Source organism: Chaetodon trifascialis, chromosome 2, assembly GCF_039877785.1.
Source record: "Chaetodon trifascialis isolate fChaTrf1 chromosome 2, fChaTrf1.hap1, whole genome shotgun sequence".
Taxonomy (NCBI): domain Eukaryota; kingdom Metazoa; phylum Chordata; class Actinopteri; order Chaetodontiformes; family Chaetodontidae; genus Chaetodon; species Chaetodon trifascialis.
The window spans coordinates 20632051-20693781 of NC_092057.1; the positions used below are offsets into that span (position 1 = coordinate 20632051).

Genomic DNA, 61731 nt, shown 5'->3' on the forward strand with positions numbered 1-61731 from the left:
ACCTCACAGAGGTTGGTGTGTCTCTCAGCACTGATGCAGTATTGAACTCACCTTTGCTTTTGGGGGTGTAGATGGTCTTGTCAGTCTGGATGAAGATGAACCCGGACTGAAAGGACAGCAAGACAACTTTCTCCAGCAGTCGGTCAGGGAACTGAGCTTGCAGGTACACGTACTGCTTAATGTTGGGATCATTACTGAAGTCACCAGCAGGGATCTGAAACCAGCATGTAGAGGCACAAGCAGTGCGTTACAAATAATATAAGTCAGAGTAAATACGTATAAATAGTGGCACTAGTAAACACTGGAGTAGTTAATTAGATTTGTAGTTGTTTGGAAATAGAGGTTTCCTCCATTTGACTGGAAACACAGCAGTGGACAAATGAATAGTTATACCCACATCCATCCTTTTTGATTTTGGCCTTTATTTGGCACAATCTGCAGGTATAGCTACAATTACAGAGTCCCATGTTAACTGTGCTGAAAAGTTTGATAGATATCTTATTTTCATATGTCTTGCTCACCTCATGGTTCATGCTAACAAGATGCTTGCATGACTAGCTAACATGTCTCTCGCTCACGTCCCATGCTGTCAAAAATGACAGCATTTGTAGTCACTCTTAATTGTCTTTAAATATTTTCTTATCTGGGTGAATTGTCTTACGTGAACACTATATATGTAAGTATATAACATAGTCAAGTCACGTAGATTCCAAAATTCTTGGCTCCTGTCTTGAGTGTTTTTATTGGATGAGTGTTTTGCCCATTGTCTACGTATAACACATGGTGAGGGCAGAAGATATATGATGCATATTTATAGATTCTAGATCTCATTTGTTGCCATGGTAGAAAATGAAGCCAAGTAACAGTATATACATATACAGAAACATTACTTCTTTTACCGTTATCTGACCAAGCTGCTGGAAGTGGTTTGCACTGGTGAGGGTCACAGACGCAGATGCCAGGCTTTTGAATTTGGTTGGATGGCTCATTGCAGTGATTTCCACCCTAATGTCCCCTCCTGTGCAGTCTTGACACTCTACAAAGATATTTTCTGCTGTTCCTACCCGCAACAAGTTGGGGGCAGACAACACCTGCCTGCAGAGCAGCATCCAGAGACAAAGACAGAGAATATTCTGTTGTCAGAGGGTTTTAAGGCTTAATCCAGGTTGAAAACTACAGCTTTAGAGCCTGTGTGCTAAAGTTTCAATTCACCCAAATTACCCCCCCCCCCAAAAAAAAAAACAAAAAAACAAAAAAACAAACCCCAACACATTTGCTCAGAGATGAGGACCATGGACTTCACACACAATGAGTGATCTAGTGATTATCTTGATTAAGATCCAGCACTGGATCAATTCAACATTTCATCATCGCTCTGGGTTCTGTTTGTTCACCTTATGTCACTGCACTAACAAAATTTAGACCATCTTGCTGAAATCATTTGAAAGACCACATTATTTTGACTCATGTAACACAAACTGCAATCTGGACTGCAGCTCAGGTGGAATGGGTCTAAATATTTGTATCCATACACTCTGTAAATTGCTAAATTTGATCATTTAAAGTGACAACTCTGAGTATTGTTAATGCTCACATTACAGTTAGTACAGTAGTTGTGGCTCTGTTTTCTGTGTATCAATTTAAGCCCAGTGAGAATGTATGAAAGCAACGCTGGTCTACTTACAATGGAGCTCCGTTAGCCAGAGAAGTGAGAGAGGCAAAGACCAAAGAAGCCACCGGCCACAGCAGAGTCCTCCTCATCCTCATACCTGATCCTGATCTGCTGATCTGCAATGTAGACTTTCACCCTATAGCGCTTTCCTTCTTCCTCCTGCACTTCCACTTCACCTTGCTACTGTCTTACCTGTCCTCCTGCCAAAGTATTTCTATGTGCGTGTGTTAGCAAAAACACAGCACCACATGATGTCCCAGCAGCTGTTGTTTGTTATCTCTGCTCTGAGGAAAAAGATAAACAGTAGAAAATCAATGAGAGTTTACATGTTTGACTAACTTCTAAGTATACAGTTTACTGCAAAATAACAGAAAAACAGCTATTCTGCATCTATGAAGTATTCTAATATGATACCTTTGCTTTCTTTGTCTATTTCTTGTTTGGGAAATTTGAAATGTTATGCTTAAGAGACTCAAGCTGCCTGGCAAAAATAGATCTGTTGCGTAGGCATAGAGGAGTGAGGGAAAAGGGCCACAAATGAGACGCTCTCAAGCACATTGCTTTATCTGAACCCTGAGCTCAGATGAAATAAGAGTTAAAATTCACTAACTTTAGGTAACAGCATGGACATTCATGAAAGAACATAATTCCTGTGACACTCATGAGGTGCCCTAGTTGCCATGCAATGAGTAGTTGTCATTTTTAACCTGAAAGATGGTTGTTGAGGTGCAGCTTGACTCAGTGGGTGAGTAGTATATTAGATGCAGGCTGTTGAAATTGACAGTACTGAAATGGGCCACGGATGATTAAAGTATAATGCATGTATTTCATGTAATGATCAGTGGGCCGCACAAAATGTTTCTGAGGGCAACCACTGGCATAACATCCCTAAACACTGATAGCAAGCCGTGATTTTGTTGAGCTTCTTGCCAAATGAGAAGCCACAGATGGCTTCACAGTGTGACTCAGGTAGTCACCAGGAGTGTGTAACAGGCTGGTTAAGGACCCAAGAGCTGCACTAGCTGAACCCGCCAGTCACTGAGATCTTAACTGAGACACACACCTGATCCAGGAAATGTTTTACTGAATCTTGAATCCAACAGCGGCAAGGCTAGAGACGTAGTCAGAGACACAAGTGCGTGGGTAATTACCAGGGGAGCAGAGAACAGGCGAGGTCAGGGACAGGCGAGGTTGAAACCCGGAGATCAATCTTTATAATAATGCTCGAGAGTCTTGCATGAAGGCTAAAAGCAATCTCATGCTGAGTGATGGAGGGGAGCCGCTTAAGTATTATTGGTGATGAGTCCCAGGTGTGCATAAGGTGACTGAATAGACGGCCGTGGTTAAATTTTGAAGAGTGCTGCCTGAACAGGTGAGCAGGAGAGTGGCAGCAGGTAAGAATGGATAAGTGCGACAGAGTGCAGGTAATGGCAGATTTCAAACTAGTGTCAATAATTCAGTTATCAGGAGAATTTGTGTACTTAATCTAGACAGAATACAGATGACTGTAATTTATTTTTACAAAACGGATTACTCCATAAGAGACAAACTGATGTTTGAAGATGTTTGATTTCCCATTGACCACATTAATTTACATCATAGAATTCAAATGCAGTCAGAAATCTGTTTCTGAGATGCAGTTCTGAAATATAGCACACTATGTCTACCATGACATCAAAATTTCTTCTTTTCTTATGAGCACTTCATTTAGCAAGAATTTGCATTACCTGTTTGCAGTACTGTGAAACATTTTCATGCACTGTGGGATACATTTTTAAAAGGTTCAGAAATGTGGCTGCATCGTTTGTGATGGATAGTCTGAAGATGCAGCGCAAGTGTGCTGTCATTTGAACAAAAATTGTATATTATGTAATTAATTAGCTTTACAATTTTGGGGGAAAGGAAAGTGATAAACTTCATCATTCATGCCAGCTTTGCCAAAGATTTAAACTTTACATGATTGCTGTGGTGCCATTATCAGGACTATTTGACCACAATTGAAGAAAATATCTGTGTTAAAGAACTTAAGGTTTTGCTTTAAATGCAGACGATATGCTTCTTTATAAATGAAATGTTATGTATGCCAAAAATCTTGAAACTACCGGAAGTCCATTTTTTGGCATAACCAGGTTGTGTCCAGATTGACCTTTAGAAAATCAAATCCTTGCAAACAACTCGCAATGCAACACATGACGACAATGTCAAATCCAGAGTGATGGAAGTGCATCAGAGCTTCTAAGTAGAATCCAATACCGCAATACATGCCTACCTCGCCTGTCACTGAGTTTCTCTGCTAAGACAGATAAACAGTGCACAGTGACAGCTTTCAGACCCTTTAAAATTTTCACACTTTGTCATGTGTCAGCTTCATCCTAAGATGGTTGCTACTGAATACTCCACAAGTGACAGAATCAAAAACAGATTTTTGGAGTGTTTCATTAATTTATTACAAATAAATGACTGAAATATACCATTTACATTCAGACCCTTCACTGAGTGTTGATTGAAGCCCATCTGACAGCAATGACAGCCTCAGCTCTTCTTGGAAATGATCCTACAAGCTCGGCTCAACTTTCATTTGGAAGTTGCTCAGATTCTTCTGGTCAGAATTTTCCAAGCTCGACCAGGTTGGATGGGGAGCGTCAGTGTACAACTATTTTCACGTTTCCCTTCTATGACAGAGCCCTGATTTCTGGAGTGCTGCACTGGATGGAATGGAATGGAACTCTAGATCTCTTTCATTGGGTCCTTGGTTACCTGTCTGACCCAGGCCCTTTATCCCTGATTGATGAGTTTGGCTGGTCATTCCAAATTTCTTCCATTTGACAGTGACGGAGGCTATTGTGCTCTTTCAATGCTGTAGAAATTTTCTTCTATCCTTCCACAGATCTGTGCTTTGACACAATCTTGTCTACTAGGGCTAGGGATAACTCTCTTGACTTGATGGCTTGCTTTTCATTCAGACATACACCATCAACTGTGAGACATTGCACAGACAGGTGTGTGCCTTTTCTTATTATGTCCAATGAATTGATTTAGGCACAGGTGGCTCCAGTCAAGTTGAAGAACCATCTCAAGAACCATTTGTAGAGGGAGGGTGAACCAGTGCTCAATTGTGGGTGTCATAACAAAAGGTCTGAATACATAATACTACACTTGACAAACCTGTGTATTGATTGATGAGCGGAAAAAAATGAATTCATTTTAAGATAAGTCAGAAAAATAACAAAATATGTAAAACTTGAAAGTGTCTGAAAACTTTCTATGTGTAACGTATTCTGAATGACAGCAGATTTGACTTTTTTTTTCTCATTTTACACTGCTGAACTTGCTGTACATCACTCCACTGACTTTAGCTTTTTCTAATTATAAACTTCCACTTCATGTTTTGTGCAGTAATAAACATAACAGTAATCACTATTTGTGTAACTTTCGACATTAACAAAAAGTTAATTTGCAAATAAGACAAAGACAATGAGATTAAAACCATGACATTTTAATCAGTGCAGTGTAACATTGTGACTTTTGCAGCCCTTGTATCTCATACCAGTGAAAGTTTTACATTCTAAGAGCAATGCAAAAAGTTTTGCAAAAAACATTTATTTGCTTGAGGTTCACTACTATTTTTTTATTTTTTTTAAATATTTCAAATTTATCTCCTGTGTTTCCTCATTTAATTTCATTTCTTTGTAATTCAAGATGGCGTTTCCTCAGTATGTACTTCATGATGTATGAAAGTGTTGATTGTGTGAGTTTGTGATCTTATGGGTGGGTGTTATTTTATTTATCTTTGATTGTAAAGCACTTTGTGCTACATTTTCTTATGTATGAAAAGTGCTATACAAATAAAATTATTATTATTATTATTATTATTATTATTATTATTATTATTATTATTATTATTATTACTGTTCACATCCAAAGAATGCATACTGCTGGACCAGCTCCTCCATGCCCAAACAGGTAGGTCTGTATTCCTCAGTCTGACACTCCATGTCTGAGGGCCAGTACTCAATCCAGGTTCTCTCCCCAAGTACATACTGATGCCTGAGAGCAAAGTAAAAACACATTGGGTCTTCATGTGGCCAGCCGTCTGTAACATGCTGGAACATAACATGAAAAAGCACAACTCACTCCTTCCCACATAACCCAGCCTGGACTCTATTTACTCTCTATTTGTATCTAAGTGACTGATTGGGGCAACTATTTTTGAAATTGGTCAAGTATTGAGTGAAAGCACAGCATATCTTTCTTTACTGTAAATTGTTTCTATATCCAACACAAACCAGATTCATTCTATTTATACAAATTTGATTTGTTTCATTAAAATGAAATGTTCATATAGATAGATAGATAGATAGATAGATAGATAGATAGATAGATAGATAGATAGATAGATAGATAGATAGATAGATAGATAGATAGATATCATACTATATATATATATATCATATATATTAAACTACACCACTGAGGACATTTCCTCAAAGAACAAACTTACAATTCGTTTTGGTCATCTCTGTGAATATCCTCAGATATGCCCATGATCAGGTAGGTTTTGCCTTTTCTCAGATCTAAAGACTCCCTGCAGTGTGGATAACTGAGGAATATGCGATCCTTACCCTGAGCACCCACATCGTAACTTCCTGGAATTAGAATATAGCGAGAGAGATAGAGAGAGAATATATTTAAGGATTAATGTATAGCCACCCTGCGATCGGCTGGCGACCGGTCCAGGGTGTACCCTGCCTCTCGCCCGTTGACAGCCGAGATAGGCTCCGGCCCCCCCGCGACCCCGAAAGGGATAAGCGGCATAGAAAATGGATGGATGGATGGATGTATAGCCAGGGGTGCAGTACAAAACATCACTGTTGTATTTTCACATATTCCCACTAGAATCCCACTTAAAAAAAAGACATCTTGGGAAATATACTTATTCGCTTTCTTGCTGAGAGTTAGATGAAAAGTTTGATATCACTCTCATGTCTGCAGCATAAATATGAAGCTACAGCCAGTAGCTGGCTAATTTAGCTTTGCATAAAGGCTGCGAGCAGTCATCCTGGCTTTGTCCAAAGGTCACAAGATCCATTTACCAGGAGCTGTAAGTTTAAAAACAACAACTGAGTATTCTATAGGGGGTTATGCACTGGATCATTTCTTGGCCATTAACGAGTAACTTGGTTGCCTGGCAATATAAGTTAAATTAGCTGGCTGCTGCAACACCCAGGAGTGGTGTCAATCTTCTCATCGAACTCTCTGCAGTGAAGACTGTGAATATGTGTGTTTCCCAAAATGCTGAACGTTTCCTTTAAATGGCCACAAATATTTCTGCCTGACTGGAAACACCATCGAGATACAAAGTGCCCATAAAATTTAAGAGAGGTTAAAAATACCCACCTTCTTTGATGACCTCCATGACTCGCATTGTGTAAATGTCAGTGGACAAACCGGCTGCAAATTCTTCCAGTCTCATTTTGTACACTGGAGACACACAAGTGGCAGATGGTTAGCTCAACTGCTCCCTTGCTTGATCATTCTCTTAGTATTATTCATCCTTTATATCGATATAAATGCAGTCAATTCTCTTACCAAAGTCTATTTTGCTGGTCGGAGTAGTCTCACAAGACTTAGCTGTGCGCTGGTCATTGCTGATTTCACCCTTCTTCTGCATACTGCAGTTCTCTGGGGAGACGCAACAGGCACCAAGTAAATATTCGACTGATGACATGATGGAATGAGCATGTGTGGATGTAAGTATGTGGATGAGTTGATTAGTGAGAGCAGCCACAATTCAATTTTAGTGACTTATTCTCTAAGCTCTGGCTGCTGCTCTGATCCTTCAGAATCCTGCAGGTGCTTGTTGCCTATGTTTGTAATGTATGTTTGCAGTTTGGTGTCTGACTTCTGGTCAGAAGTCAGTCTACTTTTGCGGACCAATAAAGATTGTCAAAGAAAGTCTGCTTTATTGTTCCACAAAACCAGGCTGCATGACACCACTGTGGATGCACAACGGCAGGTGGGAAATGAAAGGGAGGTGATATGTGTTTTTATGTGCATCACACACGACAGTAAATCTCAGATCACTGCATAATCCAGATTCATGCAGACAGCAACTGAAGAGGGCTAAATGCAGGGCTACAGTAAAACTCCAGAAGCAGCTGACATGCTTCAGGTCTGCATGGAGTCCAGTGACTGTGAGGCACATCCTCCGACCGCCCACCACACATCGTAGCCAATGCACCCTCCATCCCAAACCACGCACACACGTATCTCACCATACACACATGCACACATTTTGAGATTCTCTGCCAACTCTTCATCTTGTTTTAACTTTCTTTCACTTTCAGTTTAACCTTTTATTTTTTTACCTTCTTGCTCAGTGCACTGTATCACTATATCACTCAAATTCCTGTGTGCATTGTACATTTGGTGATTGAAGCACTTCTGATTCTGATTGATCGTCAGTTATACATCGTCCTGTTTACCTTCAGCACACGTGCATTCATGATTTCTACAAAGCCGCATTAGCTGTCCAGCTCTCCTCTCTGGGTGGTAGAATTTTACACAATGCGTTTCTGCAGTGGGAAAGAAAAACATTAGAAAAACATTTCTGCTAACTGCAGTCCATCAGAAAACGTACATGAAACAGTTTGAACATGTAATGATGCAAACTTATCCACTGTGTTTTCTACTCTGACATCAGCAAAGAAAAAAATCCCGAAACTCATGGAGACAGCATGTGTCTAAGTGTCTGACACTCACGTTCATAGTATTCATAGACAGACACAGCAGCTGGTTGTAAGACGCCGACTTTCAGCTTCTGGTGGATCCTGAACATGATCTCTTCTGGTCGTGTGTGAGAAACCTGTGGACAGATGTAAAGCAAAGGTGACACAGAGATAAAAGGCAGATGAAAGCAGAGAGAAAAAGGGACAGGAAGAAAGAGTGATATCGCACCTTATCCAGGTAGATGATGAGCGAGCCTCTTTCTGACAGGGCTGTGTTCATCTCATATCTTGCAATAGTGCGAGCACGTCCTTTGGACAACTGCGCACAGACACACAGTGTCATACAACTTTCTACACCATGAAACAAATCTTGTTTCTCGGAACCATAAACTCTGACTTTTGAACTGTATGTATGCATCTGTGAACGCTCTTACTAAGTCCAGGTCATTTGTGTTAACGGTGTAGCCAGTTAACAAGCCAATATCCAAAATGGACATGGTTGCATCACGTTCCTTATCTTTAAACCTGAAAAATAAGAAAATAAAACAGAATAATTAAAATAATAGCACAGAGATGATGGAGAACAAGAAAGAAAACAAAGACACCATTTCAAATGTCAAATCAAATGTCCTTTAAGATTTCAGATGTTTCAAATACAATTTAAGCTCGGGGGGGATGAAAGAGCTCAAATGAGCTCAAATGGGTGCGGAAGCTCATTCCAAAGAATGAAAGAAGAAGTTTATACAATAAGGATTTTCTTGTGCAACGAAAGAGTAAAATAGGAGTGGATAACGAAGATGATGAGAATGCAATTTTGGTTTTGAAGACGCGGAAGAAAGTCTTGGCTTTGATAACGATGCCCCCATAGCTAACACATAACTGTAAGGCCCATAGCTGTAGCTGTATAAAGCCATGCTACTGTACTCTTCAGTATGATTTCTAGATTTTACTTACAAAACCTCTATTCTTAGCATGTATATCTTCTCTTCCTCATCCAGTTTCTCTGTAGGAGCAAAATATTTGATGAGCATTAAGTTAATTTGTTTCCTCATAAAACAAAAACACTTGGCAGGAAGATGGATAGACAACAAGAAAAAGTAAGGTGCAAATAAACAAAGAAAATAGAGCAAAACAATCAGACAAACAGATAAAATGACCACTAATAAAGACAAATTACCCGGGAGGAGCTCCACTGTCATGTTGAACTTCTGACAGTCGCTTTCCTTTTCTTTAGGCAGAGCGTAATACAGCGACACCATCTGTCACAGAGAGAAAAGTGAATTTTTACACCTGATCTTGATCATCGTAACAACAACATTAATGTCTCTGCTGTTTCTTGATGTGGACTCTTCATCTGACATTCAAAGACCACACACTCAGGAAAACATGTTTTACTTACTCTCACTGTTGCTTCTCCTGTGCCTGTCGCGGTCACTGTCACATTCTGGTTTATGTTATTGATCTGTAGGAATTGAAATATGCACACACACACACACACACACACACACACACACACACACACACACACGGATCAGCAGAAGAAAGATACAAAAGCAACATGCATGATGACATTGACGAGCCACTGTGTGTGTGTGTGTGTGTGTGTGTGTGTGTGTGTGTGTGTGTGTGTGTGTGTGTGTGTGTGTGTGTGTTCTCACTTTCGATGTTCTTGTGGCGTAGTGGTTGTGCTTGTTGAAGTTGTACTTCTCAGGCTTTACCCTGCCGGGCAACATTATGTCCACATTCAGATCATACTCTGGTTCTTTGGCATTGGCCCAGTACTCAGCTACAGCCTGGTACACCATTATGGTAGCCTGGAGAGAGAAGAAGAAGAAGAAGAAGAAGAAGAAGAAGAAGAAGAAGAAGAAGAAGAAGAAGAAGAAGAAGAAGACAAGACTTTAAAAAATAGTTTATGAGCTCAAATGAACAACAAGAAATCTGCAATTGCTCTAAAAAAAAGTTAACGGTACAGTCTGGAGGGGTTGATGTTACCTGAGTTGATCCATAGCCTCCGCCCACCTTCTGCTGTCGGTTGAACCATCTGGCAACTGGTTTGGCTTGTTCAAGTGCCTTTATCAAAAGAAGTGAGAAAAGTCATTGTGGAGAAATACAACCTGACAAAGCCATCTATAGAGCTTCCAAATCAGCTTTCCATTATGGAACAATCACACTGCAGAGACTTGAAACTTGCTTTCATACGAACATTGTCAAAATTGTGTTATTGTTGTGCAGGATGTTCAAATCTCTCCCCCCCTTTTTTTTGGAACTTTTTTTTTATAAGGTTTTAAATGTAAGTCACTGTAATTCTTGTATCCAAAGGATTCAGATATCTATAAGTCATCATAAAGTGCTCTGGAAGGTGGTCTGCAGTAATTGTAAAGGTCCATGATGTTTGGTAAATGACAAGTAGAAAAATATGGTCATTTAAAAGTATAAATCTTCACATTTTCAGCGGTTACACAGACTCATTTCACAACTTTTAGTTTCCAAACCCTCGACCCTTTTTAGTAAGGCAGCATGGATGAAGACTCTGTTCTATGTTTTCTGTAGAATGACATCCTGGTGTAGGTCAGACATGTAGGACATGCTCACCCCGGCCTTGACCAGAGCAAGAAGAGCGTAGGCTGTGGCCTCCAGGGTGTAAGTATGTCCCTTAGGTACTGGCCAGTGGGTCATTGCTAAGGAAGACACACACAGACAGACTTTGTGTCACTATGCTGCACCTGGAACAAGCTTAATTCATCACTAATTCCTCAATCACAAATGTTAAAACATTTACTCATAAATATACCAGATGAAACTTTTGAATGGGAGTGTATGTGTGCTGAGCAGGACCTTGGGGTTAAAAAGTAACATCGTCGCTTCTGATGCATGATCTATGAAAATAGTATATTATTTGAAGAATATTGCTGAGTGAGGAAACCTGAGGAAGCAAATCTGTAGAGGATGGCCTTGTTCAGTCTGTTTTCATTGGCCAGGGCATATGATGTCATGGCAACAGCATACGGGTTGACAAGGCTCGGCAGACGTCTCTGCAGGTAGGCCACTGCTTTGTTTACGCTACTATGCAGACTCTGGACAAAAAGAAAAGAAAGGAAGGCGAAAGAAGAATATGGGGGAGCACGGGCAGTTAATCCATTCTTGTCTTTTAAATATCTCATTTTGTTCAGGAAAATCATAACATTTTATCCTGGGAAACAGTTGAGACTGGATTATTCCCTCTCTTACCCTCCTCTGTGTCTTATGAGATATATAGTGAGCTGTCCTCATTAGTTCCAGTTACTATTTGGGTGGGAGGTAGTGATAGTACACTCAAAACAGACACAGTGTCCACCCTCCAAAGCAAGAGTATCACAGCAGGATGTTTTGGCGCCTCAATCACGTGACCACTACAAACAAGGTGTCATTATGTCACACTTAGAGAGGTATCTGTGGTGTGAAAACAGGATGTCTGCTCTAATACCTTTTATAATACAGCCTTTTTTTTTGGCAGAATACCAATAAATGACAGCAGTGAGACTACTTGTATTTTAATTCGCTGTGACATCATGGTCTTGGGTGTAATGCATATGAATGAAATACCAAGAGTTTTCCAGCAAATGTCAGAAATGAAGAGCCCATTGCTTGAAAAATTATTTTGAATTTCAAGTGTTAAACCTGCCAGCATTCACACCGTAAACTGCATCATGTGCTGTGTGAGTCACAGACAGCTCGACAGGAGTAGCAACAGTAACCAAAGGGGGCAGGCTTAGTAAATGGTCAGTTGCTTCATTGGTTCATTGATTCAGAAAGCTTTGTTTCACTGATCACTGTACAGCCAGTAAATGAAGAATTAAAACTGAAGAGACACAGAGAAAACAGTGTATGGAGGTACTCACATTAACAGTAGAAGCGCACAATGTACGTGACTCCTGCATGGCAATGAGGCAAAAGGCCGTCATGGAGGCATCTGAGTCTGTGCCTTCCACATCGCCCTACACACGCACACACACACACACACACACACACACACACACACACACACACACACACACACACACACACACACACACATTTTTTTTTATTCATATGAGATGACAGCCAATGCCATGGAACTGTTTTCATCTTGATCAGCTACTTTTCAGTTGAAGAATTAATGTCAATGAAAGCTGTGCACGCACACGCATTGAACTACTGAACACATATCCATCTTCTCTAAACATGCCATCGGGTTGTTGTGCATTGAGAATCAGAAACTTCACAGCATCACAGATGACGTTCTTTGACACTGCCACCAGATTATGGGCCATGGCAAACACCTTGACAACATAAGCAGTCAGCCTTAGAGAGGAGAGGAGAGAATAGGAGAGGAGGTGTGATAGTATCATTTCATTTATTTGCACATGAGATTCATGCATCTACGCATGAGTTCATGGATGTTTGCAGGCCTCACCAGGTGCTACTTCGATAATCACGAAACACAGCAAAAGACCCATCACTTTTACGGTAGGCGAGCTCGTTCTGGTAGCCTGGACACAAACAAAACAGCTGTACTGTACTGCAAGATAGTCGAGCCTCTGTAGATAGGTATTTGTCTTGAAAATGACAAATTTGCCACGGGCAGAAACTATGTAATTCAATTCTACAGAATTCACTTTTGGTGTAAAAAAAAAAAACAACAGATATGTAAAGCGCCCCCCCCCAAAAAAAAAATAAATTACACAATAAAATACTGTGTGTGTGTGTGTGTGTGTGTGTGTGTGTGTGTGTGTGTGTGTGTGTGTGTGTGAGCTCACCGGTCTTGATGTGTTGGAAGGCTTCATTACGCTTCTCAAAGCCCACTGCTTCCCACTGGTTGGTTTTGTCCAAATATGTGGCTGCAATGACAGGCAGGGTCATGGCGGCCAGGTTCTGCTCCCCACAGCCTGAGGGCTGGCGGATCAGAGACCCCATTGATTGCCCACTAACGGCCTTCTCCACCAGTGCAGAGAGTTGTTCTCTGCCTGTAAGCACACACAAAGCCAAAACATTATAAGCCTATGGGAAAAAACAAGGAAACAAACATGCAGAGGTCCCCACAACCAGTGAGGTGGTCTTTTCCCAATAAAAACAATGCCAATTTCTACCCATGCAGAGTCCATTGTTCAGGCCGTGTATTACATAACATACATAACCCGAACATTACATTCTAATGTATCTCACCTGTCACAGAGATCTCTGTGCTAGTCGGTGTGTTTGGAGCCAAATCTTTCAATGGAATTTTACTGTAAATAATTTCCTTATGTGTACCACCTAAAGGGAGAAACGAGTTATGGGATCAGTTAGCAAGTGATAAGTACTGTACATAAAGTCATTAAATTACTATATAATGTAGCTATTTAATAGGTAAACTTACCCATGCCTTTATTAGCTGGGTCTAGAGTTACAATCTGAGGAGATTTAATCAGCACACCTTCAGGCTGGAAAAACAACAGTTTGGACAAACATTAGAGATCACAACTATTTTTGAGTAATCCTCATATGCTGTGTGTGTGGTGTGTAACAAAGTGGTTTAAAGGTTCTGTTCTTTCTCTTATTCACAGCATACATTTGCATCAAAGTTAATCCCCTAAAGATGTCTTGTTGTTGATGTTTTCCTTTACCCTCTGCTCCCACTGCTCTAAGCCCAATATGTCACCACCACACAGGGGTGTTTCTGTCAGCCACACACACACACACACACACACACACACACACACACACACACACACACACACACACATATCCACGATCCACTGAAAAGCTATTTGATTCAGAAAACAGCGACTACCACCACACTCCTGAGAAATGCTGCTACTTTTAGCGCCACTACTGCCCATAAAATGTCATTCCGTGTTAATGTCACTCCCTTCTTGTCCACCAGATGCTTTCAGACCTTTTCTCCGGTCTCAGCCTGTGTTCAGAATCGCATACTAACACACTATTCATGCTAAGTATGACGTCCAATTGAGTATGGAGTGTGTTTCAACTGCATAATATGTATATGTAATGTAATAATTTCATCAATAAATTGACTTGTGAGAATATTGCCAGTTTTCTGCTTCTCTCTGAAGTATACTGACAATAACTGCTAACACTGACCGGTGATTTTGAGGTTAAAAGACATTTTACCTTAGTACTTTATTCTACTTTAACTCAAACGTGAACCACAAACAACAGCCTTTGTTAATTGTTCTTTAATTTGCCTTAAAGTAATATTCGAAAATATGACATCGACGGGAGGAGGTAATATTCATATATTATATTATATTTGCATTTATGATAAACAGTTTTCATTCAGTGTCTGTTGGTAATGGCATAAGTAATGGTTCATTTAGGAGGCAGTGACTGAGTATGTAGCAGGCAGTACGTCACATCATTCCTACATCCAGCCATTCTCTCCTGCCCTGCCATAACCCCTTCCAGCCATTCCCATCACCTGACCTCCCCCACCAACCTGTTTTCATTTTCCCTCATCAAACTTGTAGCCTCTTTCTCCCAGTCAGTGTCAGAGTCTTGACATTTCTACATTGCAGAGTTGCTATGTGCTTATGTCTTTGCTTTTGAGCGACTTGCAGCTGCCTTCAAGCTTTATTTAAGTCACTGACATGTGGGTCCTTGATTTCACATACAACATCCCAACTGGTTTCAACTGCCTGAAAGTACACATACATAAATTCCAACCATAACATTACAGGCCTGAGTTTAAATGTGAAGTTTAAAACAAGTACTTTGTTATTGCAGCTTGAGCATTTTACTACAATAGCATTTCTAATATGGTATAAAGCGGTCCTGTACCCACTACATGGGGTATGTCTCTCTTACCACCACCAGCAGCATCTTCATGATTCCATCATTGAGCGATGAGTCTTTAACAGCTGCTTTGACCTCAATGCGATGTTTTCCCTCCTTCATGGGGATAATGATGAAGGGTACAGATCTTGTAGTTTGGGGCCCCATTTTGACTTCCTGACGGTACTTTCCACGTTTAGAGGCTGCACTGCACACATGCGTGTCCTCAATCAGATCCACACGCACCTTGAAAACAAGATGAGAAAACAGAGAGACAAAGGCTGAAGTATGTGTAGATGATTAAAGATGAAGACTCCAAGGACGGATAATAAGGATCAGTTTTGGTTTAGGTCACCCATAATGATGCAACCCTGATTTGAAGAAGTGCAATGCCAAATAATTGTTTCATAGCTGATCAATTTGAATGGAAAGGTAGTCTGTAAATATTTCAGTAGGCCCTGTTCTGGGGCTGATCATCATGTGAGCAGCTACTATCAAAGACAGGAGAAAGGATTTCATTCATTTTCTTTTTTGCTAGACATTACATGTCAGTCAAGGCTCAATGACTGCGTTCTGAAAGACCAGAGCAGAGTGATCAGACTTACGGTGGCAGGATCAGGGCTGTAGTTGTGGAGGATTGCCTTAACTTCGATCTGCTCTCCTCGGACAGCAGAGTAGGGCAGTCTGAGATCAATGAAGAATTCCTTCCGGACAATTACCTCTAATGGATGGCCAACACAGACTCCTTAAAGATGACAGGGATACAAAAAGGAGTGATGAAACAGAGGAGGAAAAAGTAGGTGCGAGGGATGAGAGAGGTTTTTCTGTATCAGGGGAACAACTAACCGTGAGTTCTGGACAGACTGATGCCGGTGAACTGCCAGGTGGTGATTGAGTCTTGCAAAGGAACATTTTTCACAAATGATGTAGAATCACTGAAACAAAGAGAAGAGTTAGCACTTTGAGAGGTAAAATGTAGCTGTAAATCTTAGTGGTGTCATTAATGAAGTTAACAGTGGATTATTGTGTGTCTAGGTTTCAGTTGACTCACCAGTTCTGTGTGTCTTCAGAGCAAGCAGGCAGTTTGATATCTGACCACAGCCAACTTTCAGGGAACTTGGTGCGAGAAACTATTTCATTGCTGTCCATGTAACTGTCATCCTCCTCACCTTGAGAATCATTAAAGAGGTTATTATTTTTCATTAGGAGGCAATGATTGTTTTCTAACTACCAGTATGAACACGTATGGTAACCACTCAGGGCTTCCCTCCCTCCCTTGTCCCCATCTCTTACTGCGAGCCAGTTGGAGATTATCCTCCTTCCTGTCGGCTCGCTGCCGTTCCATCTCCGTGCAGCAGTGCAGGAAGGCCTCGGCGCAGGCTTCACCATCCACGATGTACTCGCTGCGCCTCTCACAGCTGTATGAAACAGGAGTGTCCCTCATGCCATCCAAACAACACTCACGTTGCAGTTGGTCTGCATATGTACTCACTGGAAAGAAAGACGGTTGTGGAGGAGAAACAGAGATGACAAGGTGGAACACACAAAAAAGGGTGAACTGGGAAGTTGTAAATTAAGAATTTATAAAAAAAAAAAAGAAAAAAGGAAAATTTGTTGTAGAAATTTTTCTTTAAGTCAGACAGAGACTGAGACTCCACTGTGAGAGAATGGATGGACTTAAAGCAATCAGAAAAATGCTTGGCAGTGCCTTCTATGTATGACTTGAGTCCAAGTCCAAATAGTAAATACAAACAATCCATCAACAGCATGTGATGGATAGCAACTAAACTGAGGACCAGCCAGAGAGTGAGAGACAGGTCTTCATCATCTACTATGCAGGAAGCTGACACAGAGGATCATGAGGGGGACACCAAGGACAGTGAAGAGGATTGCGTTCATTAAGACCATGCTATGTATGGAGTGAGTACCGAACACCATATCCTGGCACTCACCTGAGTACTTGTCTAATGCACCCCAGGTCACTGTGCAGTTTAGAGCTGCGATTCTTACCTAAGGTAGTTGTAACATCCATTATAGTAGTTCGTTTCCTCCTGCTGTGGGCTGGACATTTCAAGTCTGGAAACGTAATAGAGACAAGATCTTCAACAGAACCCAGAAAGTTTAGACTTGGGCTTGATTGTATAATTGATGTGAGACTCTTCACCTACACAACTTCTCTTAACTAGTAATATTTCTCAGGTAAACTATCAAAGCCCAAAGAAGGATAAGTTCATGAGAAGGAAGCGTATAGTGTCACCTGTTCTGTAGGGAGTCCCAGAAGCCGTGCTGGTCTCAAACAATAGCCCAGCATCATAAAACACATTCATAGCGTTCCTCCCTCCACCTGGTGTGCAGCCTGTGTCGTACCTCTCGACAATGTCCCACACCTGACCAAAGTAGAAGTCAAACACACACAAAAATACAAGCAAACAAGGATATAGGTTAAACAAGTGAACATTTTTCAAATCGCTTTAGATTGAACCACTTTCAAATATTTTCAAAGATCAAAATGAGGTAAAGAAATCACCTTTTTCTGGGTGAGGCGGTGCTTGTTGTTCAGGACATAGACGCCTTTGTCAACTGCCACCAGTCCCACTGTGGCCTCTGGATCTCCAGTGACCCTCAGGCCAAACATCCTGCGAGGCTCATACGAGGGAGTGGGTCTCGTTGATTCCAGCTTCAGCTAAATGTGACAGGGAGGTCAGTGAAAGGCATTCATTTCTGAAAGCAGTTTCATACGTAAAACATATGTCTTTTTCCCTCTTAAATTTTGCGACATCAGAATTGTGTCTCACTGAGCCCATGCAGGAGTCCTCAACATCCACCCAAACAGAGTCTGATACCACTTCATTGGTATTTGTATGGTAGTAGGCGATGATGCGGAATGATGGCAGCATTTCTTTGGTAATAGTAACTATCAGGGAAATCAGTACTTGGCCTCTTGCTTTGTAACGGCCATGTTGCACCAGTTGACCTCTGCTCAGGATCTGGGGACACAGATTTACACATTAGCACTCATCCGACATGACACTTCACAGACTGCTGAAAGCAATAAAAACACCCATCACCAGGTATGTTATGTCATTTTGTGCATTTTCCTGCTTGCTGAGGATGAGGTTGATTTTCAGATTTTCTCCTAATGACAGCTCAGCTGCATCCACACCTGCAAAAATGACACGTTGCATTGAGTGCTAGACAGTGAAATGATCAACCACATGGCACATACTTTGCCACTGAGACCACCATCACCACCGCCTTTTTCACCATTTGATATTACTTCAGGATGTTCCTCACCTATGTGCATGTAGTTTGCGCTTGAAGTAGTATATGGGAGAGCTGTCATAGAGGCTTGTGCCTGTCTATCTTCTCTAATACGACGATCATTGGTCCTTGCCTGCAATTAAAGACACACACAGGCAAGCATCACAAACAGTTACATACAAAAAAGTCTCAAGTCAGCCCTGTCCTGTCCTATGAAGGCCTTGTCTGGTATAGCAGCTTAGCCTAACAATATAGAATGGAAAAACAAAAAGACATATAACACCAACAACAACTGAAATGGACTTTCACATAGTATCTTGATAAACTAGAATTAAAAAGCTGCCCATCACTGCCAAATGCAGTGTTTTGTGTCTGCATACGATGTGCTACATCATTTCATTTCAGTTTTGTATTAAATGTTGCCTTTTAATTGAGTAAGGTATAAAGGGAGCTAATAATGTCATTGATGTATTCGTCGAATCATCAGTTCATCTGTGTTCACATCAGCAACCATGCTGGCTCTGATTGAAATTATTTTGTTATTGACACAAAAAATCCTTTATACTCTTTGATAAAAAATAAGATCAGTTTGGCATCAGAAAACACACAGTGATGGTCAGGCATAGGTCATTGTAACAATGAAACACTGTCATAGTTTAACCCTAATGTTCCCAAGGGGCTTATTTACATAGTTTTCTATAGTTTTGGACTCATTCTTTTTGTTGATATTAATATTCAGGTCTCCATTCAGGATTAATCTGTCATATATAGTGATACCAAGTGCGATCAGCTCTGAGAACTCCTGCATAAGCACTGATGAATACCTCAGTGATCGATACAATATAATATAATGTAATGTAATGATCAGCACTGATAATTCTACTATGAGCTCAAGAGCAAGATATTCAAATGATGTAAACTGACCCAGGTCAATGTCATTACACACCAACTGTTTAGAAAAAATAACTGCAATGCGCCCTCCTCTTCAGTTTTGTCTGACTGACCAATAAAAATTATAATTTGGAGGACATGCCTGTGTCAGTGTTAACAGCAGTAGTGCTGTTTAGCCAGGTCTCAACTCAAATGTTAATGTTTTTCATTTACCACATGGTTAACCAAAAAAGGATTTGTTAGCCAATGATATGACGTCTGAAGGGTTAACATATTAGCAACAAACATCTACTTTCATACACTTTCAGACACAGAACAGAACATTAGCATTGATTTGGAGTCAGGTTCATGGTCACCTCACAGATCTAAGTCCAATATTTGCTCTCTGTTTAGCTCTGTTGTGGTATCCACCAACTGTTGAGAAAGATATCTTGATTTGATGATAAATGTAGATTTATGTTTGCTTTACTAAACCGGCTGGCGCAGCAGGTAGTGCGCATGCCTCGCAGCGAGAAGGTTGCTGGTTCGATCCCCGGGCGGGGCCTTTCTGTGCGAGGTTTGCATGTTCTTCCTGTGCATGCGTGGGTTCTCTCTGGGTACTCCGGCTTCCTCCCACAGACCAAAAACATGCTCATTAGGTTAATTGGTGACTCTAAAATTACCCCTGAGTGAGTGTGAGTGTGAATGGTTGTTTGTCTTGTGTGTTGCCCTGCAATCGACTGGCGACCGGTCCAGGGTGTACGCTGCCTCTCGCCCGTTGACAGATGGAATAGGCTCCAGCCCCCCTGAAACCCCGAAAGGGCTAGGCGGTATAGAAAATGGATGGATGGATGGAATTCAGAGACTCACGGTGATTGTAAGACTGCTTGTGCCCGCCTCTGTATTGATGGTGAGCCTTGCCATGCCATTGGCCGCAGTGAGGCCCCGCACGTCGCCTGGTTTGACCACCACTGCAACACCTTGTGCAGGACTGTTGTCAGGATTTACAACTTCAACCTGCCACCAAAGACACAAACAGCTGAACTATCAGAAATTGTCAAGTGTTTTATCAAAACACATTTTATTAAAGTCAAACTAATGCGAATGCTGTAACCTTTACCAGCTGTGGACAGAGTAGTTTGACTTTGATAGTTGTGACCCACATTATTTATTGGTAAATTTCTCTTTTTGTCAGGAAACTCATCTGTTTCTGGAAATCTGAATTTGCATCATGATGAAAAATCATTCAATCTAGCGTCACATTGCAAGTCAGTGAGTTATCAAAGGAGCATTAAACAACATGTGACTTTACTGTCATGCGCATTTTCAAAGTGTGACTCTATTTTGGTAGTTAAATGTTTTCTGCAAATGATCTTTTATTAAAACAGAAATGTATCTGTATTTTACCGCAACATCGAAGGACATTCCTGGTTTGTAATATTTTGGTGTTCTCTTGAAGTGGATGGTGTACGGTGACGTGACAATCTGGATGCTTCTCAACTCTGCCTCCACCATTTCACTGCCTGTGAGTCCATGCAGAAACACAAACACACAAACTTGGCTGTTCGCCTTCTTCTTAACTGATACAGACAAACACGCCCTGATCTCATTTTCTTTTTACCCCTCTTATTTTGTTACCTTTTGGGACACTAATAATACTGATAGTTACTTTGACTTTTTGTGCAGCTGAATCACTTTGAACCACACATAATCAGACGCACTGAATGGGCACAAACACACAGTCCCTCTTTCTTACCGCCCTCTGTCAGCACACTGACAGATACAAATATGGAGCTCCCCACCAGCTTGAGGATGTTCTGGAAGGTGTCTGTGATGTGCTGTCTCTTCAGTTTGACCACTCCACTGCCTTCCTTAATCTGACATAATACAAAAACACATCTTGAGATACAGTCAGTGAACAGCTGGAGGTACGTTACTGAATATAATGTCTTGTCAGCTTGGCTTTGACCAATCAACTGGCAAACTGATGAGTAACTATATGCTCACCTGCACTCTCTGAAGAGAACTTGGAAAGCTCTTCTTTTGACCCTCTTGCACAACCCCGAACACCACATAGGCCATCCCATCCACCTCTTCACCAAACAGATACCTACAACCACAGAAGGACATGTTTAAGACCACAGTAAAATAAACCAGGACAGATAAAAACACAGACTAAAACAACAAACCCCCAACACCACCACTGAACCACACAATTTATTTTCTCCTCCAATTAATCGACCAATCAAACCTGATCTCTTAAGCCACCAAACAAAAGCCTTCACATACGTAGCTTTGATGTTGACGGTGAGTTCTTGACTGTCCACGTAGAAGAAGGAATTCACAGGCGTCAGTTTCACCTCAAAACTGGGCAGCACTAAGAAATTAAACAAGTTTTTGTGTATGTCCAACCAGATAAGTGCATGTCATATGTTCACACAGGCTTTAAATAACAGTGCAGCGAATGAGGGACTCACCGTATTCTTTGACCTCGAACTCTGCAGAGAAGCTCTCCTGTGGGTTGCTGTGGAATTTGGCCACCACCTTCCACACACCGGGACTACACACAGACACACACAGGAACACACGTTCTCTGTCCAGTAATCAATTTTCCAAACACAAATTGAGATGAGCTGCTGCAAAGCACCTGATGCTTACAGAGTTCAACAGAGAAAGACACACTAACGGGTTTAAAGATTTCATGTTGCCCAGCAAACTGTGCCTGAGACACAGAGATTAAGGCAGCCTAGCTTAATTTTAGTTTGGTTATTCACAGGTTATTGGGATTGAGTGTATCTCTGTGTCTCTATTTAGATCTAAGTAGATGAATTGCTGTTCAATTTAAAGGAATATTTGAACATTTTGCAGACAGTTAGATGAGAAGATTATTGCCTCTTTATCTGTTAAATATGCAGCCAGCAGGCAGTTATCTTCGCACAAAGACTAGAAACAGGGGTAACTGCTAGCCTGACTCACAAAACAAAATCTGCTTACCAGCACCTTTAAAGTTCACTAATTAATGTATTACATTTCATTTGTGAAAACTCCAGTCAGCATCAAGTAGCTGTAACTGGAAGATACATGTGTGACTCCATTCATTCATTAATTCATCAGTTTGCCTGTACTGGCTTACAGAAAATACTATGTGCGTCTTGAGTATTTAGTGTCTCCACACTTTATGCACTGTATGACTTTCACAAAATTTAAGTTTAAGTTTTAGTTTCTGCCCAAACACTAAACTAGCAACATGGAAATTACATGACTAAAACACAACATACACATGTTAAAATATATGTTATATGCATAATCTGATTTATGGTATGATGTTTTGAATTGAATTCACCTGTTATCCAGATAAAATAAGAAAAGATAGCATAGGACTTTACTGATCCCACACCTGGGAAATTTAGTCGTTACAGCCAGCAAGTTACATGTATATGTACATTTGTACAGATTATAAAAATAGTAAATGCCAAAGAATGCCATAAATCCCTCTTATAATATATCATATATCATTTACCACGAAGCAACGTAAATACTCGCCTGATAATTTCACCAAGTTGGTAACTTCCAGAGTGGATCCCTGATTTCAGAGAGACTGGATCAAGTGGTAAAATGATGCCATCAGGGGTCTAAAAAAAAACAATATTAAACAATCATTAATGATGAGTTGTGCCAGTTTGAATCCAGGCCGCAATTTGCGCTAATCCATGAGCCTGATCATTGTCTAGGTTGACAGTTTTTTCAGCAATTCCTCAAATATCTCAACCTTCCCCTGGAGGGACAGGTTGCGTTCAATGTGCAACTCAGCCACTAGAAAGATGTATGTGTTCATTTTTGCAGTAAGTGGTAGAACAGATAAAAAATTCAGTGGATGTGTTTTTGTTATTTTGGTTTAGCATCTGTGATGTTACCTCATTGAGAGGCTTTGTACTCCCAGTTACAGATGATTATATTGCATTCAAGTGTGTGTTCATCAAGGAAAAAATACAATACCACAAATTCAATAGCAATAGAGGCATCAGTTTGGGTTTCAGCATCCCTCTCCACAGGCTCCATTCGGGGCGTAACTGCAAACATCCTGTAATGAACTGACAGAGAGAGAGAGAGGGGCTCATTTTGATGGTGAAATGGTTTCTATGGTTGTATCTCACAGAGGTCGGTGTGTCTCTCAGCACTGATGCAGTATTGAACTCACCTTTGGTGTTGGGGGTGTAGATGGTCTTGTCAGTCTGGATGAAGATGTACCCGGACTGGAAGGACAGCAAGACAACTTTCTCCAGCAGTCGGTCGGGGAACTGAGCTTGCAGGTACACATAGTTCTTAACGTTGGGATCCTTACTGAAGTCACTAGCAGGGACCTGAAACCAGCATGTAGAGGCACAAGCAGTGTGTGAGGAGCAGGACGGGGCATGTGATGTGCATGTATAGATTCCAGATGTCATTTGTTGCCATGATAGAAATGTGGCAAAGTAACAGTATACATATATAGTAACAGTATTTAATTTACCATTATCTGAGCAAACCCCTGGAAGTGGTTTGCACTGGTGAGGGTCACAGATGTGGATGTCAGCCTTTTGGTTTTGGTTGGATGGGTCATCACACTGATTTCCACCCCAAAGTCCCCTCCTGTGTAGTCTTGACACTCCACAAAGATATTTTCTGCTGTTCCTACCCGCAACAAGTTGGGGGCAGACAACACCTGCCTGCAGAGCAGCATCCATAGACAAAGACAGAGAATATTCAGTAGTCACTGCGCAGAAAGAACCACACGCTGTTTAGGATGTACTGTCGAGTGTTGAGTAATTAGTTATTTCTTTCAAGAATAATTGAACTAGTTTACAAAATACTGGATATAAAAGCAATTCCTAAAAAGGAAAGCGACATTAGCTTTACTTTTAAATGAGTGCTTCAATCATCTTATTAATGCACACATGCTGTATTACTTCAATGCTTCTGTGGTACAGTGTGGCAAGACAACTGTCAAATTTAATTTATCATTGTACCTGTTATCACTGCAGTGATAGGAGTTATTAATACTCCCAACAACCAGGGGGTAGCAGCAACCTGTGAGCTAGACAGTAGGATTGCGTAGAAGAATGCCCACATAATGCTGGATGTCCATGTTCACTGAGCATTACGATCACTATGATGAAAAGCAAGCTCAGAATTGCGCCACTGTCAGGTTGAGATTATCACACGCTGCTTGAGACAGTACAACCTCCTCCTGTTGTTCCTGAAATGTGTGCAATATTTCACAGGACTGTGCAATATGTGCAAATGCACCACAGTGCAGCCCAATGCAGCATAATAACTGTATTATTCATAACTAGAATACAAATGCCACACATGTAGCATAAAGTAGCATATTTTATTATTCTGTACTGTACTGTATACAGGCCTAATTTAGATTTTTGACTTCCTGTAACTTTAAACTTAACCTTTTCATTTGAAACTTCCATTTTCACTGCTCTGTATAACCAGGTCAAATTCCTGTGTACACTGCACATTTGCCGAGATTCTGATTCTGATAAGCAGGAAAATCTGGAAAAGAGGCTGTTTGTCTGCTATCCTCTGCAGCTGTCAACTGTTTTCATGTAAAACAATAACAAACCCAGTTAAATTTCAGTTATTGTAACTGTGTTATTCAATTTGAAAAATTTTATTTTATTATGTGTATCATGTATTTTAGGCACTATGAACCACACACATAATGATGGAGGGCTGTGATCAATGCAACATTTCATCATCGCTCTGGATTCCGTTTGTTCGCTTTATGTCACTGTGCAAACTAAACTTAGGCCATCTTGCTGGAATCATTTGAAAGACCACATTACCTTGATTCATGTAAGAGAAACTACAATCTGGACTGCAGCTCCTCATCATGTAAGACAGGTGAAATGGGTCTGAGTTAAACTCCCATTACAGTTCAACAGGTAACAGTTTGAGTATCAGGAAGCTGAACAAACAGACAGACTATAGCTGTGGCTCTGTTTTCTGTGTATCAATCGAAACTCAGGGAGAATGTGTGAAGGCAACACTGGTCTACTTACAATGGAGCTCCATTAGCCAGAGAAGGGAGAGAGGCAAAGGCCAGAGAGGCCAGCAGCCAGAGCGGAGTCCTCCTCATCCTCCTACCTGATCCTGATCTGCTGTCAGTGCAGACTGTCTGCCCTCCTTTTATCCACTCTCCTCCCTTCTCCTACGCCTCCACTTGACCCCATGGCTGTCTAACCTGTCCTCGTCCCAAAGCGTTTTCAGTGTGCACTGCTGGAAACAGTCTCAACAGCAGCCAGGGACCGACTTCACTCGGTCTTCATGGTCGTGGTGCATATTATTAATATCAATCATTTGATTTGATCTTAACTGCATTTTGAGGAAACACTTTGTTATTGCATAGATAATTGTTCATGCAGCCACGGCCATAGATCAACTTATGCTTTATTGAGTGTTCCTCCAAAGGCTCTGTGGTTTCATTTTGAGTTTGTTTGCAAATGACTCTACAATGCTCTCATTTATGTTTGCACAAAGACCAAAGTTTTTCAGAAATAAATGAATAAGTAATGAATTACTTTTTGTACAAGAAGTGTGTTTTTTGCTTGTTGCAATTTTTGTTTTTAAAAAATGTACAGTAGCAAATGCTGCACTTACAAGATTTAGCAAGACCAGATATACTGATGTCAAAAATGCTTTTATCATCCATCATTCTACAAATGATCATGTAGAAATGCAGCTTCATTACTCAATGGTGTGAGACCTACTTGAGCAGGTTAGGTTGACTGACCACAAACACACTGTATAAACAACACATATAAAGTCTGTTAGTAATTGAATACATATAGACATAATACAAGAGCCTCAAGTCGACATGAAAAAGTGATATTAGCTTAACAAATAAGAACTAAATGAACATGAATAAATAAAATGTCAGTGAATTAAACATATCTTTTCATTATAGTCGAGCAGTTTTTTTTTCATTGTGTACACACATCATTTCCCAGCAGCAGTTGAGAAACTGTTGTCTCAGGAAAAAGATAAAATAAAATCAATGAAAGTTTATGTTTGACTCACTCACAGACAAAAACAGCCAAGCTGCTGATGTTTTCATTCTTTTTCTTCTATGGAAAATTTGATGCGGCACGGTGGGCCTTTCTGTGTAAAGTTTGCATGTTCTTCCCGTGCATGCGTGGGTTCTCTCCGGGCACTCCAGCTTCCTCCTACAGACCAAAAACATGCTCATTAGGTGAATTGGTGACTCGAAAATTGCCCCTAGGTGTGAGTGTGAGTGTGAATGGTTGTTTGTTTTGTGTTGCCCTGCAATCGGCTGGCGTCCAGCTCAGGGTGTACCCCGCCTCTCGCCCGTTGAAGCTGGGATAGGCTCCAGCCCCCCCGCAACCCCGAAAGGGATAGGCGGTATGGAAAATGGATGGAAAATTTGATTCATTTATAGTGAATCAGTACACTGACACATGCTCAAACATGTGCACGTGCACAAATATGCAGGTGATGATTGGGTGTTGAGTAGTTTCTGGGTCTAGGACTGCCACTGGCTCCCTGTCCCAAATTCAAAGTCCCTTTCCTCACTCACAAAGCCCTTCATAACCAGGCCTCCTTCGACCTCACAGACCTGCTCCATCATCACTCCCTCCTGCAGCCTCCGCTCCTCTGATGCCCACCAACTGTCTCCACCACTCAGGATCAAGCTGGGGTGACCGAGCCTTCCCCAAAGCTGCTGCACAGCTGTTATTGGAGGAACCACTGGGACTCAGAGCTGGGAGTAATGGGCTGACTGGAACAGAAGAGCAACACAGTGGCTGCACAATACTGATCACTGACCAGTGCAGCTATGGCACACCACCAGGGATGGAGTCCTTCAACCCCACCTTTAAGAAAAGAGACTATAACACTTTTTCTTTTATGTTCAGCTTGCTTCGTATGAATTCTATCAGTCACATTTTAGTTTGATAACATTTTGCCGTTTCAAGGAGTAAATCAGAAGGCTCTAGCTCTGCTGTTATTACACTAGTGAAATTATACTTTTTTTTTTCAACAGCCTGATATGAATTCATAGTAAAGAAGAACAAGGACTCATAAGCAACAGAAGAGGAACAAATCTGTGTGCATGCAAAAACAAAAACAAATCACATCCTGAGGACCAGCTGCCTTGTGCCCTGTTGAAAAATTGCAATTTCATTTTCATTTGTCACCAAAAGAGCACAGTGACATGCAGATGCAATAGACTGGGGCCACAGGGCCTTTTGAATTATATATTATGGGCCCTCAGAGCAGGTTAAGTCTTTGAAAATGAAGAAACAAAGTGGACAGTTATCAGTCAGCCACATTTATAGCCTCAGTAAACCCTCAGTAGGGAAACTTCGAAACAGTAAGCTGCCATTTTAGATCACTCATTTAACACCACAATAAATCTGCTTGAGAAGTCAGTTCTATTACTCTTTCCTCAGCTGAAAGGGTCTCCTAAAAACAGGAAGCTTCTCTGTGTAACTCATGCCCAAAAATGAACATTATGTTTGCTCTAAACTTCCATTCTGGATAATTCATTCTTCTTTTCAACTTGTGATGAGCCCTCGTTCAGCCATAGTGTGTCTTTGTTCTGCAAGTCTGTCCCACCAATTGGACGTGAGCCACAGTAGAAAGCAAATTATCCTGAAGAACAACAGCCCTCTTAACTCGCACAAGGCCTTTTCTCTCTAATTATTAAACCTCACCCTTCATGATATCAGTGATTGATGAAAACACAGTTTGCACAAACACTGAATGCACAGAGCTCTGTGGTCCGTCTGCAAATACACAATGAAAATTAAAATTTTGACTGTTAGATGGCAAAGACGAAGGGAAGAAGAAGAAGAAGAAGAAGAAGGAGAAGGAGGAGGAGGAGGGAGAGAGAGAGAGAGAGAGAGAGAGAGAGAGAGAGAGAGAGAGAGAGAGAGAGAGAGAGAGAGAGAGAGACTTGTGATTGGCTAAAATGGGGCATGTGACCTTGTGCATTTGCATATGGACGGCAGGTGAGCGTGAGAGAAAACCGTTTCAGCTCTGCCGAACGCGAGCGCGCCGACCTGTGAGCAGTAGATTATGACTTTTGTCGTTTTCCCGCATCAACTTGCGTTGAATCAGGAGCCACCACGCGTCACGTCGGCCGACTCACCTGGACGCTCACAACTGACAGGTAACTCCCGCTGAATTCATCGCATTTATTCCCTCTAAAGGGAACAGCACGTTGCCGAAGCAGCTTCATGTCGTGTTCATGAGTCAGAGAGCCTGTCGGAGCGGTTTCGTTCTCTCACCTGTCATGTCATAGCTGCAGGTCCACCTGACCTGAGAACAGGTGGAGCAGGACGCGCCGCATTCCGCCAGAGCAGACACACGTCCGCCTGTGGCAATATAAAAGTTTTTTTTTAGGGGGGGGGGGGGGGGGGGGGGGTCGATGTGATTGTGGTTAGTTTATCGAGAATTGGGGAGAAAATTAGACTTTTCTTAAGGAAGTAGTCTAAACACAAGACAAACGACCTACATAAAAAAAAACCTAACATGTTCTCACCTTTTTTCTGCTGCATCATTATATTCATGATTTTTATTTGATTTTTTATTTTAAGCCTCTGTCTCTGTGTTCATGTTAACATGTGACATATATGCTCAGTAAATGTGTAGTTTTATTTAAATTATTCTGTGCCTTTGACTGCAACCAACAATTCTTTTCATTATCTATCAGTCAGCTGATTGTTTTCTCGGTTACTTGTTTCATTGGAGAGTTAAGAAAACTGACAACAGCAGCTTCCTACAGCGCAAGATGGCATCTACAGTTGAGTTGTCAATTAAATTTCTGTTGATTAAAGCGCTAATAATCATCAGATCTAATGTTTTTTACTATTTGATTGTTAGGTTCACACAGTTTAAGTATTCTATCTAAGTATTTCAAGTTAACATTTGTTCTCTTTTTCTACCTTGCTACCATTTTATCGACCTTTTGGCAATAATACACTGGCTGAGCAGAAACGTTAACGCCTTTTAAAGAATGTAATGTGACCCAGTACAACAGCTGTAAATACCTGAGTGAAACACACTCAACAGAAACTCTGTGTGTCAGAGAGGTTAACCAATCAGATTTACCCTGTGGTAATCCTTCATGTTGAAGGATGTATTGCAGTTAGTCTACAGCTTTTCCAAAATGCTGCACTTCTTATCTTGTCTCAGCTCTGGCGGTGGCACAGACGCTCCTCTTAAACATTTCAACTGTCTTCCAGTCAGTGTCAGACTTGGTAAGATCTTCTTCCTGGTATTCAAAGCCCTCAGAGAGCTGAAAGGAGCGTACTGCTTTGACAGTTGAGTTGCTGTGGTGTCACTCGGGTCATCCGGCTCTGTGGTTTTTAGTTTTCAGCTGCACATGTCAGGAAAAAAGGGAATCTGAATACGTCAACTTGGGCTTTAGGAAACTGATGGACGTTCTTTACCAGGTTCTTATATTTTATAAAGCAAATGAGTTGATCAAATAAATAATCTGCAGATTGATTAACACTGAGGGCAGTCGTTTGTTACAGCTCTGCTTTATTTCCCTGACTCTGTATGGATATACAGCACTCAAGATGATGGTCTCTCCCACCTCCTCTGCTACGCAGTTCGGTACCTGTGAACAGATGCATGTTGAACTGCCCTTTATGTCGCCACTTGTGTTGTATATGATGTGACATAGATGTCCTCTGCTTCTCTCGTTAATGGTGACTAAATGATCTTTGTTTTTCCTCTTGTACGTAAACTCTTAGACAGTGATGAGACCCTTTTGATTAACTTCGGATTTTTTGTTTTGTTTTGTTTTTTTCCAGCCCTGGATGCCCCAGTGTCGTTTCATATCTAACTGATGCTGTGTTGGTCCAGATGTGAGAACACAGGCTTGACATACATGATCGATGGTTTCTATTCCTGAGGGAGGTGAGTTCAGAACAAACACTGTCACATGAGCTCATCGTCATTTAGCTGTTTGCTGTTAGGGAGACTCCTCATTTTATGGGGCTGTAATTTCCTTGGAGGTTCCTGGAAAGAACAGCTTTTCCTTTCAATTAATATTTTCTCAAAAGTAAAGCTCAGTTAAAATCCATTAAAATATTCCTTCATATTATTAGGAACGATATCCTTCGTGCGTTTTGAATTGCTGCACGGTCATTTGACCTGCTGTGTATTGACTCTAAGACTGTAGACGATGCTTTTTTAATTTGAAGTATAAAACTTATTTGAATAGTTCAAACGAAAGCTTTACTTTGTACGTGATCATCAGTGGTTTTAACATTCCTCTGACAGCCTGACCTGTGTGTGATTCCCAGCTGTCTGTCACAATGGCGATGCAGGCATTCATCCCACCTACAGTGTCAGTGTTTGTGTCCACCGTGCTGTCTGTGCTCAGCTTGGCTCTGCTGCTGCTGCTGTGTGTCATCAGGAAGAAAAGACGGATGGAGGGAACTTACAGGCCCAGTGCAGAGGAGAGGAAACAGACAGGAGCTGCAGGATGTGAAAAACCAGGCCTGCCGCTGCCGCTGCCCAAAGAAGAACGGCTCATATGACTGAATGCACAGACGTGGTGTCGCACACTTTCACCCCCCGTCATCGTATAAACCTGTGGATCTGTCCCTCCTGTTTTCTGATGTTGCTATGCTGCTGAACTCTTTGCACCAGAAATCTTTAGACACACTTAACGGTCAGACTTGGCGACACCAAATAGACTGATCAGACTATCACCTGTTTTACTGCATGGAAAGGAAATACGTGCCATGTGAGTTTCTTTCATCGTCCCTTATCTAAATAAGTCACTCCCATTAGTTTGCCAAATAAGAGACATGAGCTGAAGTATGTTTTGTATTTGTACAGGTCTATTTTTACTGTACTGTGTGTTCTGTGTATTTATATATACAACATTATGTTTTACACTGTTTCCAGTTCTGAAGGATATTGATTAAAACACAGATAATGGCTGTAATGCACTTTTTTTTGTGGAACTCTAAGAAGCTCAGTTTCTTTAAAAAAAAAAACAAAACAAAACATTAAAATCAGTGTGTATGGTACACAAGGTGTTCTGTTAATAAACCAGGATTGTGCACGCCCACTACTGCAGCTCTCTTTCTGTCCAGAGTCTTGCATTATTGAAGTCAAAACAAGAGGACATGGGTAAATTGTTTAGTTCATTAGGGTTACTTACCAAAAATGTAATGATTATCCTCAGAATTTGTCAGTTTTTGTTGGAAAGTAGCTGGTGGTGTGCACATAATGTCTCACACACATAAGATAGAGAATATTCATGCATCAGTGACAAATGGACCATCGTACAGTTCCTCATATGAAAAACAGGCATTACCCACAATGTTAGTGAAACTCTTTATTTCAGCCATGTTGCCTTAGTTCTACGTGCAATTCACTTGTCTTTTCATCAAGTATAAAATTTTCAGACAAATGAAAGTGTATTTAAATATTTACTCCATCTTCAAAGACCTTCAGTAGCAAAAAAATAATTTCATAGTCACAGACAGGCAGGACAAATGAGAGAATATTGAGTCAGACTACGACGTTGCTCATTTCAGTCTCTTCACTGGTTTTCTCATTTTTTGACATTAAGAAAAACTGGAATGCCACCAGCTTTATCCTTTAAGCTTCAAATCTCTTCTTAAGCTCAGACACTTTGATTGAAGGCAGGTCTTCCTCCTCGTGCCCCTCTGAGCAGCTGTTCTCTTTTGATGTATTTGAGTCCCATGGCGGGTGAGTTTGTGCCTTCTCCCTGCTCTGAAGTTTGTCATACGGTCTCCTGGGTTCAGCCAGTTCCTTGGCCCTGGACTTCACCTGAAAGCCCTGGAAGCGCTGTGCAGCAGACCTCACTTTAGGAGGAGAGGTGGGCTGTGTCACCTCCTGCTCCTCGTTCTTTTCTGCTTCTTCACTCGTTTCTCCCTGGCCTGCTGCAGGTTCAGGGTCAACAATGAGACTCTGAGGCCCAGGAGAAGCCGTGGGTTTCAGACTGTCCTCCTGTCCTTGTTGCTCCTCCACCGTGCTGGCATGATGGGGATTCAGTTTTGTCAGTTTGTTTAAAGATCCTGTCTCCTCTTTACCTTTCTCCTCCTCATTCTCTCTTCCTTCTTCTTCTCTTGTTACATCTTTCACCATTTCATATATTTCTTTTCTCGTCTCTTGTCCCTTGACTACCTCCACATCCTGATTTGGCTCATCTTCCCCCTTTTCTTTCAACTGTTCATCCTCTTGCTTTACAGCCGTGTCTTTCAGAGGTTCCTCTCCTAATCTCACTCTCTTATCTTCATTATCTCTCTTTCTCTCTGCCTTTGCTGTCACTTCCTCAAACTTGTTTCTGTTGTCTATTTCTTCTTCTTGGTTCCCATTTATCGCTACCTTCACTTCTTCCTGCTTCTGTCTGACCTCCCTCAATCTGCTTTCTTGTTCCCCCATTTCACACGCTGCCAGCAGACTCTCCGTCCCCTCCTCCTCTGGTACGCTGGTGTCCAGGCATGGCCAATCAGAGTCCTCCGTCACGTCTGACAGCTCCTCTGTGGTTTCCAGATTCCAGCTGTGCAGGCTCCCACTGCCGCTGATGGACAGAGGCAGGCTCTCCTGGCTGGGGTTGGCTGGAAAACCGTACTAAATAACACAACAGCTGATGTTAAACCAGGAATCACATTTGTGTGTGTGTGTGTGTGTGTGTGTGTGTGTGTGTGTGTGTGTGTGTGTGTGTGTGTGTGTGTGTGTGTGTGTGTGTGTGTGTGAACTCCTTATCTTCTAACCTTTGTAATATAGTCATGACTGTCTGGTCCAAACAGATCCAGGCTGCGTGTGCCGTACAGCAGGCCACGTTCATGGGAGCTCCGGGAGCTGAGCGTGTCAAAGATCTCCCCAAGCAGATCCATCTCCTCTGGATCACACAGCAGTGAATCCTCCCCCTCTTCTTCATCCTTCTGGAGCTCATAGTCAGGCTTGACCGCAGGCCCAGATGCAGCTCTGATGTACAGAAATAACAAAACCGAATGGCACAAACAAAAAAATACATGCTGCTTATTAACTTTTCCCTGGGTCTTCCACATTTCCCCATGCCTCAGTTTCTCTCCGGCTCTCACCCATCCCATGTATCTCCACTGTCCTTCAGGTCCTCCTCATCTCTGGGAACCCTATGTTTGTGAACAGGCCGACGCGGACGTGACTGACATGAGGCAACATAGAGTAACAAAGCCAAGCAGCACAATATTACCCCAATAGCAGTGACAGATGTTGGGGTGAATCACAATAAAGCGATAGAAATGCAGCAATGAAAAGTGCAAAAGAGCACAAAGAAGCAGTATAGGGCAGTAGAAGACGCAGATTAGGTAGTGATGAGGATATATGAGGATGGTGTCTCTTCCAAAGTCATGAAACATTTTAAATAGATAAGTGATTGTTTTGAGGCAGATCTCACCTTTCCAAAGTGTTGTGTGATTGGCAGGCGGTTCTGCAAGCAGTCATTTTGGGCACGGCGGTACGACACCGATCCTCCTCTCTGAAGGGTGTGTTCGTCACTGTGGGTCTGCATTATGCACACACACACACACAGAGGTGGATGAAGTATTGCAGTAAAACCACAGCAGAACGTTTATCGATTGAAGCATGTACCCAGTTAAATGCTGACCCACCTTGTTTATCAGCAGGTTCTTCAAACCAGACTTGGCAAGACCTTTTGCCTGATAGAGATTAAATGAAGAGAGTGAGATGTGAGAGATGAAATACTCTCAATGCCCTCCTCCCAGTAAGAATACCTTGGCTTGTACTCACCTTTATGTTTGCTTTGGACTTCATGTTAAGGATGAGCGCCCCTCCCCCCTTCTGTTAACAGTACAAGCCCATCTGTGTTGGCATTATTCAACAAGATGGGAACAAACTCACAGCGGTTTCATTAAAGGTTAAATGAGCTTACCTTTAAATTACCAACTAACTGCTGATAAGATTTGCTTTTCCCTATAAACAGAGATACAAAGAAAAGAGCATAAGTGATAAGTGAGAAATCAGACATTTCACACACACACACACACACACACACACACACACACACACACACACACACACACACGTACTTAGACCACCTTTGGGGTCGAATGGAAAAACACGCCACTTTTGGGGACACCCACATTTTTGCTGTTCTGTCATGGTTTAGAGAGAAGATGCCATCATTTTCAGAGGTGGAAGGATGCCCACAATACAAAAATCACTTGTTTTTTTTGATTAAAGCTTCTTTTTTCCAGTATGATTTTTTACCTTGAGATTGGGGACAAATGATATTTTAGCAACCTTTGGGGACTTGGGCTATACACAAACTCTGATAGAAGTCATCTTTGGGGTCGTTTCTTCCAAGGCAGAGATTCCACACCTTGAGATGTGTCTAGTCCCCCATTTAGGGGAGTCATTTGATTTGGGGGTTGGAGATTCTTGAAATTATGTCAATACTAACTGAATTAACACAAAACATGTGAGGACAGTTGAATATATTACAAGTAAATGTTCCAACCAATGAGAATGGGACACACAGGTGCAAAACACAGGGAATAAAGTCTGAAGAGAATCACGTTTGTTGCAGCTTCACTGATCTTTTATTAACAAAAAGATCAATTATTACAAAAAAAATGGAAACAGAAAGAGACACAGGGCTCTATTTTCGACTCCGCCGCCGGCGCAGTGCAGGCTGTGCCATCGGCGCAGTCGTATTTTCGACCGGCGCAGGCAGGCGCATTTGGTATTTTGGTAAACCCAGGCGTTCAGAGGTGCGCCAGGATGGGCGTTGCGGTGCAGTAGGGGGGAGGTGTCGCCATAATGAGCCGGCGGATTGGAATTTTTGACCATTTTGGTCTGCGCCGGCAGCGTAAAAGTGCGCTGAAAGCTCACCACCTCAGACCTGGTCAACTCTGTGCGCCAGCAGCATAAGTGGAGTCATTCGCTCACCTCACAGTCAGGTTTCCACAGTGTCTGGCATTTCACTGCGATCAATAATTAGCAACAGCCGCAATGCAACTATCTGAGTCAGCACATACAGTCAGACCTAAATTTCTATATTTTGATCGGTATCTCACCCGACCACATCGAAAGCGCGTTCAGCATGCGTAATGGTCACTCAACCTGACCGAATGTACACAGGTGAAACAGAGATGTCTGGTGATCTGTGACTCAAATTGCCTGGTGACAAACGTGTATGCCACTTTCCCCGGTTCTAGCATCCCTGCAGTCTTTCAGGGCGGCACCCCTCTGGATGGGTGGCTGCTAGGTGATAATGGCTATCCACTGAAAATGTGGTTGATGTCGCCATATATCACACCGTCAACAAGGCGGCAGCGTGGTTTTAACGGTGTTTTCAGCAGTGCTCGGTCAGTCATCGAATGCACACTGCGATCAATAATTAGCAACAACCACAATTCAATGCAGCTATTTAAGTCAGCACATACAGTCAGACCTAAATGTAGATATTTTGATCAGTATCTCATCTGACCACATCGCACGCACGTTGGGCACGCGTAATGTTCACTCGCCCTGCCCGAATGTACACAGGTGAAACAGGGATGCGAACTAATCGATTAACGTCGCTGTGCCAACCAGAAACAGCCGTGGCGTCCTACAGAGCAGATATACTGCATCTGTCTCAGAGCACTGAGAGACAGAGAGAGACAGACACACGGAAAAAAACGTAAATGATGATCATTGTCCGCTATTACCCACGTCATTTCATTCCAAATACAAATGTTATCATTGTAATGCTTAACGTTATCTACAAAGATGGAGTACATCATTGCTTTGAGGAGGATGAGGAGGAGGAGGCCGAGGATTTACCATCCAAGGACCTCATATTTAGACACCAGAATCAGAAATCCTTTATTTATCCCAGAGGGGAAATTGTTTTTGTTGCAGTGCTCCTTACAAGAATAGAATTAGAATAAAATTAGAAAATCGTAACTTCTGTTGTGTGTTTTCGTGGGGACATTCATGTGTTTGGACGGCTTTAACACTAATACATAATAACCTATCCATACTACTGGGGACACTCCACACTCATACACATACTATATGATCCAAACTGGGGACACTCATGTGTTTGGACTGCTTTAACACTGATACATAATCCTATCCATACTACTGGGGACACTCCACACTCATACACATACTATATGATCCAAACTGGGGACACTCATGTAGGGCTGGGCGATATGGCTGAAAACTCTATCACGATATAAGTGTTTTATATTGGTCGATATCGATAATTATTGATATTTTTTATGACCTGTTTAAAATAAGGACCGGGAGAAAAATACATTCAATTTAAACATTTTTATTTTAAATTGAACCTTCCTCTGATTATAATCCCCTCAGCTATCAAGGCAGAAAGGAAAGGAAATGTCAACACAACCATGGAAAACACTCAAATAATAAATGCAAAAAAAGAGTAAAAATGTAAACAGAGAAACCTGAGAACTTTTTTCCTGCAGGTTTAGTGCAGAAAGTTCACAAGCTGATTCACCTTCTGGTGAATAAAATGTTTTCAGATATGTGCAGTGTTTTGTAAACATAGCAGAAACTGAGGTAGACGACATCTGTAACATACAAACAAACAAACAAACAAACATGATAGACAGCACAGTAACACTGACTGAACTATAAAACCAGCCTAGACATAAGAACAACTTCAGTCGCTCTTCTTACTCTGAACATACATGAACTGTTCAGTTATATTTTTATTATAAGAGCTGTTTGTAAGCTGGCTTCTCCTCAGTGCTCAGTGAAGCGTGTCTTTAGCTGTATGAGATGCCGCTGCCTCCGTTACGTCTTCGTGCCTTTTAGATGATTTGTCATCAGGCACTGAAGCAGATACCTCTGCATGGCGGTCAGCTGCTTGTGCGGTGGTGCTGCGGTTGGCAGACGTTTGTGCTCCAAAGAGTGAGCGCGGCTAAGGTGGTTAAACAAGTTTGTGGTATTACCGGTCTTAGTGGGGACGAAAGTCTTGCATAAGTTACAGACCACATTGGTCTGACTACGGTCCAACTTATAAAATCCAAAAAACTCCATACTGAGCTGACTTTCCCTGTTTTATCGACAGTTTCTTCGCTCACTGCAGCGCTCACTTTCTACTTCTCATCTCACTCCTTGCGGAGCAACAAACACGTGACAACGACACGGCGCAACCGAACTTGATAATGTTACATGATTGGCGTGTTAGCGTGTCTCTCTCACTGATTAGCGATTACTCCCTACGTTGCTCGGTTACCTGAGAGCGAGTGCCTTTGTTCATGCAACTAACCTTGCTTCAAAACTTCAGGTTTCTTCCGATGAAGAAAAAAAAAATTATCGAATGTTTTATCGAACGCATTTTATATTGATATTGATGGTGTGTCTATCGCGAGACATATCGCTATTGTTCTATCGGCCCAGCCCTACACTCATGTGTTTGGACTGCTTTAACACTAATACATTATAACCTATCCATACTACTGGGGACACTCCACACTCATACACATACTATATGATCCAAACTGGGGACACTCATGTGTTTGGACGGCTTTAACACTAATACATAATAACCTATCCATACTACTGGGGACACTCCACACTCATACACATACTATATGATCCAAACTGGGGACACTCATGTGTTTGGACTGCTTTAACACTGATACATAATCCTATCCATACTACTGGGGACACTCGACACTCATACACATACTATATGATCCAAACTGGGGACGTTTATCTGTTTGGACCATTAATATATGTAAGCAAGCCTATAATAACAAGTTAACACAGACTATCACTACCTGGCCAAGACAAACACACAGGACTAGCTTTGTATGTAGAGGAAGATACTACACACATGGTATATAGTACTTTTGCAGTACTACAGGAGAGCGCAATGTAGGTTGGACTTGTACTCTCTTTTGTTTATTATGTGCAGAACATGATATTATTAGCAACACCTGTGCTCACCGTGCTGTGATGATATAAAGTCTGTATAGAATGGCTCATAGAATTAGTAGGTTCAGAGCACCGATTAACTTAGCCACATCAAATATAAGCTTGCTGTAGTTAAAATATTCTGGTGTTAAATGCCCAATGTGATCAGAATACCTTGCTGTCTCTGTAGTTAACATGTGGGATTTGATAACTGTTAGCCTGGCGAAAATATTCAGTCAGCTTGACCTTAACTGTTTGGTCTAACAATTTACTATGATTTTACAGTTATTAAACCAATGTTCTTGTGATTGAATAATGTAATCTATCAAGCAAATTCAGAAATCTAATCATCACAAACTCACCTTGTGTCGCACCGTTCTACATAGTGGGAGATCTGACTCTTGTGGCAGTAGAGTGCTGATCTCCAGGCATCTTGGAATTCAGGATTTTCCAAAATCAGTCAAATTACAGTTCCGACTCGGAAACTTGGAGAAAAAGTGTCTTGAATCCATTGTGAATCCATTGTAAATCAGTTTTCTGACATCACATTACAATGGTAGCACTCTTGGAGGAGCATATCTTAAATAGTAAATCAACAACTAAAAAGAATTCAAGTATATTTGCCCGTATTTATTTCTAGTTATGCATACTTTCATATAAGTAAAACCTTTTCTGTATGTAAACTGATATGCCACTAGTATGATTAGGAGGCTTGTAAAGATTATTTCTTTTCTCTGTTGTACATTTCAGTTTATACTGAAATGTACAACAGAGAAAAGAAAGTTTATGAAATTTCCCCTCCGGGGGACTAATAAAGGCTTTCTGATTCTGAAGGGGGTAGGATGTATTTGTAGACTACACAAACATCAGCCAATTTGTATTTGGCTAGTCAGTGGAATATGTTTCCTGTTATAAAAGGACCAGATAAGATGTATAATGGCAACTGTTCCCCTTCACATAGTTTTCTCTCCCTTTTTTGTTTTAAGGAAGCTAAAGCAAAACAAGAGGGAAAAAAAATCTAAATTGAAAAACACCTTGGCACCCATAGAGGTATTCAACCCCAATTTTTTTCAATAGCTTTACTATAAAATACACAACATACACAATAAAATTTAAGTCATTCAGTTGAAACAACAGACAAATAGAATAAAGTCAGTATCCCTAGCTAATATTATGTGCTAACTTTGTTGTTTGTGGTGAAATTCTTAATGAATAAGAGTAGTCTACTGGCGAAAGACATTTAAAAACAGACATTATTTATACAGCTATACTATACATGATGTATAGGATTGCATTTTGCTTGCTGATAACCTTAAAAGCAATAGCTTTGTTATATTTAACAAGGAGTGGAGACACACTTTTATCAGAAAATGTATCATCAAATTGGGGACATGTGCATGATGTAGTACCATACACTTCCACCAGGGGCAGTGTGCAGAATTATACACAGATTGAGTGGGGGTGGGGGGGGGGGCACACACTCTCACACACGAAATCTAAAAAAAGTCAGTTTTGGGGACAGTGGCGATTTTAAGACAGAAATGCATGTTGGAGCTTGTAGAATACGATTATATTGAAATCTAAATGGGGACGGTAATTTTTGTCCCCATTTGCAAAGCCGTCCCCAATCAACTGGTGTGTATTCTGAAAAATGTCCCCAATTTTTGGTTAAGTCAACGCACACACACACACACACACACACACACACACACACACACACACACACAGATTCATACCTGCAGTTGTTTCACACTTCAGGATCTCCTCCTCAAAGAGGTCATCTGGTTCTTTCCCTTTGTTTAGAATATCCAGACGACCGTCAATGAACTAAAAAAGCATATATTTGAACATTTTATTTGATAAAAAAACATGAGAATGCTCGCTCATTTACAATAGACTTACTGGTAGTTTTATTAATCACTGCACAGCTCTGTGTCTTAAATCCTGAACCATCTAAACACCTGAGGTAACCTGAAATAGGTGCAACACCTTATCCGTTTAAATACAGTGTCAGTTTGTCTGCCAAACAAGGGGTTCTCCAGTGCTCCAAGAGCAGGATCTGTCCAGCAGAGGGCAGTGAACGACGTGAGGCCAGAGTGTACCTGTTTGAAGGACTGTAAATGAACAGCGCTCTGTAGGAACTGCCTCATAGTGGAAGACTTATGATTTAGAAACAGCTCCTCACTGAACCACATTTCACCCTCCTGAAAAGAAAGAGAGAGAGAGAGATAGGCACAACAAAGGAGACACACACAGCCCTCCTCTTCCGACCTAATATGCATGCAGAGCTGCCTGCAGAAATGACCTAATAGAAATGCAGAGAACACTTTAAGTCATCAAGTCAGCTTTTTAAATACATACAAGTGTAAACAATAAATTGAACAAAGTATTAATTATTTTCCCCACTGCTGTCAACTCAGGTGTTAAAGTCTGCAGCAAGCCTTTCTGTCAGGGACTAACCTTGTGACACTGCAGTGCGTCCCTGTACCCTCCGAACAGCAGAGCCTGAGCTTTCAGGAAGGCCTTTGAGACACCACAGCCTGGAGACACCGCCTGACGCTTCAGACACACCTTTAGCCCAGCCATCTGGAAACATATTTCTACATTTGTATCTGTGATATAAATCTAGATAGTAATGATTAAGACAACACCGTTTGACAACAGGAAGATGAGAGCAATAGGAAACATGGGAGAGGAAGGGTAGTGGGAGTCAATCAGTCCCTGACTGTGTTCATACCACTGACACTGCAGCTCATTTCCATTGCATGAACTTTTATCAGGAACACAACCATCTTGCCCCAAAATTTGCAAAGAACACAAAAGTCGCTCTCTAGAACCAGTGTTTGTTTTTTCCCCTCTGGGCGACTGTGGCAGTGCAACAAAAACACAATCATTCTTATTTTACACTAATGAAAACATAACTCTGAGAAATAAATATCATTTCTGGCAATATAATCCTCCACACTGGACCTTTAAACGCAAACAGAAAATGCAAGCAGAAATATGAAGAAGGGACTTTTACTTGCTAGTTTATTTCCTGTGTTTCCATCACCCACCTGGACACTCCTGATTGTGTGCTACAGATTTCACTTAAACAACAAAGCAGACATACTCTCCTTACTATAAAAATAAAGTGTTAAGTGGGAGGCATTAAAAAGACAAACATCAGCGACAGAGTCTTTATTACCACATCTGAAGGTATCCTCTTGAGGTCGTCAAAGGGGGTTTCCAGAGTATTTGTATCCACATTCAAAATTACGACTTCCTCCAACCCACGACTCCTCACCCTCTGTCAGAGACACAGAGACACAGCTCGATCTGTTGGGTCAGTCAGTTTTTGGGGACAAACCTGATAGATTCATATTTGCAATGTGGTATTTGAGTATAGTTTTAATCAGTAGATTACCTCAGATAGACTGGTGTGGACCCCTATTAAGTAAGGCATAGGTGCACTGTAACCAAATAAAAAAGGGTGAATCCATTGCAAATAGATAGATAGATAGATAGATAGATAGATAGATAGATAGATAGATAGATAGATAGATAGATAGATAGATAGATAGTCTTCCTACCAGCAATAGTCCAGTAGGTGAGGTGGCAGCACAGGGATGAAGATGTGTTGCCAGTACATGGGGTATAACACAGCACTAAGTGCGTGCACGCAAGACGTCAGCTACACACAAGACAAAATGGAGGACTGTTTCAGACAATAACAATGAACCATAGGTCACATGTGGTGTCCACCGTGTGACTTCAGGACAGGACAATGGAGATTATTCAATCTGCAGTGGGTTTGGTTTCTAAATAGCTGCATTCAGGAGACACTTAAGTGGTTTGTCTTCACTGGGGTAAGGTGCACATTGGGTGAGAGTTGAGGTTACACATGTCAAATATAGAGTAGGTTAGGGTGAGTTTCCAGAGCATAAATGAAGTACCTCTGAAATGTTATACACCCTGAAGTATATAATGGAAGATTAAAAAGGTGTGTCTTACAGTGCTGAGTTTGCTGGCAAAGATGAGGATGCGTCTCTCAAACAGCATGCTGGCGTAGAGCTGAAGGAGGTTCCCCACATCTACTGCCACAATCAGCTCTGTCAAGTTCCTCTGGTAAACCCACAGACACATACATACAGGCACTTTTATCAGTTTGAATGGGTAACTTATTGTTTATAGAACCTCATATAACCCCATATAAACCTTGAGTTTAGTCTAATCTATTCTCACATTTTCAGGGATGGAAGGGAGACTTCTGGGGTCTGGAGCGATGAAGTATGGGACCTGTTCAAAATGGATAAATCAAAACATTAAGGAATAAAAAAAGGGTGGGGGGCTTATGGTTTTAAGTGCTTTTGCTTTCAGTGGGTTTCAACATCATATAGACATGTGCATTACAGGTTACAGACTATAGGTTTTCATTCCAAAATTCTTGTATCCGTTAGATAATGCTATCTATTGTGTACTGTATCACCATTTAAATTGATACAATAGCCATTAAATGGTCATTTACATTCAGTAATAGCCTCTATATAGGAGTTTTAAATTTTAGTGGCAGAGTCCATTATTCCTGACTGGGTTCAAACTGTTTTCACTCTCTTTCTACCACATCAGACCTATATTAAATTTACTGCTAATGGAAACCAGAATTAGACCTGTTGTACCACACAAATCTTGCGGAATCACATCTTTAATCATATTTTCTTCATTTTCATGTCATTGTTTTAGATGAATCAAACAAACAAATGTTTCTTTCAAGTGGAGGATTTCTTATTTTGGAATGAAACCCAAATCCTTCAAATGCAAAATGTACACAATACAATCACATGTAGCTTTCAGCCACTTGGAAGCATTTCTCAGAGACACAACATTTGTTTTGGGGTGAATACAACTATGGATCATTCATGGGTTATGGACAAAAGTCATAACAAATGATAGACATCAGAGCACATGGTGTTAAGTTTGCCTTAAATATTTGATTATAGGGGTGAGTGATGAGGTTTTAGTCCACAGACATCAGGTTTTGCCATCAAGCACAGACAGCTGAAGGTTTCCTGCAGGAGTTAGTCTGTATATGCCACGGCCTTTGTTGCAGACCACATGAACTCCTGTGGGACTCACCCCCTCTTGTACCTCTGGGTGTCCAACAGGATGGGACACGTCTGTGCTGACCAATAGCTGCTCTCCCTCAGAAAAAAACACAGCACACTAACCACTGACAAAAAAAAATGACTACTGGTTCTCATTAGCTTATTAGAGATTTACCATCTGCAGAGTGACAGACCCAGCTGCCAGCGGTATGGGCTGCTTGTAGAGTGCAGCCAGCAGCACTTTCATCTCATTGGTCTGTTGAGAAGATGATAGTCATTACGTTAATGATTGGAGACTAAAAGAGGAGCAGAGACACTGCACAGACAGTGGAAACTCACCTGTCCTTTGGAGAGGTAATCAGCCAAGTTGTTGAGAAGTTTGTAAAACACTTCAAACCATGGAAGATAACTGTAATTAAATTGATTAAAAAGGTCTTCATTGTGGTGTTAAAGCTCAACATGGCATGAGAATTACTACTCATTACTACTCATTAGTAATTACTCATTACTTCAATATCCAAGACCACACACCCTCACACAAATGTACCTGAGTATACAAAGGCAGGTATGTGTGCTGTTGGTGAGACGACAGAAGCCGAACCGCTGGCATCCCTCAAGGTCAGTCAAAACAAAAGTAAAGTGCTGCACGGCCACTCCATCCCTCACTCTGTGCAGATGAATGTAGTGAGAGGTGGACGTGTAGAACAGGCGGGCAGAATCGTGCTGGAGCCAGTCAGTTTATACTCACCTTTGTATGTCATACGGGAAGCAGAACCTGGGTAATGTTTGACAAGAGTCCTAGAGTGGGAGTGTGTGAAATGAAATTGTGTTTGTAAAATGAAATGTTAAAACTCACCTAACAAGTCTAAGAGTCTACAGCCATGCTAGGAGCTCCACACTTAGACATGTATGCTAACATATTCACAGTGACAATGGTGTAATTTACCATGTTTACTATCTTTGTTCAGTGTGTTAGCATGCAAACATTTTCCAATTAGCATTAAACACAAAGTACCGCTGTTGCTGAGGGGGCAATCAGTGGTTTTGCAGGTATTTAATTGTAAACTAAAGCATTGAATGTGCTGGATGGAAAGTTCAGGGGATCACTAAAGTGGGGAACATTAGTGTCTGCACCACTTTTCATGACTTTCCATCCAATAGTTGTCGAGACATTTCGCTTAAAACTGCAAACATGAACCTTATAGTGGTACTAGAGGAGAAGCCAAGGGACTACTAAAGTCAGTAGGATTCATCCTCACAGGACCATGAATTTTTATACAAAATTTTCATCACACTCCATCAAACAGTTGTTATATTTCAGTCTGAGCCAAAGTGGCAGACCGACAACTAACCAACATTGCAATTATAGCCACACTGCTAACATGGCTATAAACAAGCTGCTCTCATCATTGTAATGTGACGGTGTATCCACAAATATTATTGGGTGGCTACCTCATCACTGAAGTCCTCTGGGAACTGAAACTGCACACCAGGATCTATAACAGTTAAAGGAATGAATGAATGAATGAATGAATGAATGAATGAATGAATGAATGAATGAATGAATGAATGAATGGACATAATTTTTCCATACCAAGCTCCAAACAAACTTACAACACACTTGAAGAGAAGCAAATTCTTTTTATACAATGTGTGAAACAGAAAGAAGACACAGTTTATGTGGCAACAAATGATAAAGAATGAGCAAATTAAACAAACGCTGCAAAAGTCAATAAGAAACATCCAGTGTTTTTAACCCCTCAGCTCACACCCACACTCAGACTGTCAGATTACCACAGCATGCTACCATCTGATTCAAGTGTGACTCTAGGCTGTGTGGTTTTTCTGGTCACATGACAGGAAGTATGAGCAACTCTCAGCTCAGTAGAAACATCTTCATATACACTAAATATTACATCCGATCATTATCTGACATGGACATTAACTGGTGTTGCTTTTTTTGTTTGGAGCCAGTTTCAGGTGGTAGTGAACACAATGGTGTTGTGTGTCATGCTGGAAAATGACAACAAGATGGTGAAAACAGTCACAAGAAGAATATGAGGAACAATTTCTGTCAACTTCTCTGTTGCTAACAAATCACTCATAGTTGTGTGACAGGCAGCACACCTCTAGTACTCTACAGGGGCAGAAGCAGTCCCAATAACTGCAAACCTACCAGATGGTGCTTGCTGCTGGGGAAGAAGTCAGAGGACTCACCTTTGTCTCTGGCTACAGGGCAAGTTGCTTCAAAGAACCAGTAGAAGGTTCCCTCAGGGTTTTGTCTGATAGGACAGAGATTCACAGCATTGATGTGAGATTAGACTTTCAGTGTGTTAACCACTAAAACATGTCCTTTAATGCTGAGACCCTCCAGGGAATCTGTCAAATCTCACTTTCACATAACCTGGAATACTTTGCTTTTAGGGTCATAGTGACACACGTGTGGACAAAGGTAAACTGATGTGATTACATAAAAAAATATTCAAATGCTGGTCACATGAAGAAAACCTTGATGAAGATTTTGCTCTTTTTTCAACAGGTATAATATGAAATGTATGGCAACACATTATAGGCAACAGAGTTGCTGTAGGAAACTTCCTGTGCAGCTGTGAGAGGAAGTAATAAAAACCACAAGAACAGACTGACTGGCAGAGTGATGATGATAAGTCGAGCAAACATGACATGATTAACTTACTTCAGTCTGGAGCCCATGCTGTCTGAAGGTGTCTGTGTCCATGTGTTTGTCCAGGAGGGCACAGATCTTCAGCAGGCTCGTTAGATAGTAGTCACACCAGCGATGTAGCAGTGGAGTAAAAGCAGGCTGACAGCAGCAGCAGCAGTCTGCACAATCAGCACTGGAGTGACAGAACACTTCCTGATCTATGTCAGTATGCGTGTTGTGTCAGTGTGTGTATGCTTACGACGTGTTTTCAGGTCACCTGTCTCAGCCTTCATATGCACTTGTTGTCTGTTGATGTTCTTCTCCTGGTTTTCCTTCTGGTCTATTTTAAAAGAGCCACAAGGTCAAAAGTCACCTTTAATTACCAAACAAATTACATATCTGATGTAAAATCCCCCCCCCCCCCCCCCCTTTGATTTCCTTTGGATTTGGTCAGCTGCTACTGTCTGATCATGCATAACATATGGAGCAATGGCTGTTAGCACTCACTGGCATGTGTTGTGTAATTCGCACATATCATTACACATGATTTGGTGTTACATAGTGGTTTCATAGTGGAAAAGAGGCAACAAGCTGTCCACATCCTGCTCAGTCAAGTCAATCATCTCATACTGCCTCCTTGTGGTGTTCAAGCCAAACAACCTAATCTGTAAACAGTGTACTGTAGGTCTCCATTTTGGTTTTCCTTCATACTGTGGCACGAACAGTAAAACTGGAGTTGTGCATCATCACTCTTGATACTCTGTGTATAATAAACAGAGACATACAGAATTTTTTTGCAAAGGTATGTCAGCTTTGTATTATTCATCTTGTCTTTTTTATTTAGTGCTGTGGACATTTTAATCTTGACCTGCCAAGGGGCTGCAGATGAAAATGAGCTTTAAGATAACTCTGATACAACACAATGCGGAACAATTATGTTTATTGTTCATTTAGAAATAAAATACACACATAAATATACATTTACCTCATAATATGTGTAAATGTAAAATGTATTCAAATTCAAACTGTCTCCCACACAAGAAACACGCCAACACACAAAGATATTTTTACAACAAATTTATTTCAATCAACGCTAGATTAGATTTGACAAGTGAACAAATTTACCTGGGTTGAACGGTTTTATTGAATACTTGCCCCAGGTGCTGTTTGAACAATGATGGTAAATGAACGTGAAGAGAAAGCTACGGACAAACGACCACTAGCACGCCTGCGTTAGCTACCTCTCTAAGAACGCTGAGATGACAGTTTAGTGTTGTGGATCCTACTGTGTGTGGAAGAACGAGGAGAGGCAGAGAGAAAAGCAAACAGAGGATACAAGAACAAGAGAACAAAGGAAGGAGAGGACTGTAACAGAAAGAGAACGAGAGCGGAGCAGGAGTGAAATAAGTGGATGGAAGCTTGGATGCAGTTATGAGGCATGAGGGTGAGAAATGACGAGTGATTTTAGCCTCAGGCCACCTCCTCCTCTCCCTCCTCCTCAAACTCTCCCTCCTCAGCCGTGGCATCCTGGTACTGCTGGTACTCGGACACCAAGTCGTTCATGTTGCTCTCTGCCTCTGTGAACTCCATCTCATCCATGCCCTCACCGGTGTACCAGTGGAGGAAGGCCTTGCGGCGGAACATGGCGGTGAACTGCTCAGAGATGCGTTTGAACAGCTCCTGGATGGCTGTGCTGTTGCCAATGAAGGTGGCGGCCATCTTGAGGCCGCGAGGCGGGATGTCACACACGGCCGTCTTGACATTGTTGGGGATCCACTCGACGAAGTAGCTGCTGTTTTTGTTCTGAACATTTAGCATCTGCTCATCCACCTCCTTCATGGACATGCGCCCACGGAAGACGGCGGCCACAGTGAGGTAGCGGCCGTGACGTGGGTCGCAGGCAGCCATCATGTTCTTGGCATCGAACATCTGCTGTGTGAGTTCAGGCACAGAGAGGGCTCTGTACTGCTGGCTGCCCCTGCTGGTGAGTGGGGCAAAGCCAGGCATGAAGAAGTGCAGGCGAGGGAAGGGCACCATATTGACAGCCAGTTTGCGGAGGTCTGCGTTGAGCTGGCCAGGGAAACGCAGGCATGTTGTCACCCCACTCATGGTGGCAGAGACCAGGTGGTTGAGGTCTCCGTATGTAGGTGTGGTGAGTTTGAGGGTGCGGAAGCAGATGTCGTACAGGGCCTCGTTGTCGATGCAGTAAGTCTCGTCTGTGTTCTCAACCAGCTGGTGGACAGACAGGGTGGCATTGTAGGGCTCCACCACAGTGTCCGACACCTAGAAGTGCAACAGGTAAAGGTCAGGGGAATAAAAGGCCAGAGAAGGATAAAAATAATGAATGACTGATGTACCTTAGGAGAGGGCACCACACTAAAGGTGTTCATGATACGATCTGGGTACTCTTCACGGATCTTGCTGATGAGCAGAGTTCCCATACCAGAGCCAGTACCTCCGCCCAGGGAGTGTGTAAGCTGGAAACCTTGGAGGCAGTCGCAGCTCTCAGCCTCCTTCCTCACTACATCCAGGACAGAGTCCACCAGCTCGGCTCCCTCTGTGTAGTGGCCCTTTGCCCAGTTGTTACCGGCTCCACTCTGGCCTGGAAACAGAGGGTTAATTACAGTCTGCCCTTTGAATGTTCAGCCTTATTTTAACTGAATAAACATTTCAATGCTCTATATGGAGTGCAAAAATTCTAATATGCCGATGATTAACATGACCTTTCTTTATCCTAGGGAATAACAAACTTATGTGTGTGTTCGTGTGTGGCTGATCATATACCAAAGACAAAGTTGTCAGGTCTGAAGATCTGTCCGAAGGGGCCGGAGCGGACAGAGTCCATAGTGCCTGGCTCCAGATCCACTAAGATGGCCCGAGGCACGTACTTCCCACCTGGAACATGAACGCATGTGTCAAAATTTTTCATTAGAAAAGACAAATTCAAACACCAAGCTCTCGTGTGTGCAGTTGTTTTGAACGGTCCTGACCTGTAGCCTCATTATAGTAGACATTGATTCTGTCTAGCTGCAGGTCGCTGTCTCCATGGTAGGTTCCTGTTGGGTCAATGCCGTGCTCGTCACTGATCACCTCCCAGAACTGCAGAAATGTCAATGGGTTAGATTAGAAACCAGTTCAGAAAAATGACTGACATTTTAAACACAGAGTGATGCCAATTCCCTGCATTTACATTGTAACCGGCTTGACTTGTTGAGCCACAGCTGCCCCACCATGTGAATATTACAGTGCTATCACAGTTGATTAATCAATTAGCTGGCTGACAGAAGGGTAACCAATGTGATGATCAAATAATCATTTGTCACATTTAAAGCAAAAATGCTAAAAATGTGCTTGCTCTAGCCTCTCAAATGTAAGGACTTGCAGCTTTTCTGCGTGCTCCTCTTTGGATTTTCAACTGAATTCAAAGATGTCACCAGTTTTCACAGTTACATTGATCAAATGATGGTTCAATGATTAGATGCACTGACAGATCGATGACAAAAACACTTGTTCACTGGCCCAGAATAACCACAGGTATCCATCTCAGGTTTGTGGATGCCTTGAAAACATGGAACGATGGAAACCAGCACCCATTATTTGAAGCAGGAATGGTAATAACTACCATCATTCATTATTATGACCATTACATATGATCTAATGCGTGTTAAGATACTGTATGCATGTCTGCCGGCGTTCCAGTGCATTCGGTGTCTGAGCCACACCCCTCTCTCTGACCACACACACACACACACACACACACACACACACACACACACACACACACAGAGCAGTCATTTGTGCTCATTTGGCATCAGTGACAGCAGCAGGGATGTCTCGGCTTGCCACCGCCCAACCTAAACGATGCTATTGTACGCTGCCTTTAACAGTCTTACACAACTCTTTCCACTCCGCTACGTTGACCTATTTAGTGTTTCCTGTGGACTTCATGCCCTCTTCACGTCGGACACGCAGGCATCGACACGGTTAATACTTGAATCAGTCACATTAAACCGGTTGCAGTTAATAGGGATATAACGTGTGTGCGGGTTTCCATACCTTTGCTCCAATCTGGTTCCCGCACTGCCCGGCCTGCAGGTGCACTATCTCGCGCATGTTGTCGCTGCGGTGATTTTGGAGGTCTCACGGAGAGTTGCAGAAGAAACAGGGAAAGTTGACGACGGGCTGTTCGTTCGGTCCTGACCCTCCCGGTTCAGTTGACAGTCAGGCTAAATGGCGGAGGAGTTGTGGTTGCGATGTAAGCCCCGTCTCGCCCTCCCCTTCGCTCGCGACTGCGCTGTTCTTCCCGCTGCTGCAGCATGACGTCATCACCATGGCAACGGAAACCGGCCACGGCCGGAAAATTGGCGGGCCTGGGTTGGTATGTTGGTGGGCCAGTTGTGGGATTGACAAAGTTGTGAGATAAAGACGGACAGATTGGACGACCCAGATTAACTTTCTTCTTAGAGTTTGGTTCACTTCATCAAAGCTGCAGGGTTCTGTCTGCGGACACCAGCATGTGAAGGAATGAATGAACACAGATGTAACTGGGCGTCCAGGCCACATGTAGGGATGCATAGAATCCTAAATAAAGCAGCAATGTTATATCACAGAGCAATAGGTTGTTACATGAAGTTAAATTCAGATGGAGGGCAATATGACATGACGTGGATGTGAAAACTGCAATAGATGAGATGAAGGAAAGTTCTTATTGAAATTATGAGAAAAAGGTACACAGAAAATCAGATGGCTGTGACCCTTACGCTATGAAGAGGAGCAATTTTTCAATTAAATTGAAAGATTTGCATGCTATTACAGTAGATAAAACCAATAACCTTGGCATTCAGACGTCATTCTACTCTAGAAACCAAATGAAAGCAGACAAGTAACGATTGGCAGTTGGGTCCACAACCTCAGTGCCAAGGTGCTTCGGGATGACAGCCGTTTTTAAAAAGCTTTTATTTTCCTGTGGATTAACCTAGCAGCAAACATTCAGCTCCGCTTAGCCCTGAGATGTTTACATTATGGTTGTTTGCTATGCTAACCAATGGTAAAGGTCCCGTGAAATGCCATAAGATTTGGATCGTCTCGATACAAGACAGGGTACATTATTTACATTCAGCTGTCTTATGTAAAACCATTAAGACTGATTTAACAAGTGTTAGTTGTGTTGTAGCCATTACTTTAAATCTATCACCAATAAATGCTTCTTGGTTTGATCGATCTGAGCAAATGTAAACAACTCAAAAATTGGAATTTTGAGGTTGTGTTATAGTGTTTCTTATGCAGAAAAACACTTCTAGCCCTCCATCTACAGTTCCCGCCACAACAATAGAGTGATGTGATGTCATCTGCAAACAACCTAGCGTTTATGTGAGGAGGGTTAATTAAGTTTTGTTATGCCTATCACATAGAATAGAATAGAATAGAATAGAATAGAATAGAATAGAATAGAATAGAATAGAATATAGCATAATTATCTTCTTACACTTAGATAGACTCAAAGGTCTGCATCTGATTTTTATTCAGGGTCAGAGGTCGAGAACAGTTGGTGATCACAAAATAATGTTTTTTAATCAGTCACATCCCTTGTGATTGGGGCAGTTTGTAAGGCAGACGCTCCAACAGTTATATGTGTCAAACTTATTCTTCCAACAACAACATTCACACTTCTTCTTGTTGTCTCTACACTGAACATCACAAATAATTAATTGATCAATAATAACCATAAAAATAATTTTACATAAATATATTGGGATATATAAGAATTTGGAGTAGATATTATATCATATGTGATATGTGCAGTATTTGCAAATCAAGTCCAACTGAGTCCATGGAGAAGAAAAGTAGTACTTGTTCTGCTGCCACACATTCAATTGTCCATTGAGAATTAATACTGTCTCATCTCATCTCATGAGTAGTGGAGGTTTACATGCATACATTTCAATCTGGTTAGGATTCCAGTCCTGGCTTTGATCAGATTTGGGATACGATGTGTTTGCACTGAACATAAAGAAACCTGTTTTTTCATATCACTCAAAGCTGCGTCAGCCTGGCCCTGGGCCAAACATTTGCTGTTTAGCCCATGTTGTTCCCATTTCCAACCCCTCCTACTGCCTTTTGTCAAATGCACATGTTCAGGTTCAGTATTTGTCCAATAAACTTGGTTCTGTGGCTCAACATCTGTCTGTTGCAAAAGGATGAAGTGTTTATGGCTAGTTGGAATGTTTGCCTCTGCCAGAACTGTTAAATTCAGAGCGAAAAGTACATGACCTCAGTGTCCTCAGTGAATATTTTGTATACAATCCAACTAAATGTTCAGCTTTAGGAAGCAGCTTGTTATTGTGTTTGTGCTGTTGCCCATAGAGACAGGAAGTTTGAAAACAGAGACTGGAAGGAAACGAGGAAGGAAGAAGAAAGCTGTCAGCATATGTGATGGCACTCCCCATCCTTTTCTTGCAGGCGTCAAAGTATTCCAAAGAAAACATCCAGGTGTGGTTGAGGAAAGTAAAAGCAAAGAGGGGAAATCTGATCACAGGTGATCACTCACTGAGTGAGCAGCAGTTGTACACATCTGGATGCAGACACAATCTGAATACACTATCTGGAATCACACTTATCAGACATTATACATTACAAAGAGACTTCATTGTCATTATTAAAGAGCACTGATTCATTTGTTTTGGAGGGGGCACTTGGGTGTTCAACATTTTTATATTATCACCATATACTGTTGTTAAAGCAATCATGTTTAAAAACAGTTGACTATTCATACATCCAGCAGACATGGACCACTATTATCATTCATTTAAAGCCATGTGTCTGTCCACCTGATGAATGTAAGTTCCATATGCGTTTCCTTTTATCGCTGTTTTCCATCTCCATATACTTTTGACAAATGTGCCTTTTTAGCTGCTGAATGCTCCACTACGTTTACCAGCCGGCCTCTAACTCTGCCATTTGGTGCTGAGCACGCAGTGCACAGTTGACTCATCAGACCTTTTTGTTGAAAACATCTGTCTGCTGTCTGGAAGCAAGGTTGATGAGAGCAGCAACGCTAAACCTAACCATTAAAGTTGAGGGCCTTAAAACCAAAACAATGAAGCAGAAGAGAAGAAGAAATCCTTTATTAGGATAAATTAACACTACATGCGGAGTTAGGGGGGGAAACTGCACACGCCATGCATATGTGAAATTCTTTCTTCACTCTTAACCCATCCTTGGTCAGTCCTTCCTCCGTGGCAGACCAGGAGTGGTGGGCTCCTCTGTCGTCACCATTGGTCAGGTGGTGACCCTCTTGCATGTTTTTAGTGGAGGTATTTTTATGGAGGATACCCCAGGTGAACACGGGGAGAACATGCAAACTCCACATAGAAAGGCCCCTTTTTCCTCAAGCAGCAGGCACTGAAGGCATGGTGGAGGACATGCCACCGTGCCACCAATGAGCTGAAAGACACAAAAACACACACACTAGAGCTGAAGGAAATTTTCTGTGGGTTCACGTGTGCAACCCTGTCACATATATACAGTTATTTGATCCATTGTAATATATATTTAGATTCATATTATTGATATTACATGTAGTGTGTTATATTTTGCTTATTTTCTCTGATTACAGAATTCTAAAATTCATTTATTCTTGGCAGTAGATTGGGAAACTCATCTTCTCCAATTTCATAATCCATGGAGCAGCAGTTTATCTTAATGAAACTATAACTTAGTTTTTAAATGCAAAGGTCAGTTAACAATAACGTACATGGTTCACATCTATCACCATGTGTAAATTATGTTAGTGGAAAGTGTTGTGGGAATAAAAAAAGCTAAATACTTTTAAAAATATTCTTTTTTGTGTGTAAGGAAACATTCAGTTCATCATTGCGTATAGGGAAGTGCGGGTGCAGTAGCTCTTTTTGAGGCCCCACTGAGAATGCGGAGCACAGCGGTGACAATGAATTAAAAAAGGGAAATTATGTTAGAAATACAACAAATGAAAGGTGTGAATTTACGCTGTTCTACTGTTAAATTTTTAAGTTATACTATTCATACTGTTGAAATTGTAATTTAACATTTTTTAAATTCTGTCTGTTAAGACATTATATATTTGCTGTTACATATTAACAAGGGCATTGTCAGACATTTTTGATAAAAATAAGAATATTCGTTCCACATTTGTACATAGTGGTAGCTCAGTCATTGATCACCGTTTATCTGAAAACGTTACTTTCACACCAGCTCTATTTTCTTTTGGTATACCTGAAAGTAATGCAGTCTTCTTTTGCTCATCTATCATTGTCTGATTACCTGTTTTCAGTAGGCATTCAAGAGAGTTATAGCTGTTAAGATTTTGTGCTTATATTTAGGGTTACAACAACATTCAGTTAGACCAGCCTGGTTCGAACTGTCCCAAAGTCCAAGAAGACCCTATTGACACAAGTTTATGGTAACTTATGCAGCCTGATTCCTGACCACCAAAATGCCCACATTGTTCAGTAATAATAATTAATAAGCAACTATGGACAGTATCACAGTTTTGATGTTGCTTTGTCTTAAGAGGGCAGCTGTGGTTCAGGAGGTAAAGCGGTTGTCCACTTATCAGAAGATTGGTGGTTTGATCCCTGGCCTTGGTAGTCTACGTGACGAAGTATCCTTGGGCAAGATACTAAGGGTGTCAGTCTGTGTGAATGGTTGATACTCGTAATGAGCAGGTGGCCTAGCCACCATTGTACGAATATGTGTTTGAATGAGTGAATGCAGAAGCCAGATGCTTGTGTTGTAAAAAAGCACTTTGAGTGGTCGGATTAGAAAAGCACACATAGTATTGTGGTTATGAGTCGAGCCTGGTTTTGATCATACTGAAGATGCAATAATTGCATGCAACAACAAAGAGAAACCTGGTTTTTCATATCTCTGTCATAGCTGTGTCAGCCTGGCCCTACTACAAAAATATCAATTGATATTTGACTTCATGTAGTGAAATGAAATGGCAATGCAATCTGAACATGAAGCTACTACTGATGCACTTTCAATTCACTCAATGCATATTGATGCCACCATTGCCTATTCTTAAAACAGCTGTTTTTTTTTTTTAATCAGTGTAACCTCCACAAAATGATGCTCACCAGTAGTACTGTAGTGCGTATGTGTTTGTTCCTGGGTAGTTATCCATCCATCCATTTTCTATGCCGCTTATCCCTTTCAGGGTCGCGGGGGGCTGGAGCCTATCTCGTCAACAGGCGGGAGGCGGGGTACACCCTGGACCGGTCGCCAGCCGATCGCAGGGCACATACAGTACACACAACCATTCACACTCACACTTAGGGGCAATTTAGAGTCACCAATCAACCTAATGAGCATGTTTTTGGTCTGTGGGAGGAAGCCGGAGTGCCCACGCATGCACGGGAAGAACATGCAAACTTCACACAGAAAAGCCCGACCCGGGAATCAAACCTGTGACCTTCTTGCTGTGAGGCACGTGCATTGCCTGCTGCGCCACCGTGCAGCCCTGGTTAATTATGTTAGAATTAAAATCCAATGTGTAGTTTGTTGTGTGTGCAGCAGTTTGTGGGTACTTGAAGGCGACATGATAGTATAAACCCAGAGCACAATGTTTGTTTGTTGGGCTTCTGCTCAGTAGGGGCCCCCAGCAAACTTAATCCAGCCATCACCGCTGCAGTAACATCTGACTTCCACAGAGGGGCGATAGACATCTTTGGTTGTTAAGCAGATCACATGCTTTGCTTCCTCACTGGTATCTTTACTGTCCCTTGCTCTCTTTTTTAAAATTATTTTTTATGTGTTCAATTTTATGGGTTATAAAGTTGCAAGTACCAATAGTCACATAGCTCAATAAAGAGAAGTCATTGGGCAGAGTGCACAACTCCTTACATCTTAAATAAATTTCTTGGTTCTTATACTGTGTACTGTAAACTATACTGTATACTGAACACAATAAGTTTGACATGCTGCTGCTGAGATTGCCTGTCCTTGCCTCCCCTTTCCTTGGGAGGATATGAAGTTTACATAGCATAATGTCCTTCTAACGTCTTCAACACATCCTTACATTGTATATTCAAAAATGCTCTGTCAAACTCACAAAGCCTCAGGTCTCTTCTCTGCAGTGTCACTCGTCCTCTTCTCTCAGTATCAGCCTCCCCCATCACCACGGTGACCATCATCAGTGTATCTCCTGCTCTATATCTGTGAGACCTGCCCACCATTTCCTCCAAGTCTGCTTATTTAAATGTCATAGATGAAACACACACACACTTCCTGTAGCTTTTTCACTGCTCATAAATCTCACGGTTATTTAAATATGTTACGCTGAGGTGAACATTTGACCAGCGGCTTGTCATTTTATGCAAGAGCTGGCAGATAGATCCCGTCTCATTAATGAGAGTCATAAAACCAGCCAGCCTCTCTGAAACACCTAGATCATTGAAGAGGGTACTCAGCACTTTGAAAGGACATTCACACAAGTGAAAGTGCACATGCACAATGGGGAAAAAGTAAAGGAAAACACTTTTCAAGTAAAAATGGAGCAAAGGGCAACGCTAAAGACAGAGCAGAGGGAAAAGAACAACTTCACTCACTGTCTAATGTAGCATATCCTGCGATTTATTGTCTTATTCAGACAGTATCATAAAGATCAAAACATGCAAGCATGGTTTTATTGCATGTTTATGCGGAGTGCATATTCACACCCAGTAAATCAGTGCTGCTGTTGAAGGCGCATAAAAGTTAAGTGATACATGAATTACAGGTGTATAAGCCTGCAGAAACATTGACTTGCTTGTTTATTTATGTGACTCAGAGGGATTAGATAAGAATGGTGGAAGAGATTTTGGCTGTTGGCCAGCATTACTAATCAATATGACAGCTCAGGCAAAGACAATAGAGCACTGATGTTGAGGATAGAAAGGAAGATAACTTGTGGGTGTGCATTGTGTTTGCATGTGCATGTGGCATATGGATGTCTTCAGAAGATTCATCCCACTCCTGTACATATTCAGCACTCAGGTTTGTCAGCCAAGAAAACAAAAAGAAGGAAAAATTGGCCTCTTGCTTCTGACCATTCAGCTTTCCCATAATTTTACTTCATATTATGTCCTAAGGAAAAAGAAAGTAAATGAAAATATGTAATAAATAAATAAATAAATAAGAATGACACATAAATCGACAATATGGGGCCCCCTATAAGAACAGCATGGAGGATGATTGTTTCATTGCTCGTTCATTGATTGTCTTGGTCAGACTCTGAGTTATTGGCCACATTAAGTGAAAGGATACACTCTGAGATGATAGCATATGCAACACATCAGGAATGTTGCAGTATTCATAGAAAATGACTACCCTTTAATATTTCCAGGTGCATTAGGCCATTGCGGGCAATGATGCAAATCTATGAGCAGGACTGCTTTATGGCAATACTGGTTTTATAGGATTTTTGCAACAGTATAGTGATGCACTGTTATTTTTCAGACATTCAAGCTGTGGTTAGCCAGAAACAGACATTTTTACCAACAGCTATTTTGTCCATAAGTATACTATAACACAAGACTGATTTTGCATACTGAAGTCCCCTTTTCCTGACACCTGACTGTAAACAAGGTCATTACTGTATGTGTTTAAAGAGGAGGCCACGACTGGTGTGCTCTATAGTTATATACAGTGCTCAGTTTCATTAGATAAAAAGTAGATAAGCACAAGGTAAAGGAGGGAGTACAAGACCTATGACACTATCAATCATATAAAACGCCACTCTCCACCAAACTCATCTTTTGTTACAGTAAAATCTTACTCGCCATAATCACAGCAAGGACTGAAAAGGTTGTAATTTAAACAACTTGCCAGTCTGCTTTTCATCTAATAAAGCTGTCTCCTCTTTCATCTGAAGAGGGCATTGGTTGGTTTTGCTTTAAAAAGACAATTTCCTTTTTGCTGTAATCTCGCAGATGTTCTGAATGATTGCCTTCAAACACCCGTCTTATGCTGAGCAAATTGTCTAAAAGCCTTTTTCAGCCAAACTGAAACATACTGTGAGCAAAACATTAAAAACATTTACAGTGCTGGAAACAGTATCAATCACAAACTTTACTGGGTTTGCTTTTCAGTTCTTTCTGCTGTGATTCCTCCATCCTTGTTCTTTTCTTAGAACAATTTAAATCCCTATGTCTATGGATTATGGGAGGAAAGTGGAACACCTTCGAGAAATCCAGTGAAAACATGCAAAACCCTCGTAAAATCAAGCCCAGGTCAATAGATCAAAAACTACTCAGCCACTGTGCTGCCTTTATTACATTGTCTTTATCTGTTGACCAAGTGTTTTACATTCTGTAAATGATTTGATCGACGGGAAACCACTCGTAATTTATCAAGGATAAGTACCAAGAGAATTAATCCTAAAATCATTTTCTAATTTGTTTGGTTTACTGTCATTGTACGTTGTTTACTGTTACCATTAAACTAATTATGTTTCTTCCTCGCCGCCTGCTTCTCTGAGTCATCTGACAATGCACACATCTCTCTTTCCACAGCACTACAGAGACATGTGCAGGCACATGACACATGTGAAGCACTTGTCTGCATGTACTTTCAGACACAATGCTTTTTTCATTTAGAGTCATGCACATTCATAACACGCTGTCAGAATCACTTACATTAGGCCATTATCATAATTACTGCCATTAAGAAGAGGATAACAATGAATAATTAACATCCAAATAAACAAGCCAAAAGCAACTAGATGGAATTCATTCTATCATGAAATATGTCTTAAGGGAGCAGTCATGTTTATATAGAACATAGACGTCACCACTTCCTCGGCCCCTTCCTCCCTCCGTCTCTCTTTCCGAACTTTCTCTTCCTCAAAGATTACAATTAAAGGCTTTAAAATCATCTCAAGGCTTATCACTGAGAAAAACGCGTGGCTTCAGTCACTGTGAAGATGTGTGTGCGTGAGAGTGCGTGCGATTATTTTAATGGCAGGAAAACCAGTTAGCCACACATGCAAATGCACACTAGCACACAGTCATGAACAGATCAGAAGCACATCAGTATATACAGATTTCCACAGCTCAGACTTCAAAATGGCATTTCTTTATTATGTGTTCGTATTAATTATTCAGTGGGCGATCGATGGCCTGCAGCATTCAATGTGGTGACTCACAGAAACACCAAACTGAGACCAACGGCCTTCAAAATAATGAGGTTTGTTTTAAATTAGCAGGTCGTTTTAAAAAGCATCATGTGATGGATTTCATTTCAAAAATGCTGCATAGCTGTTTTAGATTACCTGTTGGTTGCTGTTCAATATTTGTGTTTTGATGCTGAATGGTTGCATCCACAAGAATTTAATGAGTTCTCCATTTGGATGGTTGACTTTTAGCTCCTTTCTCCTGTTTTGTGTTCAGGTTTTTCATTAAAGAAAAGAAATAGTCTCTTTCTGCTTTTACTACCCACCAGCTCGCTCCTCATCTCCACTCGTTTTGGACTTGGTCCTGTTAGAAACAAACCACTGCTGTATCGTTATGGTTCCCTCAATCTCTGCATCAGACTCTGAGCTTTCCATTATGGACAGATAAACAGACTGGAGGTAGAACGGAGGAATGGATGGATGGGCAAAGAGGAAATACAGAATACAGAGCAGCATACAGAGGACAATGATGAAGATAACATGATTGTGAATGTATTGCAGTAAGCTGAATCTTTCTCAGTGCTGACCAGATTTCCACCTCTGAACAGGGGTTGTTTTTAATGTCTGGTTCTTTACTGCTCCCAGCAAAGCTAAAGCAGAGCAGCAAAAAGTGCTGGAATGGACTGGGTCACATCTGGACTCATCTGTGTGCCTCCACTTTAAGTTAGAGTTACTTTAAGTTGGAACTCTCCAGCGATGATATATGTCATTTTGGGTGTCACTGGCAATCAACCTATTCAGCCGTTCAGGTGTGAGGACATGTTGGTCCTTCCCAAAGCGTCCAAAATGACTCGGGTCTGCAGCTTTTTGATGAGCCTTTTATTCTTTGATAAAAATTGCTGGTAAAAATTAAACATACTGAGTTAATTTCTTTTTTTAGATGTGACACTGAAAACCATTTTCTTTCAACCATGTGCCCTTTATTGAGCACAAGCAAGAGCAAGCAATCAGTTCTAAATAAGCACAACCGGCTGGTCTGGTCACTTGAATCTATTGTTGTTATGTAGCGAAATGTCAAGAAATCTATTTGCCTGTGGCGGGTTGGGGTGGAGGTTATTCAAACTCAATCATCCAAAAAGCTACAAGTAGCTGTACCTTGTTCAGCAAGCTCGTATGAACGTCAACAGGCGAAGAGAGGTGAGAAAATGATACAAATGGAAAACAAAATGGAAAGAACAAGTGTGACTGAGCCCTGGGACACTGTTCTGATAGTGAGCCATGTTTCATATCAGGTCAGGTCAGTCACGCCCGAGAGAAAAAGAGGAAATCACAAAATACTCAGGTAACTTTGAGAGAAAATAATTTGCCCAAAATTGGCTTGTTTTGCTTGACTACGATTGGATGGATTGCCATGAAATTTACAACAGATATTCAAGGTCCCTAGAGGACACAGTATAATAACTTTGGTGATTCTCAGACCTTTCTTCTTGTAATTTAGGACAGACATTCATGCCCCCCTCATGATGAATTATACGAATGTTGATCCCCTGACTGTTAATCCTCAGTAGTCATTATCAGGTCAAAGTGTTAGTGTGTCCAATACTTTGTTTTATTACCAGACACATTCACATCAGCCTCAGCTGTGCTTTGTGTTTACTACTGGACAGCAAATGTTAGCATGCTGACACCCTAAAACCAACAACTTGAACATGGTAAACATTACACCTGCTAAACAGTAGTGTAAGATAGTGTGAATGTTTCTCTCGAGTTCAGAAGGATTATTAGAATATTGTTGGTGTATATCAGCTGAAGAAACCCACCTTGAACAATGTAAAGGTTAATTTTTCTTCTGGCCAGTCCAGTTTAAAGGACTACAAAATGCAAAAATCTAAATTGTAATTGTGTTTTCAATAGGATCAGTGCTCGTTTTTCAAACTTAATTGTACTACTTACACATAATCCAACTTACAATGGACCCCCTTATGTTCCAGAACACCAAGTTCACCTTTTGCTTTGCCATCCCATCTTCAACTTACCTCATATTTCACACGCTCTGCTGACTCGAAGCAGTAACTGCTCACAGGAGCCTTTCACGAGTGACTGAGAAAAAGACTTATGGATCTGATGCGAAAGAAAATGGGAGGAAAAATGAGCACGTGGGGAAAAAAAGATGATTTGGGAAAGTCAGTGAATGTCATCATGTCCACATCATTTCACTCTTGGCTTTGTCCACCTCAGATGTGTGCTGGTTAAAGAAACACACAGAAATTGTCATTCTTTCTTTGTTATAGAAATTTTGGTTTATTTGGTCATTTCATACCTTCCAGAGAACAAATATATAAAATTAGGTGATGTAATTTGGATACAACCACCTAATTCAGGATGGACTTTATATAGGCTTTCTTCATTGTATGCTGTTATATGAATTTAGCTTAGCTAGGTTTACTCTGGCTGGATTGTCTGACAGCAAACATTTATCCTGGGTTTTCAAATCCCAGTTTTGATTGATTCATTACACAGGTGAAGTCAGAGTGAACATCAGACTGGCATTTTTCTGACTGAAAAGCAATATGTGATCGGTGTAT

The 61731-nt window shown here is 41.4% G+C and overlaps 3 protein-coding genes across 3 annotated transcripts; all 3 read right to left on the reverse strand.

The window, feature by feature from the left end:
* Window positions 1-5577: 5577 nt before the first annotated feature.
* Window positions 5578-25450, reverse strand: LOC139349537 (complement C3-like). Its single transcript, XM_070990443.1, has 43 exons — window positions 25374-25450; window positions 23831-24026; window positions 23519-23681; window positions 23317-23411; window positions 22864-22952; window positions 21798-21880; window positions 21610-21697; window positions 21328-21430; window positions 21077-21197; window positions 20728-20843; window positions 20191-20337; window positions 18484-18583; window positions 18258-18352; window positions 17985-18176; window positions 17717-17872; window positions 17447-17576; window positions 17200-17265; window positions 16483-16680; window positions 16241-16358; window positions 16036-16124; window positions 15795-15934; window positions 15223-15435; window positions 13775-13838; window positions 13582-13671; window positions 13176-13382; window positions 12833-12908; window positions 12561-12720; window positions 12279-12374; window positions 11324-11474; window positions 10993-11078; window positions 10393-10470; window positions 10059-10214; window positions 9800-9862; window positions 9578-9659; window positions 9355-9403; window positions 8835-8925; window positions 8630-8719; window positions 8435-8537; window positions 8158-8247; window positions 7262-7354; window positions 7070-7153; window positions 6174-6318; window positions 5578-5719 (listed from the first exon to the last, which is right to left on the reverse strand). Exons 1-43 carry the CDS (start codon window positions 25448-25450, stop codon window positions 5578-5580), a joined length of 4971 nt encoding a protein of 1656 aa, XP_070846544.1.
* A 6249-nt stretch (window positions 25451-31699) lies between these two features.
* On the reverse strand, window positions 31700-46227 carry dennd1c (DENN domain containing 1C). Its single transcript, XM_070990604.1, has 23 exons — window positions 46051-46227; window positions 45573-45637; window positions 44808-44851; window positions 44104-44153; window positions 43903-44022; window positions 43695-43764; window positions 43531-43611; window positions 43387-43452; window positions 42496-42549; window positions 42265-42375; window positions 41844-41944; window positions 41678-41723; window positions 41459-41560; window positions 40732-40857; window positions 40374-40475; window positions 40008-40098; window positions 34262-34302; window positions 34120-34170; window positions 33981-34028; window positions 33767-33874; window positions 33432-33514; window positions 33102-33315; window positions 31700-32958 (listed from the first exon to the last, which is right to left on the reverse strand). Exons 1-23 carry the CDS (start codon window positions 46065-46067, stop codon window positions 31963-31965), a joined length of 2787 nt encoding a protein of 928 aa, XP_070846705.1. The 5' UTR covers window positions 46068-46227; the 3' UTR covers window positions 31700-31962.
* Window positions 46228-47079: 852 nt separating this feature from the next.
* LOC139341261 (tubulin beta-4B chain-like) lies at window positions 47080-50310 on the reverse strand. The gene is made up of 5 exons (XM_070977681.1): window positions 50074-50310; window positions 49008-49116; window positions 48802-48912; window positions 48375-48619; window positions 47080-48300 (listed from the first exon to the last, which is right to left on the reverse strand). Exons 1-5 carry the CDS (start codon window positions 50128-50130, stop codon window positions 47488-47490), a joined length of 1335 nt encoding a protein of 444 aa, XP_070833782.1. The 5' UTR covers window positions 50131-50310; the 3' UTR covers window positions 47080-47487.
* Window positions 50311-61731: the final 11421 nt, after the last annotated feature.

Coding starts and splice junctions, on each gene's coding strand:
- LOC139349537 (XM_070990443.1), bottom strand. CDS start 25,450: ATGAGGAGGACTCCGCTCTGGCTGCTGGCCTCTCTGGCCTTTGCCTCT. Junction 23,682..23,830: donor AGGGGTTTGCTCAGATAATG/GTAAATTAAATA, acceptor TGCTGGTTTCAG/GTCCCTGCTAGTGACTTCAG. Junction 13,383..13,581: donor CACAGAGATCTCTGTGACAG/GTGAGATACATT, acceptor GTGTGCTTACAG/GCAGAGAACAACTCTCTGCA.
- dennd1c (XM_070990604.1), bottom strand. Junction 44,852..45,572: donor CCCTGTAGCCAGAGACAAAG/GTGAGTCCTCTG, acceptor TAACTGTTATAG/ATCCTGGTGTGCAGTTTCAG. Junction 40,476..40,731: donor ACGCACTGCAGTGTCACAAG/GTTAGTCCCTGA, acceptor CTTTCTTTTCAG/GAGGGTGAAATGTGGTTCAG.
- LOC139341261 (XM_070977681.1), bottom strand. CDS start 50,130: ATGCGCGAGATAGTGCACCTGCAGGCCGGGCAGTGCGGGAACCAGATT. Junction 49,117..50,073: donor GGAACCAGATTGGAGCAAAG/GTATGGAAACCC, acceptor ACATTTCTGCAG/TTCTGGGAGGTGATCAGTGA. Junction 48,301..48,374: donor GTGTGGTGCCCTCTCCTAAG/GTACATCAGTCA, acceptor TTGCACTTCTAG/GTGTCGGACACTGTGGTGGA.